Source organism: Mirounga leonina, unplaced genomic scaffold, assembly GCF_011800145.1.
Source record: "Mirounga leonina isolate KUSES-001 unplaced genomic scaffold, KU_Mleo_1.0 Mir_171, whole genome shotgun sequence".
Classification (NCBI taxonomy): domain Eukaryota; kingdom Metazoa; phylum Chordata; class Mammalia; order Carnivora; family Phocidae; genus Mirounga; species Mirounga leonina.
Genome location: NW_023270436.1, coordinates 24,412,348 through 24,484,436, shown reverse-complemented (window position 1 = coordinate 24,484,436; position 72,089 = coordinate 24,412,348). Strand labels below are relative to the sequence as shown.

General features: G+C 40.0%; 3 protein-coding genes and 1 gene segment (V, D, J or C); 2 read left to right on the top strand and 2 right to left on the bottom strand.

The window, feature by feature from the left end:
* Window positions 1–20,480: 20,480 nt before the first annotated feature.
* Window positions 20,481–21,334, bottom strand: LOC118018705. The segment is given in 2 exon segments: window positions 20,481–21,169; window positions 21,292–21,334. Coding segments are annotated over 2 exon segments (531 nt in total).
* Window positions 21,335–23,104: 1,770 nt separating this feature from the next.
* Window positions 23,105–41,171, top strand: LOC118018335 (solute carrier family 5 member 4-like). Its single transcript, XM_035016724.1, has 7 exons — window positions 23,105–23,167; window positions 28,970–29,132; window positions 31,331–31,481; window positions 33,819–33,987; window positions 36,032–36,247; window positions 38,075–38,177; window positions 40,957–41,171. The coding sequence occupies exons 1-7, from the start codon at window positions 23,105–23,107 to the stop codon at window positions 41,169–41,171; spliced, it is 1,080 nt and encodes a 359-aa protein (XP_034872615.1).
* Window positions 41,172–46,771: 5,600 nt separating this feature from the next.
* LOC118018704 (ubiquitin-conjugating enzyme E2 N-like) lies at window positions 46,772–47,916 on the top strand. Its single transcript, XM_035017486.1, has one exon. It carries the CDS (start codon window positions 46,772–46,774, stop codon window positions 47,228–47,230), a length of 459 nt encoding a protein of 152 aa, XP_034873377.1. The 3' UTR covers window positions 47,231–47,916.
* Window positions 47,917–58,000: 10,084 nt separating this feature from the next.
* Window positions 58,001–72,089, bottom strand: part of SLC5A1 (solute carrier family 5 member 1) — a 79,316-nt gene continuing 65,227 nt past the window's right edge. Inside the window, exons 15-16 of one of the 4 annotated variants that reach the window (XM_035017462.1) lie at window positions 58,903–58,908; window positions 58,001–58,524 (exon numbers count right to left, since the gene is read on the bottom strand). In XM_035017462.1, the coding sequence (XP_034873353.1) occupies window positions 58,307–58,524; window positions 58,903–58,908 (224 nt within the window). In that variant the 3' untranslated portion in view covers window positions 58,001–58,306. Of the gene's footprint in view, window positions 58,533–58,902; window positions 58,909–72,089 lie in introns of all 4 variants that reach the window. The other 3 variants (XM_035017461.1, XM_035017459.1, XM_035017460.1) reach the window with 3 other exon arrangements.

Sequence of the window (72,089 nt, the reverse complement as noted above, 5' to 3'; positions counted from 1 at the left end):
TGCAGAAAAGGAGGGAAACTGAGTCACCACAAGCTGGGACAGGGAACCTGCAAATAGACACTCATGGGTGATGAGGTGACAAACAGTAAATTTCCCCAAAGTTGTGATCCAAGGGCATTGACACAGGCTAGAAGGCTGCCTTGTGTCCCTACTTGGGCAGTGACAGAGGAACACAAGGAGGACAGGAGTCTGGGCCATGGTGACACAGCCCCTGGTCCCCATAGTGGGCTGGGCTGCCCCAGACCTCCTTTTCTCCTCCAGCCTCTGCCACAGGAGGGGCTCTCCATGCAAACAGGGTCCACCCAGTGACTGCCCAGCCCCTCCCTGAGCCCTGGTGCTGGAGCTCAGCTCACACCACACACTGAGGAGGATGGGGGTTGGCCTCACCCCTGAGGAGAGCCCTGGGAGGAAGCACCTGCTGAGAACACACACAGGTCCCTGATATGGAGACTCTGCCAGGCAAGAGGGGACACAGCTGCTGAGTCCCCATCAGGGAGCACAGGGACCAGGCTCCAGGCCCAGGCTCCTTTGAGTGATTGGTCCTCACTGAGCAGCTCTGCAGGGACCACAGTGCGGTCCCACTGTGTGCCCTGCTGTTCACAGTGCATCCAACTTATCTTGGCCCAAAGCCATTAAGAGTCTTGCTGGTTTTTGCAACTCACCAGGTCCCTGTCTATTCACACATCAGTGATATGACTCACAGATAGTATGATCCCATAGCGATGTCCATGATTACTACAGTGTTTTTCACTCTCAGAAAGAGCACTGATCTAAGGGAGATGCAAACATTTACCACAATTACAATTACCCTGGAAAAGATACTGCAAACATTATATCCCTCCATTGGTATGTGATTTAGAATATGCATACATTTTGAATGTTTTATAAATCATGTACATTAAAGCAATGGATTCCAACTACTCTTCCATAAATTGAGTTGTATATTAATCTGCTATTCTTTATTTTGTATTTTTATTTTTTGGATTTTGTTTATTCATTTGAGAGACAGAGAGAGCACAAGCAGGGGAGAGACAGAGAGAGGGAGAAGCAGACTCCCCACTGAGCAAGGAGCCTGACATGGGGCTTGATCCCAGGACCTGAAGATCATGATCCAAGCTGAAGGCAGATCCTTAACCATCTGAGCCACCCAGGTGCCCCTAATCTGCTATTTTTTAGCTACTTTAATTGTCTTACTAATTTATAAAGTAAAGGAAGAATTAAGAATGTATCTATGATGAAATTCAATTTAATATATTTTTTTCTTTTCTGGGTTGTGCTGTTGGCGTCTTGTCTAAACATGTTTGTACACACCCTAGATCCTGAAGATTTTCTTCTATGTTCCCTTCTAAAAGCTGTATAATTTCATGTTTTACAGTTAAGTCTATGATCCATTTAGTGAATAGTTTTGTAAGGTAGGAGGTTGAGGTGAGATTCATTTCCCCCTACGGATATCCAGTCCTTCTGTGGTCATTTGTCCAAAACGCCTTCCTTCCTTCTCTGAAAGATTTTTGCACTTCAGTTGAAAATAATGATCCATACTTTTTTATTGTTATGTTAATCACCATACATTACATCATCAGTTTTTGATGTAGTGTTCCATGATTCATTGTTTGTGAATAACACCCAGTGCTCCATGCAGAACGTGCCCTCTTTAATATCCATCACCAGGCTAACCCATCCTCCCACCCACCTCCCCTCTAGAACTCTCAGTTTGTTTTTCAGAGTCCATCGTCTCTCATGGTGCGTCTCCCCCTCCGATTTCCCCCCTCTTCATTCTTCCCCTCCTGCTATCTTCTTCTTTATTTTTTTCTTAACATATATTGCATTATTTGTTTCAGAGGTACAGATCTGAGATTCAACAGTCTTGCACAATTCACAGCACTTACCAGAGCACATACCCTCCCCAGTGTCTATCACCCAGTCACTCCATCCCTCCCACCCCACCCCCCACTCCAGCAACCCTCAGTTTATTTCCTGAGATTAAGAATTCCTCATATCAGTGAGGTCATATGATACATGTCTTTCTCTGTTTGACTTATTTCACTCAACATAATACCCTCCAGTTCCATCCACGTCGTTGCAAATGGCAAGACCTCATTCCTTTTGATGGCTGCATAATATTCCATTGTGTATATATACCACCTCTTTATCCATTCATCTGTCGATGGACATCTTGGCTCTTTCCACAGTTTGGCTATTGTGGACATTGCTGCTATAAACATTGGGGTGCACATACCCCTTCAGATCCCTACATCTGTATCTTTGGGGTAAATACCCAGTAGTGCAATTGCTGGATCATATGGTAGTTCTATTTTCAACTTTTTGAGGAACCTCCATACTGTTTTCCAGAGTGGCTGCACCAGCTTGCATTCCCACCAACACTGTAGGAGGGTTCCCCTTTCTCCGCATCCCCGCCAACATCTGTCATTTCCTGACTTGTTAATTTTAGCCATTCTGACTAGTGTGAGGTGGTATCTCATTGAGGTTTTGATTTGGATTTCCCTGATGCCGAGCGATATTGAGCACTTTTTCATGTGTCTGTTGGCCATTTGGATGTCTTCTTTGGAAAAATGTCTGTTCATGTCTTCTGCCCATTTCTTGATTGGATTCTTTGTTCGTTGGGTGTTGAGTGTGATAAGTTCTTTATCGATTTTGGATACTAGCCCTTTATCTGATATGTCATTTGCAAGTATCTTCTCCCACTCTGTCGGTTGTCTTTTGGTTTTGTTGCTGTTTCCTTTCCGTTGCAAAAGCTTTTTATCTTGATGAAGTCCCAAGAGTTCATTTTTGCCCTTGCTTCCCTTGTCTTTGGCCATGTTTCTAGGAAGAAGTTGCTTCGGCTGAGGTCGAAGAGGTTGCTGCCTGTGTTCTCCTTTAGGATTTTGATGGACTCCTGTCTCACATTGAGGTCTTTCAACCATTTGGAGTCCATTTTTGTGTGTGGTGTAAGGAAATGGTCCAGTTTCATTCTTCTGCATGTGGCTATCCAATTTTCCCAACACCATTTGTTGAAGAGACTGTCTTTGTTCCATTGGACATTCTTTCCTGCTTTGTCAAAGATTAGTTGACCATAAAGTTGAGGGTCCATTTCTGGGCTCTCTCTTCTGTTCCATTGGTCTATGTGTCTGTTTTTGTGCCAGTACCATACTGTCTTGATGATGACAACTTTGTAATAAAGCTGGAAGTCTGGAATTATATTGCCGCCAGCTTTGCTTTTCTTTTTCAACATTCCTCTGGCTATTTGGGTTCTTTTCTGGTTCCATACAAATTTTAGGATGATTTGTTCCATTTCTTTGAAAGAAGTGGATGGTATTTTGATGGGGATTGCATTGAATGTACAGATTGCTCTAGGTAGCATTGACATCTTCACAATATTTGTTCTTCCAATCCATGAGCATGGAACGTTTTTCCATTTCTTTGTGTCTTCCTCAATTTCTTTCATGAGTATTTTATAGTTTTCTGAGTACAGATCCTTTGCCTCTTTGGTTAGATTTATTCCTAGGTATCTTAAGGTTTTGGGTGCAATTGTAAATGGGATCGACTCCTTAATTTCTCTTTCTTCTGTCTTGTTGTTGGTGTATAGGAATGCCACTGACTTCTGTGCATTGATTTTATATCCTGCCACTTTACTGAATTCCTGTATGAGTTCTAGCAGTTTTGGGGTGGAGTCTTTTGGGTTTTCCACATAAAGTATCATATCATCTGCAAAGAGTGAGAGTTTGACTTCTTCTTTGCCAATTTGGATGCCTTTGATTTCTTTTTGTTGTCTGATTGCTGTGGCTAGGACTTCTAATGCTACGTTGAATAGCAGTGGTGATAGTGGACATCCCTACTGTGTTCCTGACCTTAGGGGGAAAGCTCTGTTTTTCCCCATTGAGAATGATATTTGCTGTAGGTTTTTCATAGATGGCTTTTATGATATTGAGGTATGTACCCTCTATGCCTATACTCTGAAGAGTTTTGATCAAGAAAGGATGCTGTACTTTGTCAAATGCTTTTTTTGCATCTATTGAGAGGATCATATGATTCTTGTTCTTTCTTTTGTTAATGTATTGTATCACGTTGATTGATTTGCGGATGTTGAACCAACCTTGCAGCCCAGGGATAAATCCCACTTGGTTGTGGTGAATAATCCTTTTAATGTACTGTTGGATCCTATTGGCTAGTATTTTGGTGAGAATTTTTGCATCCGTGTTCATCAGGGATATTGGTCTGTAATTCTCCTTTTTGATGGGGTCTTTGTCTGGTTTTGGGATCAAGGTAATGGTGGCCTCGTAAAATGAGTTTGGAAGTTTTCCTTCCATTTCTATTTTTTGGAACAGTTTCAGAAGAATAGGTATTCATTCTTCTTGAAATGTTTGGTAGAATTCCCCTGGGAAGCCATCTGGTCCTGGGCTTTTGTTTTTTGGGAGATTTTTGATGACTGCTTCAATTTCCTTAATGGTTATAGGTCTGTTCAGGTTTTCTATTTCTTCCTGGTTCAGTTTTAGTAGTTGATACATCTCTAGGAATGCCTCCATTTCTTCCAGGTTATCTAATTTGCTGGCATAGAGTTGCTCATAATATGTTCTTATAATTGTTTGTATTTCTTTGGTGTTGGTTGTAATCTCTCCTCTTTCATTCATGATTTTGTTGATTTGGGTCATTTCTCTTCTCTTTTTGATAAGTCTGGCCAGGGGTTTATCAATCTTGTTAATTCTTTCAAAGAACCAGCTCCTAGTTTCGTTGATCTGTTCTACTATTCTTTTAGTTTCTATTTCATGGATTTCTGCTCTGATCTTTATTATTTCTCTTCTCCTGCTGGGTTTAGGCTTTATTTGCTGTTCTTTCTCCAGCTCCTTTAGGTGTAGGGTTAGGTTGTGTACTTGAGACCTTTCTTGTTTCTTGAGAAAGGCTTGTACTGCTATATACTTTCCTCTTAGGACTGCCTTTGCTGCATCCCAAAGATTTTGAACAGTTGTGTTTTCATTTTCATCGGCTTCCATGAATTTTTTTAATTCTTCTTTAATTTCCTGATTGACCCATTCATTCTTTAGTAGGATGCTCTTTAGCCTCCATGTATTTGAGTTCTTTCTGACTTTCCTCTTGTGATTGAGTTCTAGTTTCAAAGCATTGTGATTCCACCCCTCACTTTCAATCTGGGGGTGTCTTTGGGTCTAAAATGAGTCTCTTGCAGACAGCATATCAATGGGTCTTGTTTTTTAATCCAATCTGATAGCCTGTGTCTTTTGATTGGGGCATAGCCCATTTACATTCAGGGTAACTATTGAAAGATAGGAATTTAGTGCCATTGTATTTCCTGTAAGGTGACTGTTACTGTATATTGTCTGTGTTCCTTTCTGGTCTATGTTGCTTTTAGGCTCTCTCTTTGCTTAGAGGACCCCTTTCAATATTTCTTTTAGGGCTGGTTTCATGTTTGCGAATTCCTTTAGTTTTTGTTTGTCCTGGAAGCTTTTTATCTCTCCTTCAGTTTTCAATGACAGCCTAGCTGGATAGAGTATTCTTGGCTGCATATTTTTCTCATTTAGTGCTCTGAATATATCCTGCCAGTCCTTTCTGGCCTGCCAGGTCTCTGTGGATAGGTCTGTTGCCAATCTAATGTTTCTACCTTTGTAGGTTACATATCTCTTCTCCCGAGCTGCTTTCAGGATTTTTCTCTTTGTCTATGAGACTTGTAAGTTTTACTATTAGATGTCAGGGTGTTGACCTATTTTTATTGATTTTGAGAGGGGTTCTCTGTGCTTCCTGGATTTTGATGCCTGTTTCCTTCCCCAAATTAGGGAAGTTCTTTGCTATAATTTGCTCCAGTATACCTTCTGCCCCTCTCTCTCTTTCTTCTTCTTCTGGGATCCCAATTATTCTAATGTTGTTTCTTTTTATGGTATCACTTATCTCTCGAATTCTGCCCTCGTGATCCAGTAGTTGTTTATCTCTCTTTTTCTCAGCTTCTTTATTTTCCATCATTTGGTCTTCTATATCACTGATTCTCTCTTCTGCCTCATTTATCCTAACAGCGCCCCCATATTTGATTGCACCTCATTAATAGTCTTTTTGATTTCTACTTGGTTAGATTTTAGTTCTTTTACTTCTCCAGAAAGGGTTTCTCTAATAACTTCCATGCTTTTTTCAAGCCCAGCTAGTATCTTTAAAGTGATGATTCTTAACTCTAGATCTGACATCGTACTAATGTACATATTGAGTAGGTCACTGGCAGTCAGTACTACCTCTTGTTCTTTTTGTTGAGGTGATTTTTTCCATCTTGTCATTTTGTCCAGAGGAGAATAGATGAATGAGAGAACAAAATTCTAACAGGGTAACAACATCCCCAGAAAATATACTCTAAACAAATCAGAAAAGACCTGAACCTGGGGGAAAAGAAAGGGAAAGAGAGAAAAAAGAAAAAGAAAAAGAAAAAGAAAAAGATAAAAACGAACAAAAACAGGGGCGCCTGGGTGGCTCAGTTGGTTAAGCAACTGCCTTCGGCTCAGGTCATGATCCTGGAGTCCCGGGATCGAGTCCCGCATCGGGCTCCCTGCTCGGCAGGGGGCCTGCTTCTCCCTCTGACCCTCCCCCCTCTCATGTGCTTTCTGTCTCTCTCATTCTCTCTGTCTCAAATAAATAAATAAAATCTTAAAAAAAAAAAAACGGACAAAAACAGAACAAAACAAAACAAAAAAAGATTATTATCAAATATGATCAGGCTGGTACATAGATCAGTGCCACACACTAGATTTTGGGTGTATTTAGATCTGTTAGAAGAAAGTGCCTCCCAAAATTTTAAAGAAAGAAAAACTTATATACGTACAAAAATAAGGGTTGATATGATGAAGGGATGGAATATGACTGTAAAGATGAAAATTATAAAAAAATTTTATAAAAGGAATTGATAAGAAGTTGTTTGAAAAAAGAAAGAAGAGGATTTAAAAAAAAAGAAAAGAAAAGGGAGAGAATGTGATCAGGCAGGGAGTAGAAAAAACCATACACTAGAGATTTAGGGTATATTTTGATCTGGTAGAAGAAACTATCTCAAAATTTTAAAGAGAGAACAACTTATATATATATGCCAAAAATACAGGTAACTACTATGAAGAGATAGAATATGATTCTAAAAATGAAAATAAAAATGTTTTTTAAAAAAGGGATTGATAAGATGTTGGTTGAAAAAGGGAAAAAGAAAAATTAAAAAAAAAAAGACAGGTAAAAAAATTAACTTCGAAAGACTAAAGAATCATGGTAAAAAAGCCATGGATTCGGGGCGCCTGGGTGGCTCAGTCATTAAGCATCTGCCTTCGGCTCAGGTCATGATCCCAGGGTCCTGGGATCGAGTCCTGCATCGGGCTCCCTGCTCAGCCGGGCACCTGTTTCTCCCTCTTCCACTCCCCCTGCTTGTGTTTCCTCTCTAGCTGTCTCTCTCTCTGTGTGTCAAATAAATAAATCTTTAAAAAAAGAAAAAAAGCCATGGATTCTATGTGCAGTATTCCCCTAGCGCTGGAGTTCTGCTGTTCTCATTGATCGGTAAACTTGGTCTTGGCCGGCTGTTCTCGCTGATCTTCTGGGGAGGGGCCTGTTGCCATGGTTTCCAAACGTCTCTGCCGGAGGCGGAATTGCCCCGCCCTTGCCCCCTCCCGGCTAAGTCATCTGCTCGCGTTTGCTCTCCGGGGCTTTTGTTCCCTGCGAGCTTTCCGTACAGCTTTGGAGGCGGAGAGTGAAAATGGCGGCCTCCCAATCTCTGCCCCGGAGGAGCCGAGAACTCGGGCCCACTTCTCAGTGCGCCCCCAGAGAAAAGCCGTCTGTCACTCCCGTCTCCCCGGTCTCCGGCCGCACTCCGTGCTCACCCGGCCTGTGACTGCGCGTTTCTATCTCTGGCTCCCGACCCCGGGTGGAGTCTCCAAACCCGGCAGATCCCTGCGGTGCACTCCCGCGCGGCTCCTTCCGGGGGAGGAAGGTGAGTCTCCCCGGATCTGCCGCTTGTTGGGTCCCTGCTGGCGGAGCAGGGGCCCGACTGTGCCGCGGATCACGGTTTATGGCGACCCTGGGCTGAGAGCCCGCGCCTGGCCTCCGCCTCTGCAGCCAGCTTCCCCGCTCCGATCCCTGGGAGCTCTGCCGCACTCAGGCACCCCCGGTCTTTCTGTGACCCCGAAGGTCCTGAGACCACACTGTCCCGGAGGGTTCCACCCCCCGCTTAGCCACCAGAGTGACGTCCCTCGGCGGAGCAGACTTTTAAAAGTTCCGATTTTGTGCTCCGCGGCTCTATCACTTGCCAGAAGCGGCCGACGGAGGCCCCTCCCCCGCCGTCTATCCTCCCGAATATCGCCTCGGATTCACTTCTCCGCACGTCCTACCATCCAGAAAGTGGTCACTTTTCTGTTCAGAGAGTTGCTACTATTCTTTTCTTTGATCTCCTGTTGAGTTTGTAGGTGTTCAGAATGGTTTGATCCCTATCCAGCTGAATTCCTGAGACCAGACAAACCCAGGTCTCCTACTCCTCTGCCATCTTGCTCCACCCCCCTGATCCATACTTTTATGGGTATTCCCTCCATCCATACCACTCTGTCTTGCTGTGATAGGAAAAGAATTAAACTTTTATATAATTTAGGGAGAATTGATGTGTTTACTATATGGAGTCTTCCAATCCATGAACAGCACATGTTTTTCCATTGTTCTAGATCCACTTTGATTCCATGGACCAGCATTGTCCAGTGTACAGCATCCATGGCCTGCACATGTTTTTTTTTTTTAATATGCACCTAAATATTTCATTGTTGAGTGGTTTTAGGTGGTATTTTAATTCAGTTTTCACCTGTTTATTGCTAGTGTATACACATCTAAGTGATCTTTCTATGTTCATCTTGTATCATAAGACACTCCTGAAATTACTTATTACTTTTGGAATTTATATATTTATATGTATATTTGCAGTGTCCTTCATATTTTTCATGTAGACTGTTCTCTCACCTGAAAATCGGGACAACTGTTTCTTTTTCTTCTTGTTCCCTATGCCTTTCATTATTTTTCTTGCCTTATGGTTCTTTCTGCAATGTCCAGTCCTATGTTGAATAGTAGTGGTAGGATTAGACTTGCTTGCCTTTGTCAGACAGTTACCTCTGCTTCATTGTTAAATCTCCACCCTGGGAAGAGCACAGGCTGCATTAACATAACATAGGATGTACGTATATGCACCTGTTCTAAGTACACCCATGCAAGCTCTGTCCACCTTTATACAGGATGACATGTCTCCCCTTTCTGAATATTCATCCAAAACCCTCAATAAAAAGAACCCACTCTCCCTGCTGTGGGAGTGACGGCTCCGGAAGTGATTCCCCATGATCTCCTTATCTGCTGCACATAATGTTTCCTTCATGTGACAACTCCACCTAGGGCCGTGTCCACCTGCAGCTCACCAAGGAGCAAACTCATATTTGTTCCATTACAAATTCTGTTCTTCTAACATTTTCATAAGAATTGTGTGTGTCCATTTGGGAGGGATATTCAGTTTCTTTAATTCATGCCAGGAAGTTGTTGGCAATCAATTGAAAAATTTAGGAAGAATTGTTGTCTTAGCCAAATTCAGCATTTTGACCCACAAGTAAGGGGTATCTAGTCATTTATTCAAGTTGCCTTTCATTTCTCTTGCCATGTTGTGTAATTTTCCAGTTTTAAGACTTTCAATTTTTCTGTTTTATCTTTAAGGATTTCATAATTAAAAATGGCATTGTTTTTATTTTTTAAATGTTGATTTATTGCTTCTATAAATATATTAATATTTATGTAAATATAAATAAATACATAGGAATATAAAATACCATTTATTTCTGCATGTTAGTTTTGAAACCTGAAGCCCAAATTGAAGCACTTAGAACCCCTCCTAGAGCCAGAGCTGGAGTCGACACCTTTGACCTCTGACAAATCTCCTGAGTAATTTTCATCTCTGAGCAAGCTAGCTTGCCTTTAAAAACACACAAACAGTGAGAATAGGTTATCAGTCTAAAAATGTAACTGAAGGAAAGGATATGACATTGTTAAATCTACTTGTTCCAGGAAAAATAGGGGTCAGTTGAAGATCCGACAACAGAAGTCACCCCCAGAGCCACCTGAGGGTGATGTCACCAGGCCTGGAGAGTGCAGGCAGATTTTGTCTCACTTCCTGAGTCTGGAGCACGGTGTGCATGGGGGCTGGTGGGCCGTATCTGACAGTAACAGTCACCTCATCCTTCCGCTGGTTTCCAGAGATGTGCGGAACCCCTCAATTAGGTGATGCACCTTTGGATGCAGAAAAGCAAACTGGTCCCAGGATCCCTGGTGCTGTCTGAATTGAATCTTGTGAGATACCAGTGAGGGCTGCCTAACTTCTGCTGGTACCGGTATACCTATTTATTTATTTATTTATTTATTTATTTATTTATTTATTTAACCAACAATGATGTTACTTCTCAGGGTGCAGGGAAGATTCACCCAGGGATGCAGAGAAGGAATGCAGCTGAGTTAGCACAGGCTGAGAGAGAGAACTTGAACACACAGACATGTATGGGAGGTGGGGCAAGGACCAGAGTAAAGCTCATGGTGTGTGAGTCACTGGGACCGACACAGCCTGGGAACTGAGACCTTGTCCCCCAGGCCTATCCCTACCTGAATAGAGAAAGAGGAGCATAGCCCATGGTGTTACAGCTCCTGGCCCCACTCGGGCTGGGCTGCCCCAGTCTTTTCTTGTCTTCCGTACTGCCCCCAGGGAGATAAGGGACTGTTCAGGCAAATTTGCATCCCCCTTTCTGGTTCTTCCAGACCCCACCTGACCACTGATACTTGAGCCTGAGAGGGGACCTGAGGGCAGAGCCTACTCCACGTGGGACCCAGGAGAAGGTGGAGGGAGCAGCTGTAGGGACCCCCACAGGACCCTGCACAGGAGCCTCTGCCAGGCCCTGAGGGACCAGGCCGCTGGGTCTCATCAGGGAGCACAAAGGGGCAGCTCAGCCTCTGCCCAGCCCTGAGCCCAGGGGGCTCCCCAAGCTGTGAGTGCTCCCCTGCAGGGCCCAGGGAGATGCACAGTGCCCCCTGCTGGTCACATGCCCACCTGTGGGGTCCTCAGTATCCTGAGGTTATTGTCCACAACTGTGTCATCATTACAAACAGTGACAGAGATGTGGGCTGGAGCCCCTGTGGGTGCCTCTAATTGATCATGTATCCCAAGTGCAGAGGTGGGTGTAGATTTAGGACAGACCAGCTCCTCTTTGTCTTCCTGAGAAAGTATTACAGGATCTTCTCAAGACTTTGAAGAGGGCTTTGGTGGAGACATTTGCAGACCTGCACACCAGGGCAGCTCTGGGATGGGTCATGAGGTCACGTGAGTGTGTAGCGTCCAAGGTCAGGCTGAAGTGCCTGGGACAGCGGGCATCATGAGAGGTGGGGATGGAGGGAAACCAGGGTTCATTGTGAGATGAAGCAGGTCGTTCACCCTCTCTGGACTTGCCTCATTTCAAGTGTCTTCTCTCCTTACCATGGCTCTTTTGCACACTCCTCTGTCCCTTGTTCCCCACAGCCCATCAAAGGAGCCCCCTCCTCACTTGCCCTCCCCGAAGTTTTGTCCCCTGGACAGGGACCTTAATTGTGCTAACTTTGCTGGGGCTGCTGAACAAATCTCCAGAGTGGGAGCAGGGGGCAGTTCTGGAATCCCACATGGGGTGGGGTGGGGTGGGAGGCACCTCCTGCAGTTGAGGGCAGGGACTCCTCTCTGAGCTATAGTTGGGTAGCAGGCAGTGATCTCATGTGGATTGTATGTTGCAAATGGACATGAAGCCGTGTAGGAAACATGACAGGACAGCCTCCTGAGGGCCACCATGAGGACTAGGGACACTGAGTCTCTCTCATTTTTTCCCCCTTGTTCTTGTGAATGGAGTCAGTTCATGCACACATGGTGCTGCCATTCCCCATGCCCAGTTCCTGCATCACTCTACACTGGTGATGGTTCTAGTCACAGGGAGAAGGAAGAAAGAAATGGTTTCCTCATGGGCTGAGGGAGAACAGCATTCAGTTTCTCCATGAGGTTAGAGGGTCACAGCTGCAGGAGAGTCATACATGGGTAGGGGTCATTGCTCCCAGTCCCACTAGTGCAGGCTCAGGCTCTTCCCGTGTGGTAAGGGAGTGGACATCAGTCTCCACCCTCTTGTCAGGCTTACAGCGCCCCCTGGTGTCCCCAGAATCACAACCTCTATTCAAATAACACATCTGGCTCTCTAAGCAGATAACCTGCTTCTGATACATTTTCTTACATTTACAGAGGGGAAACTGGGTTTTAAGACCAGTGATGCCCCAGGTCCCCTCCCAGTGGGGTCACCATTGCCTGGAGGAATCCCCAATTGTCCTGTTTCATCCCTATCTTACTTCTGCCACTTCCTTCACACATATCACTGGTCCCCACTATCACTAGGTTATGGTTTTCAGTCTCTTTTGGGGATTCCAGATGCTCTGCTCACAAATTCATAAATTATCTCTTTGGTAAATATTCACCAAATTATCCTATTTTGAGCCTGTCAGAAATGTCCTATAAGATCCCTGACCAATACTTCTTTTTTTTTTTTTTCAAGAGACATGTATTTTTTTTTATTTTATTCTTATGTTAATCCCCATACATTACATCATTAGTTTTAGATGAAGTGTTCCATGATTCATTGTTTGTGCACAACACCCAGTGCTCCATGCAGAATGTGCCCTCCTCAATATCCACTACCAGGCTAACCCATCCTCCCACCCCCCTCCCCTCTAGAACCCTCAGTTTGTTTTTCAGAGTCCATCGTCTCTCATGGTTCGTCTACCCCTCCGATTTCCCCCGCTTCATTCTTCCCCCCCCCCCTCCCTCTTCTTCTTTTTTTTTTTTTCTTAACATATATTGCATTATTTGTTTCAGAGGTACAGATCTGAGATTCAACAGTCTTGCACAATTCACAGCGCTTACCAGAGCACACACCCTCCCCAGTGTCCATCACCCAGTCACCCCATCCCTCCCACCCCACCCCCCACTCCAACAACACTCAGTTTGTTTCCTGAGATTAAGAATTCCTCATATCAGTGAGATCATATGATACATGTCTTTCTCTGTTTGACTTATTTCACTCAACATAATACCCTCCAGTTCCATCCACATGGTTGCAAATGGCAAGATCTCATTCCTTTTGATGGCTGCATAATGGTCAACTAATCTTCGACAAAGCAGGAAAGAATGTCCAATGGAACAAAGACAGTCTCTTCAACAAATGGTGTTGGGAAAATTGGATAGCCACATGCAGAAGAATGAAACTAGACCATTTCCTTACACCACACACAAAAATAGACTCCAAATGGTTGAAAGACCTCAATGTGAGACAGGAGTCCATCAAAATCCTAAAGGAGAACACAGGGAGCAACCTCTTCGACCTCAGCCAAAGCAACTTCTTCCTAGAAACATCGCCAAAGGCAAGGGAAGCAAGGGCAAAAATGAACTATTGGGACTTCATCCTGACCAATACTTCTTAATTTTAATCGACCACAACAGAATAATTTTGATGAATAAATCTCCTCTGCCAGGTAAGAGTCCATATCATCCCCTGTTGTCCTCCTAGAGTCATTTTATATCCTGAGAAAGGACTTGATGTTGTGTAGAGATAGAAAAGCTCAGAATATCCTATTAGCAATGGGAGAGACATTCTCTAAGTGACAGCTGTATGTCAGGGCTGCACAGTCTCAGCAATGGGGTATAAATGGTTGGAGTTATTCCCCTGATGTTGGCTGTTGTTACTGGAAGTGAGGACCTAGTGAGAGCCCAGATAGCACAAGCAGAGGAGTTTGCCTTACTTCCTCAGGGACCTGGAGCATGATGTGAACAGTGGCTCTGTCAGCCCATATCTCACAGTATTGACCACTTTCATCACCATGATGGCCACAATTTAGAAAATATTGTGAGTTCCTCAAAGCATCATTGGACCCTGAGAGGAGCTGGGATCCCAAAACCCTAGTCCATATTTAAGTCTGAGTAGAATCTCAGAAGATATTTGGAAGGACTCCCAAGATTTGGTGCTAACAGAAGACTATTTTTGCAACCAATATTAGGAAATCTCTGCACTTTCCACTCAAATTTGACATAAACCTAAAATTTATCTTAAAAATAAAGCCTATTTTTTTTAAAACGAGATAATAAGTGCTCTGTAAAACCCATATGGTGAAGAAAAGAACAATCAAGAGGGAGATTAGAACTCTGCCAAGTCTAAGAAACTAAAAAAGACAAAAACATATACAAAAACAACATTTCCCCATTATAATGAGCACAATAAAAGAGGGAGATCATAGAGGAACAGTAGGCCGAACTGACACATCAGAATCATGTTTATCAATGACAGAACTGCTTACTAACTTTTGAATAAAAATAGACCATGCAGAAATATACAATATGAGAAATGACATGTGGAAAAAATGAAAAAAATATCACTGGTAACCTCTATTAAAACTAGATTTAAAAATCATACTTTCCAGGGATGACTTTATTTTTTGGAGCCATATAGTTTGTTTTTATTTTTTTATTTAAATTCAATTTGCCAACATATAGCACATCAGCTTTAGATGTAGTGTTCAGTGATTCATCAGTTGCATATAACACCCAGTGCTCATCACAACACATGCCCCCTTTAATGCCCATCACCCAGTTACCCCATCTCCCCACTCACCTCCCCTTCTGCAACCCTCAGTTTGTTTCCCAGAGCCAAGAGTCTCTCTTGACTGATCCACCCAGAATTCTGCCCTTTTCATCCCCTGAGCCCCTTCCAGACAGGGATGTCCCTCACTGGAGCAGATTTCTAAGGGTTCTGATTTTGCCCGGCAGACTATAGCACTTTCTGGTAGCCAGCTTATGGAGGCTACCTCCCCCCTCCATTTATCTTCCAATATCTTCCCACAGATTCACGTCTCTGCACCTCCTACCTTGCAAAAAGCAGTTGCTTATCTACTTATAGAAGAAAGAGAAAGAGAGACAGAAGGTATATTTGAGCAAATCATAGCTGAGAATGTCCCTAATCTGGGGAGGGAAACAGGCATTCAAGTCCAAGAGATCGAGAGGACCCCTACCCAAAACAATAAAAATAGATCAACACCCCGATGTAACAGTGAAGCTTGCAAATTTCAGAGATAAAGAGAAAATCCTGAAAGCGTCATGAGACAAGAGGTTCTTAACCTACAGGGGTAGAAACATTAGGCTAGCAGCAGAATATCCACAGAGACCTGACAGGCCAGAAAGGGATGGCATGATATATTCAGGGTACTAAATGAGAAAAACGTGCAGCCAAGAATACTTTATCTAGCAAGGCTGTCATTCAGAATGAAAGGAGAGATAAAGAGCTTCCAGGACAGACAGAAATTGAAAGAATATGTGACCACCAAGCCAGCCCTGCAAGAAATATCAAGGGGGATCCTGTAAGCAAAGAGAGAGCCCAAGAGTAACATAGACCACAAAGAAACAGAGATGATCTACAGAAACAGGAACTTTACAGGCAATACAATGGCACTAAAAACATATCTTTCGCTAATTACTCTGAATGTAAATGGGCTAAAGGCCCCAGACAAAAGACACAGGGTATCAGATTGGATAAAATAGCAGGATCCATCCACATGCTGTCTACAAGAGACTCATTTTAGACCTAATGACACCTCCAGATTGAAAGTGAGGGGTGGAGAACCATTTATCATGCTACTGGACTTCAAAAGAAAGCTGGGGTAGCAATCCTCATATCAGACAAATTAAATTTTAAACCAAAGACTGTAGAAAGGGATGAAGAGGGACACTATATCATACTTAAAGGGTCTATCCAACAAGAAGATCTAAAAATTATAAATATTTATGCCTCCAACATGAGAGCAATCAATTTTATAAACCAATTAATAACCAAAATAAAGAAGTACATTGATAATAAGATATTAATAGTAGGGGACTTCAACACCCCACCCACAGTAATGGACAGATCATCTAAACAGAAGACCAGCTAAGAAACAAGGACTTTGAATGACACACTGGACCAGAAGGACTTCACAGATATATACAGAACACTACATCCCAAAACAACAGAATACACATTCTTCTTGAGTGCACATGACCTTTCTCCAGAATAGATCACATACTGGATCACACATCAGGTCTCAACCCACACCAAAACACTGGGATTATTCCCTGCATATTTTCAGACCACAATGCTTTGAAACTTGAACTCAATCACAAGAGGAAATTTGGAAGGAACGCAAACACTTGGAGGTTAAAGAGCATCCTGCTAAAGAATGAATGGGTCAACCAGATTAAAAAAGAATTTTAAAAATCCATGGAAGCTAATGAGAATGAAAAAGCATCTGTTCAAAACTTTTGGGATACAGCAAAGGCGTTCCTAGGAGGGAAGTACATTGCAATACAAGTCTTTCTCTAAAAACTGGAAAAGTCTCAAATACACAAGCTAATCTTACATCTAAAGGAGCTGCAGAAATAACAGCAAGTAAAGCCTAAACCAAGCAGGAGAAGAGAAATAATAAAGATTACAGCAGAAATCAATGAAATAGAAACCAGAAGAACAGTAGAACAGATCAATGAAACTAAAAGCAGGTTCTTTGAAAGAACGAATAAGACCAGTAAACCCCCACCCAGACTTATTCAAAAGAAAAAGATAAAGGACCCAAATTAATAAAATCATGAATTAAAGAGGAGAGATCACAACCAACACCAAGGAAATACAAACAATTTTAAGAACATATTATGAGCAAGTACATGCCAATAACTTAGGCAATCTGGAAGAAATGGATGCATTCATGGAAACTTAAAAACTATCAAAACTGAAACAGGAAGAAATAGAAAACCTAAACAGACCCATAACTAGCAAGGAAATTGAAGCAGTAATCAAAAACTTTCCAAAAAACTAGAGTCCAGGCAGACGGCTTCTGAGGGGGAATCTACCAAACATTTAAAGAAGAAATAATACATATTCTACTGAAGCTGTTTCAAAAAATAGAAATGGAAGAAAAACTGCCAAACTCATTCTATGAGGCCAGCATTACCTTGATCCCCAAACCAGGCAAAGATGTCATCGAAAGAGAATTACAGACCGATACCCTTGATGAACATGGATGCCAAAATTCTCACCAAGATACTAGCCAATAGGATCCAACAGTACATTAAAAGGATTATTTACCATGACCAAGTGGGATTTATTCCTGGGATGCAAGGGTGGTTCAACACTCACAAATCATTCAAGGTGACAGAACATATTAATAAAAGAAAGGGCAAGAACCATATGATCCTCTCAATTGATGAGGAAAAAGCATTTGACAAAATACAGCATCATTACTTGATTAAAACTCTCCACAGTGTAGGGATAAAGGGAACATACCCCAATATTATAAAAGCCATCGATAAAAAGCCCACAGTGAATATCATTCTCAATGGGGAAAAACTGAGTTTTCCCCTTAAGGTCAGGAACATGACAGGGATACCCACTCTCACCACTGCTACTCAACATAGTACTAGAAGTTGTAGCCTCAGCAATCAGACAACAAAAAGAAACAAAATGCATTCAAATTGGCAAAGAAGTCAAACTCTCACTTTCCACAGATGACATGATACTTTATGTGGAAAACCCAAAGACTCCACCCTAAAACTGCTAGAACTCATACAGGAATTCAGCAACGTGGCAGGATACAAAATCAATGCACAGAAATCAGTTGCATTTTATACACTAACAATGTGACTGAAGAAAGAGAAATTAAGGAATCGATCCCATTCACAATTGCACCAAAACCCATTGGATACCTAGGAATAAACCTAATCAAAGAGGTAAAGGAGATGTACTCTAGAAACTACAGAACACTTATGGAAGAAACTGAGGAAGACAAAAAGACATGGAAAAACATTCCATGCTCAGGGATTGGAAGAATAAACATTTTTAAAATGTCTATGCTACCCAAAGCAATCTACACATGCAATGCAATCCCTATCAAAATACCATCAACATTTTTCACAGAGCTGGAACAAATAATCCTAAAATTTTATGAAACCAGAAAAGACCCCAAATAGCCAGAGGAATGTTGAAAAAAGAAAACCAAAACTGGTGACATCACAATGTCAGACTACAAGCTATGTTACAAAGCTGTGTCACCAAGACAGCATGGTACTGGCACAAAAACAGACACATAGATCAATGGAACAGAATAGAGAGCCCAGAAATGGACTCTCAACTCTGTGGTCAACTAATCTTAGACAAAGTAGGAAAGAATATCCAATGGAAAAAGACAGTCTCTTCAATAAATGGTGCTGTGAAAATTGGACAGCCACGTGCAGAAGAATGAAACTGGACCATTTTCTTACACCACACACAAAGATAAAGTCAAAAGGGATGAAAGACCTGAATGTGAGACAGGAATCCATCAAAATCCTAGAGGAGCACACAGGAAGCAACCTCTTCGACCTTGGCTGTAGCAACTTCTTGCAAGACAAGTCTTTAAAGGCAAGGGAAACAAAAGCAAAAATGAACGATGGGACTTCATCAAGATAAAAAGCTCTGCAAAGCAAAGGAAACATTCAACAAAACTAAAAGGCAGCCTATGGAATGGGAGAAGATATTTGCAAATGACATCACATAAAGGGTTAGTATCCAAAATCTAGAAAGAATGTATCAAACTCACCATCCAAAAAGCAAATAACCAGTTAAGAAATGCGCAGAAGAGGGGCACCTGAGTGGCTCAGGAGGTTAAGTGTCCAATTCTTGTTCTTGGTTTCTGCTCAGGTCATGATCTCATGGTCCCCCACTGGGCACTGCACTCAGTGGGGAGTCTGCTTGAAGATTCTCTGCCTTTACCCCTCCCGCAGCTAATGCTCTCTCTGTCTCTCTCTCAAATAAATAAATCTTTAAGAAAAAAAGAAATGGGAAGAAGACATAAATAGGCACTTTTCCAAAGAAAACATCCAGATGGCTAACAGACACATGAAAAGATCGCTCATCACTAAGGAAACATAAATCAAAACCACGATGAGATACCACCCCACACCTGTCAGAATGGCTAAAATTAACAACACAAGCAACAACAGGTGTTGGTGAGGATTCAGAGAAAGGGGAACCCTCCTGCACTGTTGGTGGGAATGCCAACTGGTGCAGCCACTCTGGAGAACAGTATGGAGGTTCCTCAAAAAGTTAAAAATAGAGCTACCCTGTGACCCAGTAATTGCACTACTAGGTATTTACCCAAAGGATACAAAAATACAGATTCGTTCAAAGGGGTAAATGCACCCTAATGGTTATAGCAGTGTTATCAACAATAGCGAAACTATGGAGAGAGCCCAAATGTCCATGACTGATGAATGGATAAAGAAGATGTGGAATATGATGGAATATTACTCAAGTCATTTGCAATGACATGGATGGAGCTAGAGTATATTATGCTAAGTGAAATAAGTAAAAAAAGACAAATACCATATGATTTCACTCATACGTGGAATTTAGGAAACAAAACAGATGAACATATGGGAGTCAGGGTGTAGGGGGGAAGAAAAAGGAAAGAGGGAAACAAAACATAAGAGACTTTTAAAGATAGAGAACAAATGGAGTTTTGATGCAGGGATGTGGGTGGGAGATGGGCTAGATGGGTGACGGATATTAAGGAGGACACTTGTTATGATGAGCGCTGTGTGTCATATGTAAGTGATGAATCACTAAATTCTACTCTTGAAACCAATATTGCACTGTATGTTAACTAACTAGAATTTATTTTGGTTCTTTTTAAAGATTTTATTTATTTGTTTGACAGAGAGAGAGCACGAGCAGGGGGAGTGGCAGGCAGAGGGAGAGGGAGAAGCAGGTTCTCCACAGAGCAGGGGGAGCCCGATGTGGGGCTCTATCCCAGGACCCTGGGATTATGACCTGAGCCGAAGGCAGTCACTTAACCAACTCAACCACCCAGGCGCCCAACTAACTAGAATTTAAATAAAAATTTGAAAAGAAAAAAAGGGGGTGTCCAGAGGGGCAAGAGCCATAGTGGAATCAGAGTCAGGCCAACTGTGATCTTGCTCCCTGTGGTCAGGACCCTGTGAGATGGCGACTCTCAGCAATGACACAGAGGTGACCGTGGGAGCCTGGGAGCAGGAGGAGTCCTGTATGGAGTGCATGGACAAAAAGAGAGGTTCCTATACTGGCCCCTGTGTCTGGTCCTCACCTGAAAGAGTGACAGGTGGAGAAGGGCCCAGGTGTGAGGTGGTGTGGAAGTGGTCACCATTGATGTTTCTTGCAACTTCTTTATCTTCTTCCTACCTCTAGGAAAAGGAGGCCATTGTGTGAGGAATATTTTTTCTACCTCTCATGGGACTGCCTGCATTTCAGATCAACAGCTCATGCCTGGGAGTGAGTGTGTCTTGGCCTGGAATTGATCAGATGCAGGGACATCAGACCAGTCAGGGGATGAGGCTGCAGTTTTATGATATGGGAACAACTTGGCCTGTGTCTCCTACCCAGATGCCAGAGTCCACAGTCCATGTCCCAACCTGAATTTCACAGAGAGAGGAGGGAAGAGGTTGGGGGTGGTGAGGAGCTATTTATCTCTGAGCATGGGATTTAACCAGTGCAACATTAACAGAGTGAGACTACACTAGCAATGGATTCGTGTAAATTGTGATCTGAACAAAAGTACGTGATACTGTGAGATCAAGTGGTCTGAGGAAAATCAGGTACTAACAGAAGAAATGACAATGGAAGGGAGCCCTCAGCTAGCCTTGGCCAGAACCCCTGCTGTGGGTGGTGCACCAGGTCAGGAGAGTGCAGTCCCGGTTTGTGTCTCATTTCCTCATGGGTCTGGAGCATAGTGGAAGTCTTAGAGTTGCCATGCCATGTAGCCCAGTCATAGTCCGCCTCGGCCTCAGCCTGCAGCCCCGAGATGAGCAGAAGCCCTGCATTGGCCGAGGCATCACTGGATCCAGAGAAGCAGCTGGGGACCCCGGAGCCCTGGTGTTTGTCTGAGTCTGAGTGGTAGTACAGCAGATACCGGGGAGGGCTCCCTGGCTGCTGCTGGTACCAGTGTATCCAGAAATCACCAACACTGAAGCCACTGCTCAGGGTGCAGGTGAGTCTGGCCGTTGTTCCCAGAGATGCCGAGAGGGAGGGCGGCTGGGTCAGCACGGGTTGGGACAGGGAACCTGCAAACACAGACACTTGTGGGAGAACGGGACAGGGCAAAAGGTTAAGCTGCTTGGTGGTCTGTGACAGTGAGGGTGACACCCACTCAAGAGCTGTCATGGATACCTGGGGATGTCCCTACCTGTGCAGTGAGCCAGGAGGACAAGAAGAAAGGACCAGGCCATGGTGGATGCTCCTCCTGCAGCCCCAGATCAGGACTGGGATGGGCCTGCCCTCTTTTATCTTCTCCATGGCCTGAAGGAGGAGGGGCTCCTCACACAGATTTGTTTCCTGCCCACTAGTTGAAGTCTCAGCTTAGTCCCTTAGACAGAGAGGGTTGATTTCCACAGAGACTCAGAGTTTGTCCCCTGGGAGGGATCAGGGAGGAAGCAGCTGCTGGGACCTTCCACAGTAACCTTCGAGCAGCAGACTCCTCTCAGCCAGAGGGGACACAGTTGCTGAGTCCCCACCAACACACAGAGGCACCAGGGTCCCAGCCCCAGGGGATGTGGAGATTAGGCAGCAGGAGACCATCCCCCCCCCTCCTCACACACACACACCCCGCCCGCCACCTTGCAAACCTAGGGGAGGCCAACAGCGCCTTCTGCTGCCCACTGGTCAAACTTCAGTCTGTCCCTGGAAAGGATGTCAGGGACTCTGAAGCGAGAGCCTGGCCCACGGTCAGTCTGCAAGCATCCATGCACTAGTGTCCAAGGTAACTAATATTAACAAACAGCCTTCCCACTGAAGCCTTCTGAGTTTGTCAGAGAAGAAAAAGGGGCTACTTCACCACCACCCACCGTGAGCGAGGCTGCAGTGGATTGAGAGCAGAGGGCTGGGGAAGCACACAGCTGAGCACCTCTCTAGCAGAGCGGCGGGAGAGACATTGGTTCCCTGGGTGTGGAGTGGGGGCCAGGTGTCCTACAGCCGAACAAATAAGGCACTCCACCTTCCCAGAAGGGAGATGCAATTTGTGGGGAGGGTGGGACATTAGTCATGACATGCTGAGGGGATGGAAACTACATCATTTGACAGTAGTTTTGAGCGAATGGAATATAAGTGCATAACGGGCAAGGAAATTTGAAGCTTAGATGTGAAAGTACTTCTGTGTCAGTGAGGTGCTTGGGTTGTTTTCTTTTAAAGATTTTATTTATTTGGAGCCCTGGGTGGCTCAGTCGTTAAGCATCTGCCTTTGGCTCAGGTCATGGTCCCAGAGCCCCGCATCGGGCTCCCTGCTCTGCGGGAAGCCTGCTTCTCCCTCTCCCACTCCCCCTGCTTGTGTTCCCTCTCTTGCTGTGTCTCTCTCTGTCAAATAAATAAAATCTTTTTAAAAAAAGATTTTATTAATTTGAGAGAGAGAGAGAGAGCACAAGCAGGGGGGAGGAGTAGAGGGAGAGGGAGAAACAGACTCCCTGCTGAGCAGGGAGCCCGACGTAGGGCTCAATCCCAGGACCCCGAGATCATGACTTGAGCCGAAGGCAGAGGCTTAACCAACTGAGTCACATAGGCACCCCAGGTGCTTGGGTTTTTATTTTATTTGGAGATGTTAGAGGTTGAAAACAGGAGAAATGATTGTTGAAATTTATCTTTTTTTTTTAATTTTCCAACTTTGTCCAAATATAATTGATAATCACAAATTGTATTCATTTATGGTACAGCTTGGGGATTGGATATACATAAAAACTGTGAGATGCTCACCATAATAAAGCTAATTAATATATCCTTCACCTTCTATACATACTTTTTTCCTCTTCTTTCTTTCTTTCTTTCTTTCTCTCTCTCTTCTCTCTTTCCTTCTTCTTTCTTTCTTTCTCTTTCTGTCTTTCTTTCTTTCTTTCTTTTTCTTTCTTTCTTTCTTTCTTCTTTCCTTCTTTCTTTCTTCCAGTCATGAGAACCCTTAAGATCTACCCTCTCAGCAAATTTCAAGTATACAATACAGACTTAGGCACTAAGAAATGTATACCTTAGAAGACACCCTGGTGTCAGCTTCAACAATGTGCCTGATGACAACAGAGCGGGTAAAGCCCTATCAGGAGGGCTTGAGGTGCAGGAAATCTGGAGGAGGGAGGTGAGTGCAGAGTCCAGGATAAAGAACCCTGACAGGTGACTGTGGCCCTGGACTGAGGGTGAGGGAAAGGATGATGGTGAGGTTGAGGGTTCCAGTTGCATTCACTGTCATGTGATATATGAGAGAGAGAGAAATAAGATTGAGGAGAATTAAAGGTGTTTCGTGTTCTATTTGTAAAGCTGGGGCATGTAGGAAATAGGTGGGAACCGGAACAGGGATGTTGCCAAGTCAGTCCTTCACATTGCAGTGACAGGAGCATCCTTTCATGATGTGCAGAAGCCCTGGGGAGAGTGATTAGAAAAGGATAAGATAAGAAAGGTGATAAAATGACAAGAAAAGGAATAAGAATGAAACACGGGGAGCCATCCCTGCTCACAGAACCAAGATAAAGCATAAAAATCCATTTGAGATAAATAAGGAAATCCCTCATTTCTTTGCACATGTGTTTTTTTAATTATTTAAGCAATTACTGTTCAGATTTGGGCTCCTTTTAAGGTTGATTTGGTTAATTCTGGTGTTCTCTTTTTTTAAATGTTACTACTGGGTTTTTTTCCTTATTCATTGAGTTACTAAGAGCATTGTGTTAACATCTGCAACTATAATTGTGGCTTGATTATTTCTCTCTTTGCTTCTGTTAATTTATGCTTCATATAGTTTTTTTAAAGTATATTATTATATTTTGGATTTTTATGTTTTTTCTTGAATGGATTATTTTATCACTATGAAATGTGTCACTGTTTTTCTAGAAAATTTCTTCCCTTAGTCTTTTGCCTGGTACTTATATAACCACAACATCTTTCTGTTGTTCACTGTAGTGGGGTATACTTCTTTTTTTACCATTCTTTTATTTATTTTTTATTATGTTCAATTAGCCAGCATATAGTACATCATTAGTTTTTGATGTAGTGTTCAACGATTCATTAGTTGCATATAACACCCAGTGCTCATCACAACACATGCCCTCCTTAATACCCATCACCCAGTTACCCCATCCCCCCACCCCCTGCCTTCTGTAACCCTCAGTTTGTTTCCTGAAGTCCAGAGTCTTTCAATCCCCTCGGCTCCTTCCACAGTTTGGCTATTGTGGACATTGCTGCTATGAACACTGGGGTGTATGTGTCCCTTCTTTTCACTACATCTGTATCTTTGGCATAAATACCCAGTAGTGCAATTGCTGGGTTGTAGGGTAGCTCTATTTTTAACATCTTGAGGAAACTCCATACTGTTTTCCAGAGTGGCTGTACCAGCTTTCATTCCCACAAATAGTGTAAGAGGGTTCCCCTTTCTCCACATCTTCACCAACACATGTTGTTTCCTGTCTTGTTAATTTTGGCCATTCTAACTGGTGTAAGGTGGTATCTCACTGAGGAGCCAAGATGCCCTTCAACAGATGAATGGATAAAGAAGATGTGGTCCATATATACAATGGAATATTACTCAGCCATCAGAAAGGATGAATACCCACCATTTGCATCAACATGGATGGAACTGGAGGGGATTATGCTCAGTGAAATAAGTCAAGCAGAGAAAGATAATTATCATACGATTTCACTCATATGTGGAACATAAGGAATAGTGTGGAGGACCACAGAGGAAGGGAGGAAAAACTGAATGGGAAGAAATCAGAGAGGGAGAGAAACCATGAAAGACTCTGGACTTCAAGAAACAAACCGAGGGTTACAGAAGGGAGGGGGTGGGGGGATGGGGTAACTGGGTAATGGGTATTAAGGAGGGCACGTGTTGTAATGAACACTGGGTGTTATATGCAACTAATTAATTGTTGAACACTACATTAAAACTTATGATGCACTAAAATATAGATATATAAGGATTTCATGTAAATAGAAAGAGTAAATAAAAAATAAACTTAAAAAAAGAATATCAGTTGACCATAATTGTGCCAATTTATTTCTAAACTCTCTATTCTGTTCCATTGGTCTATATTTCTGGCTTTATGCCAGTATCTTGTGTCATGATTACTGTAGCTTTGTAATACATTTTGAAATCAGGAAATATGATTCTTCCAGCTTTATTCTTCTTGTTCAAGATCCCTTTGGCTAAGCAAATTAGATAACCTGGAAGAAATGGAGGCATTCCTAGAGATGTATCAACTACCAAAACTGAACCAGGAAGAAATAGAAAACCTGAACAGACCTATAACCACTAAGGAAATTGAAGAAGTCATCAAAATCTCCCAACAAACAAAAGCCCAGGGTCAGATGGCTTCCCAGGGGAATTCTGCCAAACATTTCAAGAAGGATTAATACCTATTCTTCTGAAACTGTTCCAAAAAATAGAAATGGAAGGAAAACTTCCAAACTCATTTTACGAGGCCACCATTACCTTGATCCCAAAACCAGACAAAGACCCCATCAAAAAGGAGAATTACAGACCAATATCCCTGATGAACACGGATGCAAAAATTCTCACCAAAATACTAGCCAATAGGATCCAACAGTACATTAAAAGGATTATTCACCACGACCAAGTGGGATTTATCCCTGGGCTGCAAGTTTGGTTCAACATCCGCAAATCAATCAACGTGATACAATATATTAACAAAAGAAAGAACAAGAATCATATGATCCTCTAAATAGATGCAGAAAAAGCATTTGACAAAGTACAGCATCCTTTCTTGATCAAAACTCTTCAGAGTATAGGCATAGAGGGTACATACCTCAATATCATAAAAGCCATCTATGAAAAACCTACAGCAAATATCATTCTCAATGGGGAAAAACTGAGAGCTTTCCCCCTAAGGTCAGGAACAAGGCAGGGATGTCCACTATCACCACTGCTATTCAACGTAGCATTAGAAGTCCTAGCCACAGCAATCAGACAACAAAAAGAAATCAAAGGCATCCAAATCAGCAAAGAAGAAGTCAAACTCTCACTCTTTGCAGATGATATGATACTTTATGTGGAAAACCCAAAAGACTCCACCCCAAAACTGCTAGAACTCATACAGGAATTCAGTAAAGTGGCAGGATATAAAATCAATGCACAGAAATCAGTGGCATTCCTATACACCAACAACAAGACAGAAGAAAGAGAAATGAAGGAGTCAATCCCATTTACCATTGCACCCAAAACCTTAAGATACCTAGGAATAAACCTAACCAAAGAGGCAAAGGATCTGTACTTAGAAAACTATAAAATACTCATGAAAGAAATTGAGGAAGACACAAAGAAATGGAAAAACGTTCCATGCTCATGGATTGGAAGAACAAATATTGTGACGATGTCAATGCTACCTAGAGCAATCTACACATTCAATGCAATCCCCATCAAAATACCATCCACTTTTTTCAAAGACATGGAACAAATAATCCTAAAATTTGTATGGAACTAGAAAAGACCCCGAATTGCCAAGGAGATGTTGAAAAAGAAAAACAAAGCTGGGGGCATCACATTGCCCGATTTCAAGCTATATTACAAGGCTGTGATCACCAAGACAGCATGGTACTGGCACAAAAACAGACATGCAGACCAATGGAACAGAATAGAGAACCCAGATATGGACCCTCAACTCTATGGTCAAATAATCTTTGACAAAGCAGGAAAAAACATGCAATGGAAAAAAGACAGTCTCTTCAATAAATGGTGCTGGGAAAATTGGACAGCCACATGCAGAAGAATGAAACTCGATCATTCTCTAACACCATACACAAAGATAAACTCAAAGTGGATGAAAGATCTCAATGTGAGACAGGAATCCATCAAAATCCTAGAGGAGAACATAGGCAGTAACCTCTTTGACATCGGCAACAGCAACTTCTTTCAAGATACATCTCCAAAAGCTAGTGAAACAAAAGCAAAAATGAACTTTTGGGACTTCATCAAGGTAAAAAGCTTCTGCACAGCAAAGGAAACAGTCAACAAAACAAAGAGGCAACCCACTGATTGGGAGAAGATATTTGCAAATGACACTACAGATAAAGGGCTAGTATCCAAAATCTATAAAGAACTTCTCAAACTCAACACCCAAAAAACAAATAATCAAGTCAAAAAGTGGGCAAAAGAGATGAACAGACACTTCTCTGAAGAAGACATACAAATGGCTAACAGACACATGAAAAAATGTTCATCATCATTAGCCATCAGGTAAATCCAAATCAAAACCACACTGAGATACCACCTTACACCAGTTAGAATGGCCAAAATGGACAAGGAAAGAAACAACAAATGTTGGAGAGGTTGTGGAGAAAGGGGAACCCTCTTACACTGTTGGTGGGAATGCAAGTTGGTACAGCTGCTTTGGAAAACAGTGTGGAGGTTCCTCAAAAATTTAAAAATAGAGCTACCCTATGACCCAGCAATTGCACTACTGTCTATTTACCCCAAAGACACAGATGTAGTGAAAAGAAGGGCCATATGCACCCCAATGTTCATAGCAGCAATGTCCGCAATAGCCAAACTGTGGAAAGAGCCGAGATGCCCTTTAACAGATGAAGAAGATCTTCAACAGATAAAGAAGATGTGGTCCATATATACAATGGAATATTACTCAGCCATCAGAAAAGATGAATACCCAACTTTTACATCAACGTGGATGGGACTGGAGGAGATTATGGTAAGTGAAATAAGTCAAGCAGAGAAAGTCAATTATCATGTGGTTTCACTTATTTGTGGAACATAAGGAATAACATGGAGGACATTAGGAGAAGGAAGGGAAAAATGGGCGGGGGGAATCAGAGGGAGAGATGAACCATGAGAGACTATGGACCTGAGAAACAAACAGGGTTCTAGAGGGGAGGGGGGAAGGGGGATTGGTTAGCCCGGTGATGGGTATTAAGGAGGGCACTGCATGGAGCACTGGGTATTATACGAAAACAATGGATCATGGATCACTACATCAAAAACTAATGATGTATTGTATGGTGACTAACATAACATAATAAAATTTTTTTAAAAACCAATTACCATAGTTTTGCAAAAAAGACATTTCTCTGTGGAAAAAGATTAGAAAAGAATTAAAAAAAAAAAAAAACCTAAGGACTGCCTGGGTGGCTCAGCTGGTTAAGCATCTGCCTTCAGCTCAGGTCATGATCCCAGAGCCCCAGGATTTAGCCCCGCATCGGCTCCCTGCTCAGCGAGAGTCTGCTTCTCCCTCTGGCCCTCCCCCCTCTCATGCTCTCTCTCTTTCACTCTCTCCCTCTCAAATAAATAAAATCTTAAAAAAAAAAATAAAAAACTAAAAGAAACTGATGTGTTATGGGGTTAGTATTCTGGGAGATTTTTTAAAATCATTTTTTTCTATCTGTTGTCATAATATTGTTTAAGCAAAAAAAAAATTGCCAAGGTATTGTAAAACTGCCACAGTGAAGGGAGACTTCATCCCACATGAGCAGTCACCCCTGATAACAATCACAAGTGACACCACTTCTTAGATGCAAGTGGAAAACCCTGGGCTGAATGACTGGACATAGAATTAACTTCCTGAGTATTGTTGTGGCTGTTGTGGTTGTTATTTCTGGAGTTCTGTGCCTCTGGGAGGATTTATGTTCTTGCAGCTTTTGTGGAGGATGGAATCAGCTCCCTCTGTTTGCTCTAATGCTCTAGCTGGGCCACATCCCAAAGAGGAACCCTGCCCCTTAGGTCAGTGCAAGGGAAGCTACTTGGGAAGTCATATTCTGGGCAAAGAGGGACCAGATCCATGGTATGGAGTTCAAAGTTGAATCTCCTATTTCCCAGAAAATGTGTTTCCTCTCACCCATGATGTACAACTTTTCTCTATGTCCAATGGTTGTAGATCTTACCTGTTTGGGCCCCACTCACTGAACCTATTTATCTGAATCCCTCCTCAGAGAAGGTGGCCTGTGTTGTACCTTCTGAATGTGTGAAACACTGTGGCGTTGAAGTCGACTGCACTAACTATGCCTACCCAATGATGGTGCTGGAACCGATGCCTGATGGTAAGAAAATGTCCATGCTCAAATGAATAGAGAAAATGTAATGATAGTTAGATAGATGATGATAGATAGATAGATGACAGATTGATAGATGACAGATGATAGAGAGATAGATAGATGATAGATAGATGATAGATAGATAGATAGATAGATAGATAGATAGATAGATAGATAATAGATAGATGATAGATGATAGATATAGATAGATGATAGATGATAGATAGATAGATGATAGATGATAGATAGATGATAGATAAATAGATGATAGATAGATGATAGATAGATAGATGATAGATGACAGATAGATAGATATAAGTATAGATAATGTAATATTACTCAGCCTTTAAAAAGAAATGAAAACCTGCCATTTGCAACAACATAGATGGACCTAGAGGACATTATGCTAAGGGAGATAAGCCAGATACAAAAAGACACATACCACATAATGTCACTTATATGTGGAATCTAAAGAAGTGGAACTCATACAATAGAGTAGAATGGTGGTTGCCAGGGCTGAGGGGTGGGGGGAAATAGGAAGATGTTGGTCAAAGGGTACAAACTTTCAGTTATAAGATGAATAAGTTCTGGAGAACTAATGTACAGCAGAGAGATTATAGTTAACAATAATGTATGCTTAAAATTTGCTAAGAGAATAGATCTCAAGTATTCTCACCACAAAACAAGAAAACCATGTGAGGGGATGGATATGTTAATTAGCTTGATTGTGGTAATCATATCACGTGTACAGGTATATATAAACATCACATTGTACATCTTAACTATATATAATTGTTATTTATCAATCATACCTCAATAAAGCTGAAAAAAAAAAAAAAGAAAATTGTTAATGCTGGGACTGCCTCAGAGACCTGGTCTATAGATGGGCCATGAGGAAGGATTATGGTATAAATCCTTAATCCTAACTTCCGTTAATTTAATTGTTTTCATCAGACATTTCTTGAGCACTTTCTGTAGGCTACCAGCCCTGTGCTGAGCCTGAGGAATACAGAGATGAATCAGATATAATTCCTATCAGAAGAATCCTTACTTCTTTGGATTCAAGATTGTCATCCAAGGCAATCAGGAGCATTTAAGTGATGGATTTGTGAATAAAAGTGTTGCAACTAGAGCCTTCTCATCTTTGGGTGCCTGGGTGGCCTAGTCGGTTAAGTGTCTGCCTTTGGCTCAGGTCATGATCCCGAAGTCCGAAGATCAGCAGGGAGTCTGCTCTCTCTCTCATTCACTCACTCTCTTTCTCTTTCAAATAAATAAATAATTTTTTTTTAAAAAAAAGTGTTGCATAGACATAAACTTATAAACTCAGAAAACTAGAAGTTAACTATCCTGCTTTCTTTAGACCTGTTATACCCAAATAATAGACCCCAATCAATTTAATTTACAACTATTTATTGAGTGCCTACTATGTGCCAGACACTGCCCTGATGCTTAGAAAACATCAGTGAAATAGGCACAAAATCCTCTATATCTTGGAACTCACATTCTAGTTTCATGAGATAGAAAATAAATTACACATGTGAAAAAAGTAAATTACTAGGATACTAGAAGGTGATCTATGTTGGTCAGAAACAGAGCAGAATATGGTGCTCAGCAACAACCAGGTGATTTCGCACCTTAGGTCCATCGAAGGTCAGCTAACACTTCTGTGATTTTTCTCTTTCCTGCACACATGAGCATTGTCAGGAGGAAGAGAGCATGACCCACAAATGACATCACCCATCCACCTCATTCCAACTTTGTCTTAGGAGTTTTAGGGGCATTACTAATAAGCAGAGAGAACTGGAGGATGAAGTGACCATAATATCTCAAAACTACTTGCTTTGCCCACCAAAAACTTCAACAGAACTACCTACTATGCTTTTCCCTCTCCAGTTCCCTAAGTCTTCAGGAAACCAAGAGGTTCTCCCCCAAAGAAAGATGGCACAACACTGTTTCCTTTCTCCCAAATTTAAGTTCCTGCAAATTATCTCTAAGTTTATATTTATAACTAAAATTCTGTACTGGATTATTCTCAAATCACCAGGAAATATGCAGAAAATGCCACATGATGATATATGTTGACAGGCACATCAGTTAGTAAATGTTCCAGGTGACACTTCTGAACAACTCTCTGGTTTGGCAAGGTCCTCATAAATCATGGAGTCCAATTCCTAACTAATGTTTGCACTCTCGTCTGACCCTAGGACTGCAAGGTCTGATGCTGTCAGTCATGTTGGCCTCTCTCATGAGCTCCCTGACCTCCATTTTCAACAGTGCCAGCACCCTCTTTACCATGGACCTCTACACCAAGATTAGGAAACAGGCATCAGAGAAAGAGCTTCTTATAGCAGGACGGTGAGAGCATCCTGATTTCTGTCTAAAATTTCTCTGGAAAAATGCAGAAATAAAAGTAAGCTAGAGCCTTCTCATCTTTGGGTTCAGTGAAATAAATCATAGAATTCTAGAATGGGGAAGGGACATTAAGAGGACATTTAATCCAACTTTATCTCTTTCCAGATACAAAACTTGGGGCCATATTTTTAAATGAAATAGTTGCTTTTTCAGACTTTCAAATGCCTCTCTGATTGTCTTTTATTTCTTCCTCTCCTCACACTCTCTTCCAACTACATCTTCATGAAACTCTAGTGTTTTTCATGGGGTATAAATTTCCCACCTACTCTGATAGGCTAATACATTGTCTCTAGAAGTTTCCATATATATCTCATGAAGCAAGTCACAAATTAAGTCATCCACACACTACTACAGGGTAGTTTATCAACTGCATTCATTAAGAAATAGGGTATGAAGAGAAACTGACCACCTATATAAAAGATAGTGGTTTGCTGAAGACAGTAACAAGTGCTTAGTAAATTAAGCACTTGCAGGGAAAATTCCAAGGGCTCATTTGGAAAAATGCTATAGAAGAACAGTAAGGCATCTATGTTTCTGTGGTAGAGAAAGCGTTAAGACCTGAATTCAGTAAGCCCAAGAAGCAGAAGTCCACTAATAGGCATATGATCTTGGGTATGAATACTTCTTAATAAAGTCTCAATGATAAATTAATGAATTTTTCTTTCTCTCTCTCTCTTATTAAATGCCTAGTAGGTCCCAGAATACAAATATGAAAAAGGACATATATGTGAAAAATAATTTCCTGCTTTGTAGAATTTATGCCTTTGTTGGGAAGATAGACAATTAATAAATATATTCTATATCTAATAACAAAAAGTGCTAGGAAGAAAATTAAAGCAGGATTAAAGATGGGGGCTACTCAAGACAGCTGTTCAGGAAGTCCTCCTCGAGGAGGTGGCATTTGAGGACAGCCCTGAGGCAAGTGTGGGAGTGAACCGGGTGTCTCTGTGGGGATGGAACAGTAAATGCTGAATTCTTACAAGAGTCATGTGTGTGGTGTATTTAAGGACAGCAGGGGTGAGGTTGGCACATGATGAGCAAGTGGAAGAGTGATAAGAACCATAGTCTAAAAGGTAGCTAGAGGTGAAATTATGTAGGGCCATGTAAGCCATACAAGACTTTGGATTTTATTCCACATATGATGGAAAACAACTGAAGATAAGAGAGCAAGGAAAGGGGCGCCTGGGTGGCTCAGTTGGTTAAGCGACTGCCTTCGGCTCAGGTCATGATCCTGGAGTCCCTGGATTGAGTCCTGCATCAGGCTCCCTGCTCGGCAGGGAGTCTGCTTCGTCCTCTGACCCTGTCCCCTCTCATGTGTTCTCTCTCTCTCATTCTCTCTCTCTCAAATAAATAAATAAAATCTTAAAAAAAAAAAAAAAAGAGAGAGCAAGGAAGGTACATGATTTGCTTCCCAATGATGATAACAAGGAGAACAAGGATAATGGGTATTATTTGTTTATTAAACTTTATTCTATAGGAATCAGGCTCAGACTTCCCATGGTTTATCACATTTAATTACTGCAAGGTTGCGGAAGTTTTATGAAGCTTCAGTGAGACACTTGTGCCTTAGTCTCCTGCCCAAATACTTGTTCCCTACTTCTCCCCCCACCTCTCTGTTTCAGGTGAGCACAGAGAAGTAATGACAGTCCAGTAAATTATGTTTATTTATACAATAAGCACAGAATATTGTGGAGTTTAGCATTAGTCATTCTCCCTGGACCCCAGGAACCTCTAAAAGGTTTTTAGCAATATTTTAACCAATTCTTTCTACATGCCAAAGTACTCAAGTAGTAAAATACACAAATTAACATTTCTGGCCAATTCACTCAGCATTCTGCAATAAAGGATATTTTAATTCTAGCCTGTGCAAACTGACTTAGTTTTCCTTAAGCTAGGAAAAAAGACCAAAATGGGAATCACTTTCTTTATAGTACAAATAATTACTTACTCATAGAAATAGTGTGGTGGCTTTTTCTAATTGATATATTACATAAATTGCATTAGAGAATTATTAACCAGTTGCTGACATTTGAACTGTTATGAATGGATGTTTAATCTCATAGTTGAAGCTATTGCTACTAATTATAGACAAGGGTTTGCTTTATTGGCATTTGCTAACTAAAGATCATTAAACATGGCATGGCTTCATGTGAGGTCAAGGAGTTTGATTTTATTTGGAAAATCATGAATGGCCACAAGAATGAATTCAAGAACAAAAGCACATTAGAAGTATCAATAATGCTTTTGTTTAATATTTAAATCATTTTGTTTTCTCCCCAGACTATTTATCATTCTATTAATTGTCATCAGCATTTTGTGGGTCCCATTAGTGCAGGTATCTCAAAATGGACAACTGTTCCATTATATAGAAGCAATTTCTAGCTACCTTGGGCCTCCTATTGCAGCTGTCTTCCTGCTTGCCATCTTCTGTAAAAGAGTTAATGAACAGGTAAGTAAAAATCAGAAAACTTTGGGCGCCTGGGTGGCTCAGTCGGTTAAGCGACTGCCGTCGGCTCAGGTCATGATCCTGGAGTCCCTGGATCGAGTCCCGCATCAGGCTCCCTGCTCGGCAGGGAGTCTGCTTCTCCCTCTGACCCTCCCCCCTCTCATGTGCTTGCTCTCTCTCATTCTCTCTCACAAATAAATAAATAAAATCTTTAAAAAAAAATCAGATATGAGCAATTCTTAATCGCAGGAAACAAACTGAGTGTTGTTGGAGTGGGGGGTGGGGTGGAGGGATGGGGGGACTGGGCGATAGACACTGGGGAGGGCATGTGCTCTGATAAGCGCTGTGTATTGTGCAAGACTGTTGAATCTCAGATCTGTACCTCTGAAACAAATAATGCAATATATGTTAAGAAAAAAAAAAAAAGAAGAAGAAGAAGAAGGTAGCGGGAGGGGAAGAATGAAGCGGGGGAAATCGGAGGGGTAGACGAACCATGAGAGATGATGGACTCTGAAGGGCAGGCAGGGTTCTAGAGGGGAGGGGGGTGGGAGGACGGGTTAGCCTGGTGGTGGGTATTGAGGAGGGCACGTTCTGCATGGAGCACTGGGTGTTATGCACAAACAATGAATCATGGAACACTTCATTTAAAACTAATGTTGTAATGTATGGGGATTAACATAAGAATAAAAAAAAAAAACAAAAAAAAAATCAGAAAACTTCTTCTCAGCTAGAGTGAGAAAGTTATTTCTTTCACTGGTAAACAAATGCATTCTTTCCACCGTGTTTATACAACTCAAAGCCCATCTCAATTTTAATTATAGTCAGCTACAATTCCTGATTCCCACTGAAGCGTGTAAATATATAGGGCACACTTATAGTACAGGCTTTATATTTCTTAAAAAATATTATATACATACATGACACGATGCTAAGGAACACAATTTTTGGAGTAAGACTGACAGGACCCAACCCTGGCTCTACCATTTTATATCATTGTGATCTTAAGCAAACCATTTGATTCTGTGTAGAATGAAGATAATCATAGTGCCTACCTTATAGGATTGCTGTGAGGATTAAAAGAGATTTTTTGGGGGGCACCTGGGTGGCTCAGTCATTAAGCATCTGCCTTCGGCTCAGGTCATGATTCCAGGGTCCTGGGATCGAGCCCCGCATCAGGCTGCTTCTCCCTCTCCCACTCCCCCTGCTTGTGTTCCCTTTCTCGCTGTCTCTCTCTCTGTCAAATAAATAAATAAAATCTTTTTAAAAAAATATTTTAAAAAATAAAAGATTTTTTTTAATGTGAAGTGCTCAGAAGAGAACCCACCGCACTAGTAACAATTCAAAATATATTAATTTTTATTATGATATATGTAATTGATTATTATGGATCATATACATTTAATCCCTTCATTCTTGCCAGCTGTTAGCTTTATTATAATTTTGAAATGAAGAATAGGCACAGAAAAGTTAATATCGTATGTGCTTTTCAAATGTTACTTAATATTAGTAAGTGAGATCTTGGGATTCAGACTCAGGTCTTCCTCCAACCAAAGCTCATACTCTTAATTTCTACGCAATACTGTTTCCCTAAACATAACAACTTGATCAGGGAAATAAAGGACACATATTTCCAACCCCACTAACTTCTCAGAGAAAATAAATGCTTTTAGTTGTAAAAAGTTTAATAGACCTATCAAAACTATCTAATATCAACCCTGCAAATTGTTTAACATGAGCCATAGTTCTGTTTATTCTATAAGTCACAATTTTTGAAATCTATATATAAAATAAAATTCAAGGTAAACTTAAGCTTGGGTCAGAGTAGACATAGTGTCCTGGTGCAATGAAATTTCAGGATCACAGAAAGTAGCAGCCCACTAACAAACACGTGTATTTGCACCTTTTCCTTGCTCTAGTGAGTTTGTGCTCAAGGTTAGCCATTATTGATTCTTAGTGGAGAAAGCAGGTAGGATGATAGTTATGCTCTATTCAAATGAGCTTCTCATCTTTTCTAAATACTCTGATTTTATTCTTATTTCTTTTGCAGGGAGCCTTCTGGGGTCTAGTCACTGGACTTGTGATTGGCCTCATTCGCATGATTGCAGAGTTTGTCTACAGAACAAGTAGTTGTTTGGCTACCAGTAACTGTCCCAAGGTCATCTGTGAAGTGCACTATCTGTACTTTGCCATCATTCTCTTTTTTCTTTCCATACTGGTCATCCTGGGAATTTCCCTGCTAACAAAACCCATTCCTGATGTACATGTGAGTAATGAGTAGTAGATACATGCACGTTTTAAAATAAGAGTTCTTTGCCTTCCAGGGGATTGGGAAAAGGGCCTCAACCTCAAAAAACTTCACGATGCATTGGGGAGGTAAATCTTCATCTTTGCTATAGGATACCAGGAAAAGAGTAATTAGTGTTGCCAAAGAGATTGGAAAAGACTTCACAGCAGAGCTGTCATCTGGGCTGGTACTGTTCAGTGGCAAGCAGAATTTCATATACCACACAAACACTGACACAGAGATTTTTTTTTTTTTTTGCCAGAATCTGTTTTTTATTTCTTTTATACAGACCACTTACATTTTTTTTATTCTTATGTTAATCCCCATCATTAGTTTTAGATGAAGTGTTCCATGATTCATTGTTTGTGCATAACACCCAGTGCTCCATGCAGAACGTGCCCTCCTCAATACCCACCACCAGGCCAACCCATCCTCCCACCCCCCTCCCCTCTAGATACCTCAGTTTGTTTTTCAGAGTCCATCATCTCTCATGGTTCTTCTACCCCTCCAATTTCCCCCGCTTCATTCTTCCCCTCCCGCTACCTTCTTCTTCTTCTTTTTTTTTTCTTAACATATATTGCATTTGTTTCAGAGGTACAGATCTGAGATTCAACAGTCTTGCACAATTCACAGCGCTTACCAGAGCACATACCCTCCCCAGTGTCTATCACCCAGTCACCCCATCCCTCCCACCCCACCCCCCACTCCAGCAACCCTCAGTTTGTTTCTTGCGATTAAGAATTCCTCATATCAGTGAGATCATATGATACATGTCTTTCAGAGATTTTTTTTTTTTTAAAAAAGGACATGGTACCAGGTGGCAGGAAAAAGAAAAATAGAACAATTTTTAACTTGGACAAGGTACTTTGCAGTCTTCCCAGGCCAAAAAAAATTATCATTCTGAGATTTCTATTTCTGTTAGGTTAGGTTCACAACACTACTCATGACTTTCTCTGAAATGACTATTGATTTTTATCAGTTTATTTTGAAAATTCAAACCACACAGTATATTTATGAAACATAAACATAAATTAGATAAATGGTCTCATTGATCCTTTAGACACATTTTTTTCCTAAAAATTAATAATAAATTATAGTTATTTTATTGCCATAAAAGAGCTGAATACTTATATTTCTTTGAAAACTAATGTTTTTTAGTGTCTTTTTCATTCAACTCCCAATATTCAACATAAATATTTAGTTATGACTTCTGGTGACATGTCTTTGGTAAACTAATTTGAACCATTATGTATTTCAGGTTTCCCCATCCACAAATAATATTTCAGCAAAGAAATTAGATATTGTATAAGAAATGCTAGGATTAAGAATCTTATGAATCGGGACGCCTGGGTGGTTCAGTCAGTTAAGTGGCTGCCTTCGGCTCAGGTCGTGATCCTGGGGTCCTGGGATCGAGCCCCACGTCGGCTCCGTGCTGGCCAGGGAGTCTGCTTCTCCCTCTGCCCCTCCCCCTGCCTATGCTCTCTCTCTCTCCAAATAAATAAATACAATATTTTTTTAAAAGAAGATATTTTAAAAGTTACAAATGTAACCACTAGACAAACTGAAAGTAATAATGATGCAGCTATTAACATTGAATGATAAGGACAATGAGTGAAGCAGGGGTATATGTAAAACGGAAATAATTTTAAATGGTTAGTGTGTTTTTGTGAATTAGTGCAGCAGAAGACCTTTTCTTTGTTACCTACACCATTTGATTTTTTTGCACAATACAATAAACTAATGTAGCATCGTATTATTGTAAAGATTTTCCCGTCACTAATGTGCTTGTCTATGGTCTCTTTGCAGCTATATCGCCTGTGTTGGGCTCTTCGGAACAGTACAGAGGAACGAACTGATTTAGATGCAGAAGAGAAAAGACATGAAGAAGTTGATGATGATGTTGATGAAGGTAATACCTGGATTACATTTGTTTTTCATGTAGAAACTCTAGGTACCTGAATTGCTTATGTTTGCTTTATTTTTTAATGCCACTAAATTCGGTTTCTGAAAAGGGTGTTAGATTTATGGCAAATTGAAACTTTAAAATCTTACCTTCCCAAAAAACCAAGACAATTCATTACAAATAAAATATCCCCATTCGTCTGCCTATCCATCAGTCTGTCTGTCCGTTCATCCATCATCCATCCATGGATCTGTGTACCTGCACTGAGGTGAAAATCAATTCCAGTCTCTCTGTTCCTAATCACATATTTAATGTTCAACAAATCAATCTGGATTGATGGTGATTAGGTATCTAGCATCTAATCCCACCTTTTTCTCCAACCTTGTTTCTCACTATTCTCTCCAATATACCCTCCATTCCAGCCTGGCAGATTCCTTCACTTTCCTCCCACATATACCAAGCTCTTTAGAATATTTTTACCTCTCCTCTCTAAGAGGAAAAAAAAGTGCCTATTCTTTGAAACTAAGTTCTACTCTCATTTCCTTCAAGGAAACTTCTCCAGCATCCATCCCCATGGATCTTTGTATATCTGGTACTTTTAAAACCTTTGACAAAGTTTAGCACTTCAAGAAATGTTGTCTTGAACTATACACTAATTGTTTCATTTGGTTTGGCTTAGATTTTTCAACCTGAGGGAAGGATAAATGCCTTCTACTCCTTTTGGATTTTTATATCAGTGTTCCTGAGTAAGACTGGTTTATGTAGTTTTCCTTTTTTGTACTTTGTCTGGTTTTGGTATTAAAATCATAACATTCTCATAGAATGAACTGGAAATATTTCAATAAGATTGGAATGATTTCTGCATCAAAATTTTGGTATTTTGCTAATAATACCATAGGCATTAGGGTCTAGTGAGAGTGTGTGTGTGTGAGAGAGAGAGAGAGATAGAGAGAGAGAGAGCGCCTTTTAACCTGATTAAATTTGTGTTTACCCATGCCTATAGAGGTATTTAGAGGTTCCATTTCTTGGTTAATCAGTTTTGGAAAATTATGTTTTCTAGGATTGTGCCAGTTTACCTTTGGGATAGATTTTGAGAGGTTTGAGTTTGGGATCAAAGGGTTAATGCCTAAGCAATTTTGCTGTATAATGCCAAATTCCCATCCATGAGAGTTGAATCATGCTTTCCTAGCAACAATGTGTGAGAGTATCTGCTTCCACACAAACTAATATAGTATATTATGAAATTTTTTAACTTTTGTCACTGACAGATGAGTAGTGCTATCTCAGTGTCATTTTATTTCAAATTTCTCTTTTTTTGTTGTTTCAAGTTTTTATTTAAATTCCAGTTAGTCGGGGTGCCTGGGTGGTGCAGTCAGTTAAGTGTTCAACTCTTGGTTTTGACTCAGTGTGGAGAGATCGAGCCCCATGTGGGGCTCTGTGCTCATTGCAGCATCTGCTTAAAATTCCCTCTCCCTCTCCCTCTGTCCCTCCCACTTGTGCTCTCTCTCTCTCTAAAATAATTAAATAAAATCTTTTTTAAAAATTAATAAATTTGGGGCACCTGGGTGGCTCAGTCGTTAAGCGTCTGCCTTCGGCTCAGGTCATGATCCCAGGGTCCTGGGATGGAGCCCCACATCAGGCTCTCTGCTTGGCGGGAAGCCTGCTTCTCCCACTCCCCCACTTGTGTTCCCTCTCTTGCTGTGTCTTTCTCTGTCAAATAAATAAATAAAATCTTTAAAAAATTTTTTTTTAAAAATTAATAAATTCTAGGGCACCTGGGTGGCTCAGTCGGTTAAGCGGCTGCCTTTGGCTCAGGTCATGATCTCAGGGTCCTGGGATTGAGCCCCGCATCGGGCTCCCTGCTCAATGGGAAGCCTGCTTTTCCCTTTCCCTCTACCTGCCACTCCCCCTGCTTGTGCTCTCTCTCTGTCAAATAAATAAATAAAATCTTTCAAAAAATTAGTAAATTCTAGTTAGTCAACATACAGTGTAATATTGGCTTCAGGGGGAGAATTTAGTGACTCATCACTTACATATAACACTCAGTGCTCAACATAACAAGTGCCTTCCTTAATACCCATCACCCATTCAGCCCATCCCCCACCCACCTCCCCTCCAGCAAACCTTCAGTTTGTTCTCTACAGTTGAGTCTCTTATAGTTTGCCTCCTTCTCTTTTTTTTTTCCCCTTCCCCTATGTTCATTTGTTTTGTTTCTTAAATTCCACATATGAGTGAAATCATGTGGTATTTCTATTTCTCTGACTCATTTCACTTAGCATAATACACTGTACCTCCATCCAAGTCATTGCATATAGGAAAATTGCATTCTTTTTGATGGTTGAGTAATATTGCATTTTATATATATAATATATGTATATATATATGATTATATATATAATCATATCTTTATCCTTTCAAATTTCTCTTTTTTGAGTGAATTTAAGAACTGTTTATCTATGTATGTATATGTGTCTACATGGGGTTGTTGGAAGTCTTTTCTTCTCTGTTTTTAAATGTCCATTGTATATTAAGGATATTAAACCCTTTGTGGTATAAGATGCAAATGTTTTTTCCCAGTTTGTCACTTGTTTTTACTTTGTTTATTGAACTTTATGCCATGCAAAAGTTTTCTATTTTTATATAATCAAAGTTATCTATATTTTTCTCAGGGATTCCTCTAACACTTAAAAATGATGGTAATCATTCTTTATAGTCATTTGTACTATATTTACAGGGGTTTTATTTCCCATATTTTGGGATCATTTGTTTATCTCTTTTGTTTCAGATAATCCTGAGGAACCCCATGGATGCCTCAGGAAGGCTTATGACTTATTCTGTGGTTTGCAGAAGACAGGCCCCAAACTGAGCAAAGAGGAGGAAGAAGCCCAAAAAAAGAAGCTGAGAGACACATCTGAGAAGCCTTTATGGAGGACTATAGTGAATGTTAATGCCATTCTCCTCCTGGCAGTGGCCATCTTCGTCCATGGCTATTTTGCCTGAACTCTATCTGAACCACTAAATATTTATTTTTTTAAAGATTTTATCTATTTATTTGACAGATAGCACAAGAAGGCAGAGAGGCAGGCAGAGGGAGAGGGAGAAGCAGCTCCCTGCTGAGCAGGGAGCCCAACTTGGGGCTCGATCCCAGGACCCTGGGATCATGACCCCAGCTGAAGGCAGATGTTTAACCGACTGAGCCACCCAGGCGCCCCTGAACCACTATTTATTAAGCAAAGGATAATTCTACTAATTTTTTTCATTTTTAGAGTTTGTTATGCTTCAAAAGGGAGATAATTTCAAAAGGGAGAAAGAAATGTGTAATTTTATCGTATGAGTGACCGTAGACCTGATTTTTAGCTTTTTTTATTCCTTTGTGTCAATAAAGAAAGAGTCTAGGGCGCCTGGGTGGCTCAGTCATTAAGCGTCTGCCTTCAGCTCAGATCATGGTCCCAGAGTCCTGGGATGGAGCCCCACATTGGGCTCTCTGCTCAGCGGGAAACCTGCTTCTCCTTCTCCCACTCCCCCTGCTTATGTTCCCTCTCTCGCTGTGTCTCTCTCTGTCAAATAAATAAATAAAATCTTTAAAAAATAAAAATAAAAATAAAAATAAATAAAGAGTCGATAATTTAGAAAGCCCAGGGAGCTGATTCTATATGTGTGTATAAACTAGGAGCATTTGTTCTAAATTTTTTTTTCTTGTTCACCAGGTAGATTGCCCTACCTTATTCTTGCTATTTCTAGAGATTTCCACTTAGAAGAAATTCCCCTTCCAACTCTGCCTCACATAGTAACCTCCTCATCTATAAAACAGTGACCTCCCAACCTCACTTTACTGACCTCAAGGAAAATAGAAATACTTCCTAATAGTTGAGGGGAGGTGAGCTAGAAATGTGTTGTAAGTATTTTTATGAACTTAATGGAAATTATTAGCTTATGTCTTAAATAAAGCCATCTCCCACTAAATGTTAGCATATTAAGCCATTGATTTCATAAACTACTTTATAAAAGTAATTTACATATCATAAAATGCATCTATTTAAAGTGTACAATTCAGTGGACTCCCAGGTGGCTCAGTTGAGTGTCTGAGTGTCTGTCAGAACTCTGAGTGTCTGACTCTTGGTTTCGGCTCAGGTCATGACCTCAAGGTTGTGGGGTCCAGCTCCATGCTCAGCATGGAGTCTGCTTCTCTCCCTCTCTCTCTGCCCCACCCCAACTTGCACTTTCTCTCTCTGCCTCTCTCTGCCTGGGTGGCTCAGTCGTTAAGGTCTGCCTTCAGCTCAGGTCATGATCTCTGGGTCCTGGGATCGAGCCCCACATTGGGCTCCCTGCTCAGTGGGGAGCCTGCTTCTCCCTCTCCCACTCCCCCTGCTTGTGTTTCCTCTCACTGTCAAATAAATTTTAAAAATCTTAAAAATAAATAAATAAAATAAATAAAATAAAATAAGTAAATAAATCTTTAAAAATAAAATAATGTAATAAAGTGTACAATTCAGTGTATTTTAGAATATTCAGAGTTGTTCAACAATTACTACAACCTAAATTTTGATATTAACATTATTTGTTGAAATTGTTACTTGAATATACATATTTCTCTGTCTTTATTTCTGTGTTATTTTGACATTCTGAATGACAGTTATCTCTATGTAGGACTACATGTAGTTTTAAAACATACCTTCTTAGAAGTAAATCAGCACATTAAGATGTTTTTAATAAATTACATAAGAAACACATCATATTGTTACATAATTCAAACAATGCTTTGTTCTATAGAATTAAATAAAATACTCTCCACTGACAAGCTAGCTGTCCCATCTACTCCCATTAATTTTACAAAGAATAACTGTTAACAGTTTAAAGCATATGTTAAAGTAATTTTTCTATTAATTTGTACACATATTTTTACACAATGCATCTTACTCTATATATTGTTCTATGGCTGGCTTTGTCATATAAAATTTATCCTGGAATCTTTGCCTATTAGTGCATATAGGCACCCCTCCTTCTTTTTAATAATTGCACATTATTCCGAAAAATCAGGTGCCAAAAATTTGAACATTTTTCTACTGAAAAACATTCATGTTGATTTTAATTATTTGCTATTATCAATGATACTTGACCACGTGTGCCTGGATATTCATCTTTTGGTACATTAACTACGTCTTTTTTTCTTAAGATTTTATTTTTATTTTTTGAAAGAGAGAGAGACAGTGAGAGAGGGAACACAAGCAGGAGGAATCGGAGAGGGAGAAACAGGCTTCCTGACGACCAGGGAGCCCGATGCCGGGCTTGATCCCCGGACCCTGAGATCATGACCTGAGCCGAAGGCAGATGCTTAACGACTGAGCGACCCGGGCACCCCCCATTAACCACTTTTGTTTTCTTTAATGATTGATTCTTAGGAATGGAATACTGGGGCAAGGGGTATAAACATTTAATATTTTGTCCCAAAAAGGATTCACCAATTTATACTCTCACCATCCGAGTATGAAAGTTCCTATTTATTCACATCTGTAATTGTAGAGTATATTATCAATCTTTTTTTAAAGATTTTTAAATTTATTTATTTGACAGAGAGATAGAGAGCACAAACAGGCAAAGCAGCAGGCAGAGGGAGAGGGAGAAGCAGGGTCTCCGCTGAGCAGGGAGCCCAATGTGGGGCTCAATCCCAGGACCCTGGGATCATGACCCAAGCCGAAGACAGCTGCTTAACCGACTAAGCGACCCAGGTGCCCCTATATTATCAATCTTAACTCATTTTTATCAATTTGATGGTTGAAAAATAATTTAATTTTTTAAATTTGTGTTTCTCCACTTAGTGAGATTGTGTTTACATATATTTGTTAGCTATTTGTAAGTTTTTCTTCTGTGAATTTCTTGATATATTTTATAAATTTTTCATTCATTTATAGATATTCTTTAGTCTATATATTTATTATTTGCATATGAATTGCAAATATTTTTTCTTGAGGTCTGTGATTTGCCTTTTATTTATTTTTTTTATTATGTTCAATTAGCCAACATATAGTACATCATTAGTTTTTGATGTAGTGTTCAACGATTCATTAGTTGCATATAACACCCAGTGCTCATCACAACACGTGCCCTCCTTAATACCCATCACCCAGTTACCCCACCCCCCACCCCCTTCCCTTCTATAACCCTCAGTTTGGTTCCCAGAGTCCAGAGTCTCTCATGGTATGTCTCCCTTTCTGATTTCTTCCCATTCAGTTTTCCCTCCCTTCCCCTGTGGTCCTCCGCTCTATTCCTTATGTTCCACATATGAGTGAAACCATATGATAATTGTCTTTCTCTGCTTAACTTATTTCACTTAGCATAATCTCCTCCAGTTCCATCCATGTCAATGCAAATGGTGGATATTCATCCTTTCTGATGGCTGAGTAATATTCCATTGTATATATGGACCACATCTTCTTTATCCATTCATCTGTTGAAGGGCATTTCAGTTCCTTCCACCATTTGGCTGCTGTGGACATTGCTGCTATGAACATTGGGGTGCATGTGCCCCTTCTTTTCACTACATCTGTGTCTTTGAGGTAAATACCTAGTTGTGCAATTGCAGGGTCATAGAGTAGTTCTATTTTTAATGTCTTGAGGAACCTCCATACTGTTTTCCAGAGTGGCTGTACCAGCTTGCATTCCCACCAACAGTGCAAGAGGGTTCCCCTTTCTCCACAACCTCTCCAACTTTTGTTGTTACTTGCCTTGTCAATGTTTACCATTCTAACTGGTGTAAGGTGATATCTCAATGTGGTTTTGATTTGAATTTCCCTGATGGCTAATGATGATGAAAATTTTTTCATGTGTCTGTTAGCCATTTGTAGGTCTTCTTCAGAGAAGTGTCTGTTCATGTCTTCTGCCCATTTTTTGACTTGATTATTTGTTTTTTGGGTGTTGAGTTTGAGAAGTTCTTTATAGATCTTGGATACCAGCCCTTTATCTGTAATGTCATTTGCAAATATCTTCTCCCAATCAGTGGGTTGCCTCTTTGTTTTGTTGACTGTTTCCTTTGCTGTGCAAAAGCTTTCTATCTTACTGAGGTCCCAAAAGTTTATTTTCACTTTTGTTTCCCTTGCCTTTGGAGATGTGTCTTGAAAGAAGTTGCTGTGGCCGATGTCGAAGAGGTTACTGCCTATGTTTTCCTCTAGGATGTTGATGGATTCCTGTCTCACACTGAGGTCTTTCATCCATTTTGAGTTTATTTTTGTGTATGGTGTTAGATATTGGTCGAGTTTCATTCTTCTGCATGTGGCTGTCCAATTTTCCCAACACCGTTTATTGAAGAGACTGTCTTTTTTCCATGGCATGTTTTTTCCTGCTTTGTCAAAGATTATTTGACCATAGAGTTGAGGGTCCATATCTGGGTTCTCTATTCTGTTCCATTGGTCTGTATGTCTGTTTTTGTGCCGGTACCATGCTGTCTTGGTGATCACAGCTTTGTAATATAGCTTGAAATCGGGCAACGTGATGCCCCCAGCTTTGTTTTTCTTTTTCAACATTTCCTTGGTGATTCAGGGTCTTTTCTGGTTCCATACAAATTTTAGGATTATTTGTTCCAGCTCTCTGAAAAATGCCAATGGTATTTTAATAAGGAAGGTGTTGAAAGTGTAGATTGCTCTGGGCAGCATAGACATTTTCACAATGTTTATTCTTCCAATCCATGAGCATGGAATATTTTTCTATCTCTCTGTGTCTTCCTCAATTTCTTTCATAAGTGTTCTGTAGTTTCTAGAGTATAGATCCTTTACCTCTTTGGTTAGATTTATTCCTAGGAATTTTATGGGTTTTGGTGATATTGTAAATGGAATTGATTCCACACATTGTTAGTGTACAGAAATGCAACTGATTTCTGTGCATTGATTTTGTATCCTGCCACGTTGCTGAATTTTTGTAGGAGTTCTAGTAATTGGGGGTGGAGTCTTTTGGGTTTTCCACATGAAGTATCATGTCATCTGTGAAGAGAGAGAGTTTGACTTCTTCTTTGCCAATTTGAATGTCTTTTATTTTTTGTTGTCTGATTGCTGAGGATAGGACTTCTAGTGCTATGTTGAATAATAATGGTAAGAGTGGGCATCCCTGTCGCATTCCTGACCTTAAGGGAAAAGCTCTCAGCTTTTCCCCATTGGGAATGATATTCGTTGTGGGTTTTTCATAGATGGTTTTTATGATATTGAGGAATATTCCCTCTATCCCTACACTCTGAAGAGTCTTAATCAGGAAAGGATGCTATATTTTGCCAAATGCTTTTTCTGCATCAATTGAGAGGATCATATGGTTCTTGTCTTTTCTTTTATTAATGTGCTTTATCACGTTGATTGATTTGCAAATGTTGAACCACCTTTGCATCCCAGGAATAATTCCCACTTGGTCATGATGGATAATCCTTTTAATGTACTGTTGGATCCTATTGGCTACAATCTTGTTGAGTATTTTGTCATCCATGTTCATCAGGGATATTGGTCTGTAATTCTCCTTTTCACTGACATCTTTGCCTGGTTTGGGGATCAGGATAATGCTGGCCTCATAGAATGAGTTTGGAGAGCCAGAGTCAAGACCAGAGACCAAACTCGGGATCTGACAAGATGGCCAGGCTGCCCCGCAGGATTATCAAGGAAACCCAGTGTTTGCTGGCAGAACCAGTTCCTGGCATTAAAGCAGAACCAGATGAGAGCAACGCCCATTATTTTCATGTGGTCATTGATGGCCCCCATGATTCCCCCTTTGAGGGAAGGACTTTTAAGCTTGAACTATTCCTACCAGAAGAATACCCAATGGCAGCCCCTAAAGTACGTTTCATGACCAAAATTTATCATCCTAATGTAGACAAGTTGGGAAGAATATGTTTAGATATTTTGAAAGATAAGTGGTTCCCAGCACTGCAGATCTGCACAGTTCTGCTATCAATCCAGGCTATGTTAAGTGCTCCCAATCCAGATGATCCATTAGCAAATGATGTAGTAGAGCAGTGGAAGACCAACGAAGCCCAAGCCATAGAAACAGCTAGAGCATGGACTAGGCTATATGCCATGAATAATACTTAAAATTCGATCTGATCATCAAGTGTGCATCACTTCTCCTGTTCTGCCAAGACTTCTTCCTTTTTTGTTTGCATTTAATGGACACAGTCTTAGAAACATTATAGAATAAAAGCCCAGACATTTTCAGTCCTTCGGTGATTAAATGCACATTAGCAAATCTATGTCTTGTCCTGATTCACTGTTGTAAAGCATGAGCAGAGGCTAGACGTACTATCTGGACTGTTGTGAAACGTTTAAAAGCAGTGGCCCTTCTCTGCTTTTATTCATTTCCCCCATCATGTTGAGTATAAAGCACTGTGAATGAAGGTAGTTGTCAGGGTTAGCTGCAGGGGTGTGGGTGTTTTTCTTTATTACTTTTTTTGAGGGGGAGAGGTAGTTTTATTTTAATTTTATGGGCTCCTTTCCCCCTTCTTATGGTGATCTAATTGCATTGGTTAAAAGCAGCTAACCAGTTCTTTAGAATATGCTCTCTAGCCAAATCTAACTTTATTTAGATGCTGTAGATGGACAAGCTTGATTGTTTGAACCAAAATGGGAACATTAAACAAACATCACAGCCCTCACTAATAATATTGTGACTTTGCTGTCAAGTGTAGAATCCTTCCTTCAAGAAAAAGCTTGTGACCATTTTGTATGGCTTGTCTGGAAACTTCTGTAAATCTTATGTTTTAGTAAAATATTTTTTGTTACTCTAAAAAAAATGAATGAGTTTGGAAGTTTTCCTTCTGTTTCTATTTTTTGGAAAAGCTTCAGCAGAATAGGTATTATTTCTTCTTTAAATGTTTGGTAGAATTCCCCTGTGAAGCCACCTGGCCCTAGACTCTTGTGTTTTGGGAGGTTTTTGATTACTGCTTCAATTCCTTTACTGGTCTATTTCTTCCTGTTTCAGTCTTGGTAGTTTATAAGTGTCCAGAAAGGCAACCATTTCTTCCAGGTTGCTTAATTTGTTAGCATATAGTTGCTGGTAATAATTTCTAATAATTGTTTCTATTTCCTTGGTGTTAGTTGTAATCTCTTCCCTTTCATTCATGATTTTATTAATTTGGGTCCTTTCCTTTTCTTTTGGATAAGTTGGCCAGAGGTTTATCAATCGTATTAATTCTTTCAAAGTACCAGCTTCTAGTTTCGTTGATCTATTTTACTGTTTTTCTGGTTTCTAGTTCACTGATCTCTGTTCTAATCTTTATTATTTCTCTTCTCTTGCTTGGTTTAGGCTTTATTTGCTGTTCTTTCTCCAGCTACTTTAGGTGTAAGGTTAGCTTGTGCATTTCAGATTTTTCCAATTTTTTGAGAGAGGCTTGGATAGCTATATATTTCCCCCTTAGGACCACCTTTGCAGTATCCCATAGGTTTTGGACTGATGTGTTTTCATTCTCATTAGTTTCCACGAATTGTTTAAGTTCTCTTTTAATTTCCTGGTTGACCCAATCATTCTTTAGCAGGATACTCTTTAATTTCCAAGTGTTTAAATTCCTTCCAAATTTTTTCTTATGATTGAGTTCCAGTGTCAAAGCATTGTGGTCTGATAACACGCAGGGAATAATCTCAATCTTTTGGTATCAGTTGAGACCTGATTTGTGACCCAGTATGTGGTCTATTATGGAGAAAGTTCCATGTGCACTCAAGAAGAATGAGTATTCTGTTGTTTTAGGGTGGAATGTTCTGTATATATCTATGAAGTCCATCTGATCCAATGTGTCCTTCAATGCTCTTGTTTCTTTGTTCATCTTCTACTTAGATGATCTGTCCATTGCTGTGAGTGGAGTGTTGAGGTCTCCTACTATTAATATATTATTATCCATATGATTCTTTATTTTGGTTAATAGCTGGTTTATGTACTTGGCTGCTCCCATGTTGGATACATAGATATTTACAATTGTTAGATCTTCTTGTTGGATAGACACTTTAAGTATGATATAGTGTCCCTCTACATCTCTTACTATGGTCTTTGGTTTAAAATCTAATTTGTCTTATATAAGGATTCTATCCCAGCTTTCTTTTGAGGTCCATTAGTTTGGTAAATGGTTCTCCATCTCCTCACTTTCAATCTGGATGTGCCTTTAGGTTCAAAATGAGTCTCTTGTAGACAGCATATGGATGGATCCTGCTTTTTTATCCAATCTGATACCCTGTGTCTTTTGACTGGAGCATTCAATCCATTTACATTCAGAGTAACTATCAAAAGATATGAATTTAGTGACATTGTATTGCCTGTAAAGTCCCTGTTTCTGTAGACTGTCTCTGTTACTTTCTTGTCTATATTACTCTTGGGGTTTCTCTTCACTTACAGAATCCCCCTTAGTATTTCTTGCAGGGCTGGCTTGGTGGTCACATATTCTTTCTGTTTCTGCCTGTCCTGAAAGCTCTTTATCTCTCCATGAGTTCTGCATGACAGCCTTGCTGGATAAAGTATTCTTGGATGCATGTTCTTCTCATTTAGTACCCTGAATATGTCTTGCCAGCCCTTTCTGGCTTGCCAGGTTTCTGTGGACAGGTCTAATGTTATTCTGATGTTCCTCCCTCAATATGTAAGGAACCTCCTCTCCCTGGCTATTCTCAGGATTGTTTCCTTAGCTGTAAAATTTGCAAGCTTCACTATTATATGTTGGGGTGTTGATCTATTTTTATTGATTTTGGGAGGGGTCCTCTCTGCCTCTTGGACTCGAACTCTTTTTTCCTTCCCCAGAATAGGGAAGTTCTTAGCTATGATTTGCTCAAATATACCTTCTAGCCCTCTCTCTCTCTCCATCCCCTCAAGGATCCCAATAATTCTGACATTGGAATGTTTCATGGCATCATTACTCTCTGGAATCCTTTTTTCATGTGTTACTAGCAGCCTATCGTTTTCCTCAACTTCCTTCCTTTCCATCAGCTTATCTTCTAGATCACTAATTCTCTCTTCTGGTTCATTTACCCTGGCTGTTAGAGTATCCAGTTTAGACTGCATCTCATTCATACCATCTTTTTAGTTCAGCCTGATTACATCTCATTTCTGCTCTTAAAGATTCTATATTGTCATTAATGCTTTTTTCAGGCCTAGCTATTGACTCTAAGATTGCTATCCTGAATTCTATCTCTGACATTTTGCTTATATCCATACCCATTAGTTCTGTGGCAGAGGACACGGTCTCTGTTTTCTTTATTGAGAGTTCCTCCTCCTAGTCATTCTGTCAAGGGATGGTTGAGTGAATGAACAGAGTCCAAAATATCAACCACAACCCAAGCAAGATGCACCCTAGCAAAATCCAGAGTGGTCAGAAGCTACCACTGAAAAAGCAAAGCCAAAATTAAACACAAGAGTAAAATTTAAAAATTAAAAAATTTTTTAAAAGGTGGGGAGGGGAAGGGAGGCTAGAATCTCTCAGTGTGGACAAAGCAGGGTGTTTCAGTTGTTCCTGGGTGTATTTTGGTCTGTGTGTTAGAGGACACTATGTCCCAAAATTACAAGAAATGTAAAACATATATATATATATATATTAAAATAGAATAGAGTGAGAAAAGGACTAAAATACAATGAGTGTGGAACACTATATCAAAAACTAATGATGTATGGCGACTAACATAACAATAAAATAAAATTTTTTAAAAAAGAACTAAAATAAAGCATATATCTATAAAAAATACAGGTGTGAAAAAATACAAATTAAAAAGCTACTATGAACTATAAGTTGATATAATAAACATCTAGCTGAAATTAGGAGACGGTAAAAAGAAAAAAAAGACAGAGAAAAAGAAAAAAAAAAGAAAAAGAGAATTTTATCCAAAAAATGAACAAGTCATGAGGCTACATCTGGAGCTCAATATACAATTTTCCCCTGGTGTTGAGATTTTACAGTCTTATGGGATCCAAAAGATTGTTGTCCCTTGTTCTTCCAGCCTGTCTTCTAGGGGAGGGACCTGCCGCGCTCTTTCTCAGGTAACCCTGCCTGCGAAGATTTGTCCCACCCCCTATCTGGGGGATGGGCTCAGTGGAAACTGGTCCTTTCTGTGGCTTTTGTTCCCTGGGGGCTTTCTGCGCCTCTTCAGAGGATCAGAGCAAAAATGGTCACAGCCAAACCTTTTGCCAAGGCAGAAAATTCAGTCTGCCCTCTTTAATAAACCCTCCAGGACAAACAGTCTCCACTTCTGTATGCACCACCAAAACTGCAAGCTCCTGCAATGTGCACCCATAGCAACTCTCTCAGAGGTCATCCCATGGGCCCAGGAGTGCCACTGCCCTTTATGATTCTAAATCCTCAAGCAGCTGCAGGCTCCTGTGCACACCAAAAGCTCCTGGATCATGTCTGGGTCCTGCTCTAAAGGCCTTTCCGGCCCACAACTGCTCTGTGAGTTTTTGCCAGGTTGCAGGTGCAGGTTCCAGATTTTCTCAAACTGTTCAAGAGAAGAGCTATTAACCGGCCCGTCTCACAGTTTATGGCAATCCAAACGGAGAGTCTCTTCCTGGGCTTGCTGACCATAACCTGCTTCCTGGCACCACTGCTTAGGCACTCTACCAGTTCAGGAAGCCCCTTTTCTCTGTGGTTCCTCATATCCCGAGACCACAATGCCCTATCTAGATTCTGCCTTTTCATTTCCAGAGCCCCTTCCAGAGCAGATTTCTCAGGGTTCTGATTTTGCACTCCGGTGTTTTATCACTTTCCAAGAGCCAGCTTATGGAGGTACCCTCCCCCTTCTGTTTATCTTCCAATATCCCCGCAGATTCACGATTCCACACGTCCTACCTTGCAAAAATCAGTCACTTACCTTGCAAAAAGCTGTCGCTTTTCTGCTTGTAGAGATCCAGATATACATTCTTACATCTAAGGCTAATTTCGTGGGTGTTCAAAATGTTTTGAGAGATATCCAGCTACATTCTGGGGACCAGTTGAGATGGGATCCCCTGCTCCTCCACCATTTTGCCTCCTCCCCCTGTAGGCTTTTTTTTTTTTTTCTATTGTAGGTTTTTGAGTAGAATCTTAGGTGTCTAGAGCTTGTTTAATTTGGCTTTCAGTGTTTCAAGCTTTTCCAGTCTGAGTTCAGAGTTAAGTGAAATAGAGAGGAACACCTTGTGTCAGTCCCTCGGGCATCCCTCAGACAGGTTAGATTAGGCATACACAGTAATTTGTGAATGTGGTCTGCTCTGCTCCCCTGGACAGAGGGAAATGGGGACACAGGCTGCCCCCACTTTAAGACAACTGATACTTTGTGACTGCTGCTGTTTTAAGATTGCCACCACACAAGAGAGAGGGTGACAGTCACTATTTTGGTGACAGTCAACATTTTGTAGTATCTTCTTGATTCAGTGCTTGTTTGGTTGCTATAAACTTTTGTTTTCCTGAATTCTCCCAAAATTGGTTCTGACAGCTTCTGCCCCTTGTTCAATGTTTCTGTCAGTAGGTGAGAGATTGGAGTGGCCCACTCCAAATTTTGCTGATGTCACCATTTTTATGATGTCATCCTGATTTACTTCTCTTTGAAGACTTTTTATATTCTTTATCCATCTTTTTCCTAATGGTTTCCTCCTGTCTTTTTTTGTTGGTTCACAGGAATCCCTTGAATAGTCTGGCTATCAACTGCTGGCTTTCTTTGCATCATTTCCTCTCTTTATGTTCTGCCTATTCTTTTTCTGGCCCTCTGGTGAGATGAATGTTGGACTTCCTGGGTTATATCTTTTGAGTTTTATTTCATAGTTTCCATCATTTTACCTCTTTTTAGTACATTGTGGTATAATTCCTGGGCTTCATATTTCTATCCACTAAGTTCAGTGCTGTCCATTCTGCTTTTTAGCCCATCCTCCAAGTATTCTATTCCAACAAGTTAAATTTTCCTTTTCAACATCTCTGGGTAGACCTTGTAGTGTGGTACTTAAGAACTAGAACTCTTGAGTCAGGATCCTGGCCCTGGAGTGGTCATAGCTGGCATATGAAAATGACAGACAGGGAGTGTGAGCCTGTAAAAATAGCTTGTGTTAACTCACATCAAGGACATGGTACTTAAAATGCATTATTTAAAATTATAGAGAAACTTGGCTATTTGAAATTATATCAGTGAGAGTAGAATATCTCACTTGTAACTGAAGGCTCTGAGCCATATGGTTCACTGACAGAGAAGCAGCTTTAATTTCCAACCCAGGTGCAGAGATTTGAATAACGGGTTTTTAGACGTAACATTGCATATTTATCTTAACTGAATTTTCAAGATAACAGGAACTCTGAATCTTCTTAGACCAGCCTGGATATTAATCCCTTTACACACACTCTCTGCTTTTCTTGGAGCCTAACAACTAGAAAACATCCTTATCCATGTCCTGAGAGTCTTGAAAGAGCCCCCATGGAAGAATAGAAGCTACTTTGACAGAAAAGATATATTTCTATCACTATTTGGTAGGGAGGAGATATTCACCTAAACCAAAACTATGAGTACAGGCTCTAGAGACAGATCCACCATGAGCAAAACAATCAACTTCCCTGAACCTTCAATGTTCATCTGAAAACAGAAATAGAAATGCTTAACTCACTGATTTAAATGTTACAAATTTATAACATTTGTTAATATAAATAAATAGGACTCAATAGATGTTGGTCTCCTGACTTGTCCACGTCCCACCCCTTTCCAAGATACTCAGAATTAAAGGAGAAACGTGTTGCTGTTGGAAGGCTGCCTTGGGAAATTCTGTAACAGAGAGAGGGGATTGTCAGCCTCTAGGCCATGACCATCAAAGTCCATCCAAGGTCCTTGGGTAAGTCCCCAAATCTCTGAACCTCAGTTTCCTCCAAATTACTTCATGGAACTATTGTAAAGATTAGGTGGGGTCATTTGGTACTGCCTACAAGATCTGGCTCATAGAAGATGCCCAATAAGTGTAAGTGCTTTTTCCCCTTATGCCCCCACCATCTGTAAAAAATTCTACCTGTAAAACTGACTTTGAGGGCCAGCATGTATATGGTACGTGATGAGTATGAAATATAAAATAAAAGTCAAGCTGGTAAAATGTTAAGCCTTGGCATATAGTGAGGAGGTCATAATTAAGCAGGTAGGCCCTAAATGTAAAGCAGGTGGATTTTTCCATACTTTGGCATCGTAATGTGCCTTAGCCATACCTACACAACTTTGGTTTCAGAAAAGAGTTTTGGTCCTGATACATCAATAAAAATCTCAAAATAGGTCCTGAGAAAGAGGTTCTTCCAGTTCTGCCTGCCTTGGTGATGAAATGAAACTTCTTTGGAAACTAACTCTAAGTAGTTGTTTTCAAAGTGTGGTCCCCAGAGCAGCAGCATCAAAATCAACTGGGAACTTAGAAATGCAAATTCTCAGGCCCCACTTCAGACCTATTGAATCAGAAACTCTGGGAGTAGCCCCAGTAATCTGTGTTTTAACAAGCCCTCCAGGGGATTCTGATATAGGCTATCATTTGAGAACTACTGCTCTAAGCCTTTTATCTGATTCCTAAATGCACATGTACATGCTTCCAGCACTCATGTGTAGAGAAGGTCCGTTTTATTTTTTTTTTTAAGATTTTATTTATTTGAGAGAGAGAGAGAGAAAGAGAGAGCGCACACATGAGCAGGGCAGAGGGAGAGGGACAAGCAGACTCCCCCTGAGCAGGGAGCCCGATGTGGGACTCAATCCCAGGACCCTGAGATCATGACCCGGGCTGAAGGCAGATGCTTAACCGACTGAGCCACCCAGGTGCCCAAGAAGGTCCCTTTTATCAGGTGGGCATTTGCTAACAGTTTTTCTTTTCTTTTTTTGTTTTATTAAGATTTTATTTATTTATTTGACAGAGAGAGACACAGTGAGAGACGGAACACAAGCAGGGGGAGTGGGAGAGGGAGAAGCAGGCTTTCCGTGGAGCTGGGAACCTGATGTGGGGCTTGATCCCAGGTCCCTGGGATCATGACCTGAGCCAAAGGCAGACGCTTCATGACTGAGCCACCCAGGCGCCACCTGCTAACAGTTTTTCAAGCAGGGGATTAATTGTATCAAATCACATATTCTTAAAGTTGCTTTTAGGACTACAAAAGCTGACTAGGAGCTTTCGTGATTTGAATATGGAGCTCTGGGCTAAACAACACTCACCCAGTGCCAATCAAGCAGCACTGGTGCCATCAACCTCACCCACACTTCTCTAATTCCATACTACCAACCCATCAAGGCAATGGCACCTCATTCAAATAATTTCATTCCCCAAAATCCAACCTGAAGGTTAGAAGAAGTTTTCTTGGGGCTAGATTGTTAAGAAGTTAAGAAACTACTCTCCACCAACTAAGTGCCCATATGTTTTTCTCCCAAGGTTTGCTTTTGTAAAGCAGGACAAGCTGTAATGCATCTTTTAGGAGATGGTGATTTCCACACCAGGAAAGAGTAGGTTCCAGTGAGCTCCAAAGGTAGAAATCCTCTAAGTGAACACCAATGCCTGACTCAGTTACATAAAATTAAACAATGCTCCCAGGTAAACCAAAGGCCCACAGACTAACTTCATTCTGCAGGAAAGGAGATTTCATTTGGAGAGATTCTTTTTAAAATAGTCATCTATGGGGGGACGGGGTAACTGGGTGAAGGGCATTAAGGAGGGCACGGGATGTGATGAGCACTGGGTGTTATACGCAACTGATGAATTATTGAACATTACATCTGAAACTAATGATGTACTATATGTTGGCTACTTGAATTTAAATTTAAACTTAAAAAATAAAAATAAATAAATAAAATAGTCAACTCTATTCAAAGAAGATTTTTTGCCTGATAGGACATGATTTTTCAGTTCTATAAACGGACCATAATAAAAAGTCACTCTGTTCCCAAATACCCATCTTCCATTTGAGGAAAAAAGTACCTCTTCTATGTACTCCTGAAATTATTCTAGTACAATTTATCACTTATTGGCCCCTGGTCACCCAAGGGACTTAGTCTGTCCTAAAAAGACATTATGCATTGAAAGTAGAGTTACCTCATGTTTAGTAGAGATTTTGAAGTTGAAATCATCTCTTTTGCTACCTTTTATTCAAGTTGCCAGACTCTATTCTCCACTCTCTTGGCTCCTATTTCCTAATCCACATCTTGTGCCAACTAAAGCTTGCCACACATATGGTCAGTATCTGTTTAGAATATCTAGAAAATAGGAAAGCTGGATGTTACATCTTTTAATGTTTTTATTAGTATCAAAGTAATACATTTTAATTTATGGGACTAAATTCCACTTAATATAACATCTGTTTCGCATCTTTCATGTATGTATCTGTCATCCTCTTTACAAAGTGACCTAGTCACACCCAGAAGAGGTAGATAGATGCTATAAGCACCAAAGTCCCCATTTTTCAAAGAGAAAAATACACAGTTGAGACAAAATAATTTACCACAAAATACACATGAATCATTGGCAATGCCAGAAACTGAATCCAGGACAATCTAGATACTTTGTGCACATTTCATCCACCAGCTTTCAATCCTTTCCCTTTATCTTTTCAAAGCTCAAAAATACCACAAACTCCACATGAAACTGAGTCTGCTGAGTAATGCCAGCCACAAGAAATTCTCCACGTTCCCCTCTTCTCTGCCTCACTTAAGGGCAATATGGAGGGTGTATCAAATAGTGTCCTTCCTTCCACAAGAACAAGCCATCCCTTTGCCTGTTGAACCATTTGTATGCCTAGGAACCATTCTTAGCTCCACAGCACCTCAGATCCCAGCTCTTTCCTAAACTAGCTTGAAATCAGTCAACACTAACATTGTGACTTTTTCTTAACTTCAAAGTTTATATTACAACATAATTGAGATTTCATGGGTGGGACTAAAAGAATTTAATTAATCAGTTAATTAATTAAAATTATATTTAAAAACTTCTCCCTAGAAAACAGTTTCAACAAGAAATACACTCCTGTCAACTAAAAGTGTTGAATGCTACTACTCAGAACAGAGACCACCTACCCTAACTTTTGTCAATAGATGATCATCACTCAAGACACCCCAAAAAGGAAGGACTGTGATCACATGAACTCATGGAGAGGAGAATCTTGGGATAAGTGTTTCCATGTTACAGGAGAGTGTGGCTGCTTTGAAATAACAGATCCTCCAAGAGGTACATTTGTTCTATTATGTGACATAGATCAGCTTCTAAGCTCATATGTCAACATCCACACCATGAGGAAGAGTGACCTCTGGAAAATGTATTCCAATTGATGAGAGTCACCAGAGTGTGTACTGTGTACTTTGTGCAGCCACCAAAAAAAAAAAAAATTAATTAAAAAAAAATAACCTAGGGCCAGGCTTACACAAAAATAAAGTAAGTATTTATAAATAAGTGCCCAAATCATCCATTTGGTCCATAAGTCCATTGCTGAGTGCCAAAGACATTCCAGACACAGCAAATGACAAAATACGTGAAATCTCAAACATGAGGAACTCATAACAGACAATTTAAAGAAAACCAGAAAATCCCTTTGACTCAAGATTATCCACTTTCCCCACTGGCCTGAGGCTGGTGCCTGGGTCCCTCCCTTTGGGGTAAGTCCTGCCATCCCCAAGCTTTCCCTTCAAAGAGCAAAACGCCCAGGCCAGGGACCCTATCAAGTTCCTATCTTCAGCTTCAATGCATTCATCAGTTTATCAGATTGATTTTTCTCATGCCAGGAAGAACTTGACAGGTGTATGATGAGAGGGGAAATATTTCTCTTTTAAAAAGATGGGGAGAAGGTCATGAAGGGAAAGCAGCATGAACCAGGGAGACTACAACTCTTAAAATAATATTCAAGGATCACAAACAACACTGACACACTGAATCTACCTGAGAAAAACTTGCATCACACATGGCAGGGCTTCTTTCTTACTGCACCTTTTCCTGGACATGACTGAGTTGGACTTTCCTTCTGCAGCTCTAATATATACAGCTGATGATATCACACTGGCCTCAAATACATAAGTTAAAAGCAAATTAATGATTTTTCTTCAGTTATCCTGTAATTACACCTGTACACATTTATCAACTGGGCAAAATTTACAACTGGCTGGTTTACCACCAGCTTAACACCAGAGAATAGAAGTAAAGGAGGCAGAGTAAAAAGTCTGGCCTTCCTGAACAAGGCCTGCCAAAGAAGGCAAGGCTTAGGCAAAATATGCATGGCAGAAAACGGCCACGGTCAGCAGGATGATGCCATTGATGTTCACTACTGTTCGCCATAAAGGCTTCTCAGAGGTGTCTGTCATCTTCAGCTTCATAGCTTCCTCCTCTTCCTTTGTCATCTTGGGGCCCTTCTGCTGGTCCAGGCCACAAAATAGATCATAGGCCCGCTTGAAGCATCCTTTTTTCTCCTCAGGAACTTCTGTATCAGGGGAAAGGTATAAAACGATGGTTAGATACAGAAGCAAGAGGCAGGAGGAAAGGTTCCGGGGAAGATGCCATGAAAAGGAAATATCTGCCATTCTTCAGACATTTCCCAATTTTCTTGTTTGCAGGAATGGAAATGGTACAAAATGTTTGAGTAAACTTAATTAATTATAAGATGATGGTAATAGGTGGATTCTACATCTTTATGATCAACTAAATTAAGCTTTATCTCTATCAGGCCAACACAAATACATTTTTATTTAGAAAAGTCAGAATCAAACAGGAAATAATAGTCTATGAAAAGAAATGTTAACCATGGACTGGGAAACTATGACATATGAACAAGGAAAATCCGCCTCCAAACCACATAAACTCGTATCTGTTTACCACATCACTGGAAAGCAGTGAGACTTGCATGACTCAGGAGCATATTAGCTACACCTGAAAGTTCCAAAGCTTTATAACAGATCCAGCCATGTGGTAATAATTGGTCTGAGTACTGCCTGACATAGGGCAGCAACGATGAACAATTCCAGAGCTTAAGATCTGATGTTGCATATCAATATTGCTGAATCAAACCACCCAACTGGCCCTGCCATTCAAAGTGGATGCCCACCAAGGGAACTGATTCTCTCCTCTGAGCCCGGGTAAGGCATTAAAAGTAGACAGACCTGGATTAGAATCCCAGGTCTATGGCTCACTAGATATGAAATCAAGCCCACTGTGTTTCTTTTTTTTTTTTTAAGATTTTATTTATTTGACAGAGAGAGAATGAGAGAGAGAGCACATGAGAGTGGGGAGGGTCAGAGGGAGAAGCAGGCTCCCCGCAGAGCAGGGAGCCCGATGCGGGACTCGATCCAGGGACTCCAGGATCATGACCTGAGCCGAAGGCAGTCGCTTAACCAACTGAGCCACCCAGGCGCCCCAAGCCCACTGTGTTTCAACACCATAGTCAGAGACTACTGCTCTCCACTCCCCGATTTTTAAGAGTCACAGACTTTTAGAATTGCAAATAACCTTAGTGATTAAGCACATACATGTGTCAGAACTGCAACCAAAACTCAGCTTTATGGTTTTGCTAATACACCTATCTAATCTTCAAGTGCAGGTAAAATTGGATAAATAATACCTTCTTCATTATAAGATTTTATGAGAGAATGCCCAGTGTGTAGCAGATGTCAAGAAGTAATAGTCTCCTTCTATTCTCTTTTCTCTCATTAACATAAGAAAGAGGGGCAAGTCTCCTTGTACCCCTCCACTTTGGTCACTCTACCAAAATAGAATAATGGAGAAGAAGTAACAAAAGGTTGGGGTCACTGACCAGCACAAGGGATAAATGCATGGTTATCTGGATGGTCTTGAGCAAGTCTCTATATCTCATTTACCCATCTGTAAAGTTGGAAGAATTATATTTGTATTATCTAACTTAAAAGTAAGATATGGTGCTAAAATGAATCACTAGAGTAATGTATTCATAATTAAAATATGTCATGATCATATCATTACCAATCATGATGACAACGATGGTGATGATTACAGATGGGGTTGATGATACAGCTTCATGCTGCTGTTTCTCAGAGAATGGTTACAGTGACATCCATTATCTATAAAAGCCCTCAAGAGATCTTAATTTATTTTATTTTAATGGGTCAGGGCCTTCCATCTGCTTTCACCATGAATTGACCAAGAAACAACAGAATTCAAGTGTTGCCATTGATCTCAGAAGTCACTAAGCCAATTCTCTAGCCAGCGGGAAACTCCTCTATGGAATCTCTGATAGATGCACACTTGCTGCTCACCCTTTTCAGACCAACTCAGAAAACTCTTCCTTAGTAGCAATCATAATGGTGATAATTATAGTCAATTCTTATAATGGAGCATTATTTTGTTTAATGTTTCCAACAGTGCTATTATAAGGCATAGGTTATCATTTAGAATATTTTTATATTAAGAACCTAAGCTTTAGAAAAAATGGAATCACTTGCACAAGGAGTAAGTAGAGAAGTAAGGATTCAATCCCAGTTCTTCTTGAATCCAAATCCCACACTATGTCTTTGCGCTATCATGCCTCCTCACTTTGAGTTAAGATTGGATGAGTTCTGTTCTGGTGAACAGAGGACACTGAACTGCAAGGCACAAAAGGACCTCTTCTTCATAAGGTCACTACTTTCAAGAGCAGGAGACATAGCTGACTTTCCTAATATATAGAAACAGACACAGAGAATTAGACAAAATGAGGAGACTGAGGAATATGTCCCAAATGAAAGAACAGGACAACACCACAGCAAGAAACCTGGGCAAAATGGAAATAAGTAATATGCCTGATAGAGAATTTAAAGTAACAGTCATAAAAATACTCACTGAGAAAAGAGTGGAGGACCTCAGTGAGACCCTTAACAAAGAGAAAGAAAACAAAAAGAACCAATCATAGATGAAGAACTCAATAACTGAAATTAAAAATACACTAGAATGAATAAATAGTAGACTAGAGGAAACAGAATAGATCAGTGACCTGGAGGACAGAGTAATGGAAAGCAATCAAACTGAACAGGAGAATGAAAAATTAATGATAATAATAACACATAAAAATAGATTTAGGGAAATCCATGACACTATCAATTGTAATATCATTTGCATTATAGGGATCCCAGAAGGAGAAGAGAGAAAAGGAGGGCAGAAATTTTATTTGAAGAAATAATAGCTGAAAAATTCCCAAACCTGGGGAAGGAAACAGAAATCCAGATCCAGGAGACACAGTGAACCCCCAACAAAATCAACCCAAGGAGGTCCACACCAAGACACAGTAATTAAAATGGCAAAAAGTAGAGGAGTCAAGATGGTGGAGGACTAGGGGGATCCTGTTTGTCTTGTCTCTCAAATACAACCAGATAGTTATCAAATCATTCTGAAAACCCAAGAAATCAGAGATCTGAGAAAAAAAAAAATGCTGCAAGTCTACCAGTGGACCACCGTTCTTAATTTTTATTTTTATATATACTTTATATGTTTAAATTTTTTGTTTACTTACATTGTAGTGTGTGTGTGTGTGTGTTTCTTTCTTTCTTATTTGAGACCTAGTTTCTTTTAACAAGCAGACCAAAACACACCCAGGATCTAGAGGGGTTTTGTTGTTGTTCTATTGTTGTTTATTATTGTTTTTGCTGTTTTTCTTTCTTCTTTTCTTTTCTGGACAAAATGACAAGATGGAGAAATTCACCCCAAAAGAAAGAACAAGAGGGAGTACTCACTGCCAGGGATTTAATCAATACATATATAAGTAAGATGACTGAACTAGAATTTAAAACAATGATTTTAAAGATACTAACTGGGTTTGAAAAAAGCATACAAGACACTAGAGAATCCCTTATTTAGAGATTAAAGAACTAAAATCTAGTCAGGCCAAAATTTAAAATGCTATCACCAAGATGCAGTCCCAAATGGAAGCCATAAAAATGAAGATGGATGAATCAGAAGAGCGAATAAGTGATACAGAAGATAAAATGATGGAAAATAAGGAAGCTGAAAAGAAGAGGGAAAGAAACCTACTAGAGCACAAAGGTAGACTGAGGGAACTCAATGATTCCATAAAGCAAAATATTATCCATATTATAGAAGTCCCAGAAGATGAGGACCGGGAGAAAAGGGCAGAAGGTTTATTTGAACAAATTACAGCTGAGAACTTACCTAATCTGGGAAAGAAAACAGGGTTTCAAGTCCAGGAGGCACAGAGACCCCCCCTCAAAATCAACAAGAATAGATCAACAACTCAACATATTATAGTCAAGTTTGCAAATTACAAAGATAAAGAGAAAATCCTGAAAGCAGCTCAGGACAAGAGGTCCTTAACCTACAAGAGTAGACACATATGACTGGCAGCATACCTGTCCATGGAAACCTGGCAAGCCAAGAAGGACTGGCATGACATATTCAATGTGCTAAATGGGAAAAATATACCCCCAAGAATACTTTATCCATCAAGGCTGTCATTCAGAATAGATGAGGAGATAAAGAGTTTCCAGTACAAACAAAAACTAAAGGAATTTATGAACACTAAGCCAGTCCTGCAAGAAATATTAAAGGGGATCCTTTGAGCAGAGAGAGAGCCTAAAGTTAACAAAGATCAGAAAGGAACAGAGAAAATCTACAAACAGCGACTTTATAGGTAATACAATGGCACAAAATTCATATCTTTCAGTAATTACTCTGAATGTAAATGGACTAAATGTTCCAAACAAAAGACACAGGGTATCAGAATGGATTAAAAAAAAAAAGACCCATTGATATGCTGCTTACAAGAGACTCATTTTACACCCAAAGACACCTCCAGATTGAAAGCAAATGGACATCAAAAGAAAGCTGGAGTAGTCATCCTTCTTTCAGACAAACTAGATTTTAAACCAAAAACTGTAATAAGAGATGAAGGACACTATATCATAACAAAGGGATCTATCCATCAAGAAGATCTAACAATTATAAGTATTTATGCCTCTATAAACCAATTAATAACAAAATTAAAGAAACTGGTTAATAATAATAATACAATAATAGTAGGAGACTTTAACACCCTACTCACAGCAATTGACAGATCATCTAAGCATAACATCAACAAGGAAATAAGGGCTTTGAATGACACACTGGACCAGATAGACTTAATAGATATATTCAGATCATTTCATCCTAAAGCAGAATACACATTCTTTTCGAGTGCACATGGAATATTCTCCAGAAGAGATCACCTACAGGGTCAAAATCAGCCCTCAACAGATACAAAAAGATTAAGATCATATCATGCATATTTTCAGACTGCAGTGCTATGAAACGTGAAGTCAATCACAAGAAGAAATTTGGAAGGACCACAAATACATGGAGGTTAAAGAATATTCCACTAGGGCCCTGGGTGGCTCAGTTGGTTAAGCAACTGCCTTTGGCTCAGGTCATGATCCTGGAGTCTCGGGATCGAGTCCCGCCTCGGGCTCCCTGCTCAGCGGGGAGTCCGCTTCTCCCTCTGACCCTCCCCCCTCTCATGCTCTCTCTCTCTCTCTCATTTGCTCTCTCAAATAAATAATTTTTTTAAAAAAGAACATTCCACTAAAGAATGAATGCATTAGGGGCACCTGGGTGGCTCAGTCATTAAGTGTCTGACCTCAGCTCAGGTCATGATCCCAGGGTCCTGGGATCAAGCCCCACATCAGGCTCCCTGCTCCACGGGAAGCCTGCTTCTCCCTCTCCCACACCCCCTGCTTGTGTCCCTCTCTCGCTGTGTCTCTCTGTCAAATAAATAAATAAAATAAAATAAAATAAAAGAATGAATGCATTAACCAGGAAATTAAAGAAGAATTTTAAAAATTAATGGAAGCAAACATAAATGAAAACACAACAGTTCAAAACCTTTGGGATGCAGCAAAAGCAATCCTAAGAGGAAAGTATATAGTAATGCAGGCCTTCCTCAAGAAGCAAGAAAAGTCTCAAATACACAACCCAACCTAACCTAACACTTATGGAGCTGGAAAGAGAACAGGGAAAAAAAGCCTAAATCCATCAAAAGAGAAATAATTAGAAAAATTAGAGCAGAAATCAATAATATAGAAATTAAAAAAAAAAAAACACAGTAGAATAGGTCAATGAAACTAGGAACTGGTTCTTTGAAAGAATTAATAAGATTGATAACCCCTGGCCAGACTTATCAAAAAGAAAAGAGAAATGACCCAAATAAATAAAGTCATGAATGAAAGAGGAGAGATCACAACCAACACTGAAGAAATACAATTATAAGAACATATTATAAACAACTATATGCCAACAAATTAGGCAACCTGGAAGACGTCAATAAATTCCTAGAAACACATAAACTACCAAAACTGTAACAGGAAGGAATAGAAAGCTGAACAGACCCATAACCAGCAAAGAAATTGAATCAGTAACCAAAAATCTCCCAACAAAGTCCAGGGCCAGATGGCTTCCCAGTGGAATTCTACCAGACATTTAAAGAAGAGTTAATACCTATTCTTCTGAAACTGTTAAAAAACAGAAATGGAAGGAAACTTCCCAAACTCATTCTATGAGGCCAGCATTACCTTGATCCCAAAACCAGACAAAGACCCCATAAGGGAGAATTATAGACCAATATTCCTGATGAATATGGATGCCAAAATTCTCACCAAGATACTAGCTAATGGGATCCAACAGTACATTAAAAGGATTATTCACCACAATCAAATGGGATTTATTCCTGGGCTGCAAAAGTGGTTCAACATCCACAAATCAATCAATGTGATACACCACATTAATAAAAGAAAGGACAAGAACCATATGATCCTCTCAATAGATGCAGAAAAAGCATTTGACAAAATACAGCATCATTTCTTGAAAAAAACCCTCCACAGTGTAGGGATAGAGGGAACATACCTCAATATCATAAAAGCCATATATGAAGGAATCACAGCAGATATCATCCTCAATGGGGGAAAACTGAGGAACATGACAGGGATGTCCACTGTTGTTCAACATAGTACTAGAAGTCCTAGCCTCAGCAATCAGACAACAAAAAGAAATGAAAGGCATCCAAATCAGCAAAGAAGAAGTCAAACTTTCACTCTTCACAGACAACATGATAGTCTACATAGAAAACCCAAAAGAATCCACCCAAAAATTGCTAGAACTCATACAGGAATTCTGCAAACTCTCAGGATGTAAAATCAATGCACAGAAGTCAGTTGCATTTCTACACACTAACAGTGAAGCAGAAGAAAGTGAAATCAAGGAATCGATCCCATTTACATTTGCACCCAAAACCATAGATACCTAGGAATAAAAAAGAAGTAAAGGATCTGTACTCTGAAAACTATACAACACTTATGAAAGAAATTGAGGAAAACACAAAGAAATGGAAAAACATTCCATTCTCATGGATTGGAAGAATAAACATTGTGAAAATGTCTATGCTACCCAGAGCAATCTACACATCCAATGCAATCCCTATCAAAATACCATCAGCAGTTTTCACCCAGCTGAAACAAACAATCCTAAAATTTGCATGGAACCAGAAAAGACCCCAAATAGCCAAAGGAATATTGAAAAAGAAAACCAAAGCTGGGGGCATCACAATTCCAGACTTCAAGTCTATGACAAAGCTGTAATCATCAAGACAGTATGGTACTGGCATAAAAACAGACACATAGATCAATGGAACAGACTAGAGAACTCAGAAATAGACCCTCAATTCTATGGTCAACTAACCTTTGACAAAGCAGGAAAGAATATCCCATGGAAAAAAGTCTCTTCAACAAATAGTGTTGGGAAAATTGGACAGCCACATGCAGAAGAATGAAACTGGACTATTTTCTTACACCATACACAAAGATAAACTCAAAATGGATGAAATGTGAGACAGGAATCCATCAAAATCCTAGAGGAGAACACAGGCAACAACCTCTGTGACCTTGGCCACAGCAACTTCTTCCTAGACACGTCTCCAAAGGCAAGGGAAACAAAAGCAAAAATGAACTATTGGGACTTCATCAGGATAAAAATCTTTTGCACAGCAAAGGAAACTGTGGGAAAAAAACTAAAAGGCAACCCACAGAATGGGAGATGATATTTGCAAGTGACTTACCAGATAAACAGCTAGTATCCAAAATCTATAAAGAACTTATCAAACTCAACACCCAAAAAAACAAAAAATCCAGTCAAGAAATGGGCAGAAAACATGAACAGACATTTCTCCAAAGAAGACATACAAACCCTAAGAGACTCTTAATCGTAGGAAACAAAAGGTTGCTAGAGAGGAGGTGGGTTGGGGGGATGGAGTAAGTGGGTGATGGTCATTAAGGAGGGCACTTGATGTAATGAGCACTGTGTGTTATATGCAACTGATGAATCATTAAATTCTACCCCTGAAACTAATGATACATAATACATATATGTTAACTAAATTGAATTTTTTTTTTAATTTAAAAATAAATAAATAAATTGGCAAAAAGTAGAGATAAAGAATTTTTCAAGCAGCAAAAAAAAAGGGGGGGAGTGAAAGAAAACAGTTACATAAAGGGGAAACCCCATAAGGCTATCAGCTAATTTTTCAGCAGAAACTCTGAAGGCCAGAAGGGAGTGACATGATATACTCAAAGTGCTGAGAGGGGAAAAAAAACCTGCAGCTAAGACTATTCTATCCAGCAAGGCCATCATTCAGAATAGAAGGAGAGATAAAAAGTTTCCCAGACAAACAAAAGTTAAAGGAATTCATGACCACAAAACCAGAAATGTTAAAGGGGACTCTTTGAGTGGAAAGAAAAGTAGGAGTAGGAAAAATAAGAAACACAAAAACAATAAAAATAAGTATATCTATAAAATATCAGTCAAGGGAGTCACAAAATAAAAGGATGTAAAATATGACACCATATACCTAAAACGTGATGGAGAGAGGAGTAAAGATTGGGTTCAAGCTTAAGCAACCACTAGTTAATATAGACTGTATATGCATAAGATGTAATATACAAACCTAATGGTAACCCAAAATAAAAAACTGGTAATATGCGGGAAAAAAAAGAAAGAAAAAGGAATCCAACTATATTCCTAAAGAAATCCAACAAACCATGAGAGAAGAGAGCAAGAGAAGAAAGAAATAGAGAACTACAAAATCAACCATAAAACAAGTAACAAAATGGAAATAAGTACATACCTATCGATAATTACTTTGACTATAAATGGACTAAATGCACCAATCAAAAGACATAGGGTGACAGAATGGATAAAAAAGCAAGACCCATCTGGATGCTGCCTACAAGAGACTCATTTCAGACCTAAAGACATGTGCAGACTGAAAGTGAAGGGAGGGAAAATGCAAATGGAAGTGAAAAGAAAGCCAGGGTAGCTGTACTTACATTGGACAAAATTGACTTTAAAACAGACTATTACAAGAGACAAAGAAGGGCACTATATAATCATAAAGGAAACAATACAACAAGAGATATAACAATTGTAAATAATTATGAACCCAACCTGGGAGCACCCAAATACATAAAGCAACTAATACCAAACATAAAAGAAGAAACTGATGGCAATACAATAATAGTAGGAGACTTTAACAGCCCCCTTACATCAATGTATAGATCATTTAAACAGAAAATCAACAAAGAAATGGTGGCTTTAAATGACACACTGGACCAAATGGATCTAACAGACATATTCAAAACATTCACCCTAAAACAGCAGAATACACATTCTTCTCTTGGAACATTCTTGAGAATAGATCACATATTAAACCACAAAATAAGCCTCAACAAATTTAAAAAAATCAGTCATATCATACATCTTTTTTAACACAATGCTATGAAACTAGAAATCAATCACAAGAAAAAATCTGGGAAAAAAACACAAACACATGGAGGTTAAATAACATGCTATAAACAATGAGTAGGTCAACCAAGAAATCAAAGAGGAAATCAAAAAATACATGGAGACAGATGAAACTAAAAACACAGTGGGGGGCGCCTGGGTGGCTCAGTTGGTTAAAGCAACTGCCTTCGGCTCAGGTCATGATCCTAGAGTCCCTGGATCGAGTCCCGCATCGGGCTCCCTGCTCGGCGGGGAGTCTGCCTCTCCCTCTGACCCTCCCCCCTCTCATGTGCTCTCTCTCATTCTCTCTCTCTCAAATAAATAAATAAAATCTTTAAAAAAAAAAAAACACAATGGTCCACAATCTTTGGGATGCAGCAAGAGCTGTTCTAGGAGGGAAGTGTAGAGCAATACAGGCCTACCTCAAGAAGCAAGGAAAACCTAAAATAAACAACCTAATCTTACACCTAAAGGAGCTAGAAAAAGAAGAACAAACAAAACCAAAACCAGTAGAAGGAAGGAAATAATAAAGATTAGAGAAGAAATAAACAAAATAGAAATTAAAACACACACACACACACACATAATAGAACAGATCAATGAAACAGGAGCCAGGTTTGTTGAAACCAGGTTTGCGGAAAAGACCAACAAAATTAATATACCTTTAGCCAGATGCATCAAAGAAAAAGAGAGAGAGAGAAAGAGACAGAGGACTCAAGTGCACAAAATCAAAAATGAAAGGGAAAATAACCCACACCACAGAAATACGAGGGATTGTAAGAGAATATTATGAAAAATTATATGCCAACAAATTGAACAATCTAGAAGAAATGGATAAACCTCCATAGAAACATAGACCTCCCAAAACTGAATCAGGAAGAAATAGAAAATGTGAACAGACCAATTACCAGCAATAAAATTGAATCCATAATCAAAAAACTCCCAAAAAACAAAAGTCGAGGACCAGACGGCTTCACAGGTGAATTCTACCAAACATTAATACCTAGTCTTCTCAAACTATTCCAAAAAATAAAAGAGGAAGGAAAGCTTTCAAACTCATTCTATGAAACCAGTATCATCCTGACACCAAAACCAGATAAAGACACCAAAAAAATAGAACTATAAGTCAATAACTCTTATGAACATAGATTTAAAAAAATCTTCAACAAAATACTAGCAAACCAAATCCAATAATACATTTTAAAAAATCATTCACCATGATCAAGTGGGATTTATTCCTGGGATGCAAGGGTGGTTCATTATTCACAAATCAATCAACATAGTACATCACATCAATAAGAGAAAGAATAAAAACCATATGATCATTTCAATAGATACAGAAAAAGCATTTGATAAAGTACAACATCCATTCACAATAAAACCCTCAATAAGGTAGGTTTAGAGGGAACATACCACAACATAATAAAGGCCATGTATGAAAAACCCATAGTAAGCATTATGGTCAATGGGGAAAAACTGAGAGCCTTTCTCCTAAGGTCAGGAACAAGACAAGGATGTCCACCCTCACCACTTTTATTCAACATAGTATTGAAAGTCCTAGCCACAGAAATGAGACAATGAATGCTTTTTATGTAAAAAGCATCCAATTGGTAAGGCAGAAGTAAAATTTCCACTATTTGCAGATGACATGGTACTACATATAAAAAAAAATCCTAAAGACGGCACCAAAAAACTACTAGAACTGGTGAATGACTTCAGTAAAGTTGTGGGATGCAAAATCAGTATACAGAAATCTAATGCATTTCTATACATTAATAATGTATTAAGTGTAAAAAAGAGAAATCAAGAAAACATTCCAATTTCACCAAAAATGATAAAATACCTAGCAATAAACTTAACCAAGGAAGTGAAAGACCTATACTCTTAAAGTATAAAGCACTGATGAAAGAAATTGAAGACAACACAAAGAAATGGAAAGATATTCCATGCTCATGGATTGGGAGAATAAATGTTGTTAAAATTTCCATATTACTCAAAGCAATCCGCAGATTTAATGCAACCTCTATCAAAATACCAACAGCATTTTTTGCAGAACTAGAACAAATAATCTTAAAATTTGTATGGAACCACAAAAGACCTCAAATAGTGAAAGCAATCTTGAAAAAGAAGAACAAAACTGAAGGTATCACAATCCTATATTTTAAGATATATTACAAAGCTGTAGTAATCAAAATATTATGGTATTAGCACAAAAATAGACATATAGATCAGTGGAATGGAAGAGAAAGCTTGGAAATAAATCCACAATTATATGGACAATTAACCTTCAACAAAGGAGGCAAAAATATGCAATGGGAAAAAGTCACTTCAACAACTGGTGTTGAGAAAACTGGACAGCTACATTCAAAAGAATGAAACTAGTCCACTTTCTTATACCATACACAAAAATAAACTCAAAATGAATTAAGGACCTAAATGTGAGACCTGAAACCATAAAAATCCTTGAAGAGAGTGCAGGCAGTAATTTCTCTGACATCAGTCACAGCAATATTTTTCTAGATATGTCTCCTGAGACAAGGGAAACAAAAGCAAAAATACACTATTGAGAGTACATCAAAATAAAAAGCTTCTGCACAGCAAACAGTCAACAAAACTAAAAGCCTACTGAATGTGAGAAGATATTTGTAAATGATGTATCTGATAAAGGGTTAGTATCCAAAACATATGAAGAACTTATACAATTCAACACACACACAAAAAATAATACTCCAATTTAAAAATGGGCAAAAAATATGAACAGATATTTCTCCAAAGAAGACATACAGATGGACAACAGACACATGAAAAGATGCTCAACATCACTTATCATCAGGGAAATGCAAACCAAAAGTATAATGAGATACCACCTCATGCCTAGCACAATGGCTAAAATCAAAACACAAGAAACAACAAGCGCTGGTGAGGATGTGGACAAAAAGAAGCTCTCATGCGCTGTTGGTGGGAAAGCAAACTGGCACAGCCATTGTGGAAAAGAGTGCAGAAGTTCCACAAAAAATTAAAAATAGAATTACCAGGGGTGCCTGGGTGGCTCAGTTGGTTAAGTGACTGCCTTCGGCTCAGGTCATGATCCTGGAGTCCCTGGATCGAGTCCCGCATCGGGCTCCCTGCTCGGCAGGGAGTCTACTTCTCCCTCTGACCCTCCCCCCTCTCATGTGCTCTCTCTCTCATTCTCTCTGTCAAATAAATAAATAAATCTTAAAAAAAAAATAGAATTACCATGTAATCCAGTTCTCATACTACTGGAAATTTACCCAAAGAATATGAAAACACTAACTCATAAAGATATATGACCCCTATATTTATTGCAGCATTATTTACAATAGCCAATTTATGGAAGCAGCCCAAGTCTACCAATACATGAATGGATAAAGAAGATGTGATAGAGATAGATGATATAGATAGATAGAGATATACCATGGAATATTAGTCAGCCATAAAAAAGAATAAAATCTTGCCATTTGCAACAACATGGTTGGTGCTAGGGAGTATAATGCTAAGTGAAATAAGTTAGCCTTTAAATCTATGATATTCTTGCTAATGTGGAGACATATTTGTGGGGGTTTTTTTATTTTATTTTATTATGTTATGTTAGTCACCATACATTACATCATTAGTTTTTGATGTAGTGATCCACGATTCATTGTTTATGTATAACACCCAGTGCTCCACGCAATACATGCCCTCCTTAATACCCATCACCAGGCTAACCCATCCCCACTCCCTCCCCTCTAAAACCTTCAGTTTGTTTCTCAGAGTCCATAGTCTCTCATGGTTTGTCTCCCCCTCTGATTCTGCCCCTTCATTTTTCCCTTCCTACTATCTTCTTTTTTTTCTTAACATATAATGTATTATTTGTTTCAGAGGTACAGGTCTGTGATTCATCAGTCTTACAAAATTGACAGCACTCACCATAGCACATACCCTCCCCAATATCCATCACCCAGCCACCCCATCCCTCCCAGCCCCCACCACTCCAGCAACCCTCAGTTTGTTTCCTGAGATTAAGAGTCTCTTATGGTTTGTCTCCTCTCTGGTTTCATCTTGTTTCATTTTTTTCCTCCCTTCCCCTATGATCCTCTGTCTTGTTTCTCAAATTCCTCATATCAGTGAGATCATATGATACTTGTCTTTCTCTGACTGACTTATTTCGCTTAGCATAATACCCTCTAGTTCTATCCACGTCATTGCAAATGGCAAGATTTCATT

Coding starts and splice junctions, on each gene's coding strand:
- LOC118018704 (XM_035017486.1), top strand. CDS start 46,772: ATGGCCAGGCTGCCCCGCAGGATTATCAAGGAAACCCAGTGTTTGCTG.
- LOC118018335 (XM_035016724.1), top strand. CDS start 23,105: ATGTATACCTTAGAAGACACCCTGGTGTCAGCTTCAACAATGTGCCTG. Junction 29,133..31,330: donor GCTGGAACCGATGCCTGATG/GTAAGAAAATGT, acceptor GTCTGACCCTAG/GACTGCAAGGTCTGATGCTG. Junction 33,988..36,031: donor GTAAAAGAGTTAATGAACAG/GTAAGTAAAAAT, acceptor TTTCTTTTGCAG/GGAGCCTTCTGGGGTCTAGT.